This window comes from Miscanthus floridulus, chromosome 6 (genome assembly GCF_019320115.1).
Source record: "Miscanthus floridulus cultivar M001 chromosome 6, ASM1932011v1, whole genome shotgun sequence".
In the NCBI taxonomy this organism is placed as follows: domain Eukaryota; kingdom Viridiplantae; phylum Streptophyta; class Magnoliopsida; order Poales; family Poaceae; genus Miscanthus; species Miscanthus floridulus.
In genome coordinates this window covers 78,473,741-78,545,829 of record NC_089585.1, presented here as the reverse complement: position 1 = coordinate 78,545,829, position 72,089 = coordinate 78,473,741, and the positions used below count along the sequence as shown (strand labels likewise).

The following is a 72,089-nucleotide window of genomic DNA, read 5'->3' as shown; positions in this document are numbered from 1 at the left end:
GGCAATAGCCAAGAAAGGAGGCATGGTGGGCAAGGTCGGGGATGGCTTTCCTAATCCCGAGGAATGCATCATGATCTTTAGGGGTTCTGATGCCATCTACTCCAAGTGCCAGCACAAAGTGTGCTACAGAGAGGCATGCATCGCCGAAATGGCCATCCCCTCCTTCCTTCGTTGGCCAGAATCTCCAATCTCTTTTGATTAGAGGGACCATCCTTCCCACATCACTAGACCAGGTCGCTACCCGTTCATCATCGATCCCATTGTCCGCAAGAAGCGCCTGACCAAAATGCTAATGGATGGAGGCAGCGGCCTCAACATTTTCTACATTGACACTCTCGACGCCATGTGCATCCCTCGGTCGGAGCTCCGCCCAGTGATCTCTCCCTTCCACAGCGTGATCTCGGGAGCGCAGGCATACCCGCTCAGGCAGATCGACCTGCCCATCACATTTGACGACCGAGTCAACTTCTGCTCGAAGGTGCTTACCTTTGAGGTGGTGGACTTCTTAGAGTCTTACCACACCATCTAGGAGAGGCCATGCTACGCCAAGTTTATGGCAGTCCCCAACTACACCTACCAAAAATTGAAGATGTCGGGACCAAACGACATCATCACTATGGGTAGCACCTTTTCGCACACCTACACATGCGACCGTGACCATTATGAGCTCGCCACTGCCGTCATCAACTCTTCTAAGCTCCCATGGCTCGGGGAGTTGTCGACCCCAGCAGTCCTAGACTGCAACAAGCCAACCTCCTCGACTACCTTCGGCCCACTCAAGGAAACTAAGGCGGTGGGGATCGACCCCACTGACCCTACCAAGAGGGTGCGTATTGGGACCTAGCTCTCGACCAAATAGGAATGCGAGCTCACTGACTTTCTACGCGCCAATCGCTATGTCTTCGCATGGAAACCTTCCGACATGCTAGGCATACCGTGGAAGGTTGCCGAGCATGCACTATGCCTTGTCCTAGGCTCAAAGCCTGCCAAGCAATGCCTACGTCGCTTTGACAACGAGAGGCGTAGGGCCATAGGCGAGGAGGTCACCAAACGTCTGGCAGCCAGATTAATCAAAGAGGTATACCACTCTGACTAGCTTGCCAATCCTATTCTTGTTAAAATGAAGACTGGGAAATGGAGAATGTGCGTTGATTATACTAGCCTCAACAAGGCATGTCCGAAGGACCATTTTCCTTTACCACGCATAGACCAGATAGTCGACTCCACCTTAGGATGTGAAATCCTCTCCTTTCTGGATGCCTACTTAGGCTATCACCAGACCATGATGAAAGAGTCCGACTAGCTCACGACTTCATTCATCACTCCGTATGGTTTGTACTATTACGTAACCATGCCTTTCGGTCTGAAGAACGCTGGCGCCACCTATCAATGGTGCATGCAGCAATGCTTCGCTGATCAAATCGACCCGCTCGACCAGCCTGACCAAGTCGAGCGGCCAAAACCAACAATCATCGTCTATGTTGATGACATAGTGGTCAAAATGGCTCAAGCTTGCGACCTGATCACAAACTTGGCCGCAACGTTCATGAATCTCTGAAGGTTCAACATCAAATTGAATCCTGAAAAATGTGTTTTTGGGGTTCCGAAAGGGAAGCTGCTTGGATACATGGTGTCTGAACATGGCATCGAGGCTAACCCCCAAAAAATCATGGCCATCTCCAACATGGGCCCTATACGCAACGTCAAGGGCGTACAGAGGCTCACCAGCTATTTGGCCACCCTGAGTCGATTCATCTCCCGGCTCGACGAACGGGGGATGCCTCTCTACAAGCTTCTCAAAAAGACGGACGCTTTTGTTTGGACTAAGGAAGCATAGCAGACTTTGGAGAGCCTCAAAGCGTCACTGACATCGGCCCCAATCCTCATCGCTCCCAAACGGGGAGAACCCCTCCTCCTCTACGTCGTGGCAAGCAACCACATGGTGAGCACCACCCTAGTCATCGAAAGGGAGGAGCTGGGACACCACCTTAAGGTCCAATGACCCATATACTTCATCGAGGAGGTACTCACCGACCCTAAGGTCTGGTACCCCCAGGTGCAAAAACTCCTATACACCGTGCTGATGATGACACAGAAGCTCCTGCACTACTTCATCGACCACGAAGTCTCGGTCGTCACTACATACCCGCTCAGAGACATCATCCACAACCATGATGCCGTAGGACAAATCTCCAAATGGGCACTCAAGCTAATGGGCCACGACATCATGTATATCCCTTGTACCGCTATTAAGTCTTAGACTCTCATGGACTTTGTCACCAAATGGACGGAGGTCTAGCTCCCGACCCTAGACGTCACCCATGAGTACTGGACGATGTACTTCGATGGGTCCGTAATGGCGCCTGGCTTGAGGGCCAGAGTGGTTCTGATCTCCTCGGATGGGAGCAGGCTCCGCTACGCGATCTGCCTCCACTTCTTGGCCTCAAACAACACCATGGAATATGAGGCCCTCATCAACAGACTATGCATCGCCATCAAGCTCGGTGCTACATGGCTCTAAGTCCATAGTGACTCAGAGCAGGTCATCGACCAGGTCATGAAGGAGTCCTCTTGTAAAAGCCCCCTCATGACAGTATACTGCCAGGAGGTGCACAAGCTCAAGGACAAATTCTAGGGGATCGAGCTACACCATATCCCCTGAAAGGACAATGATGCCGCCGATTTTCTCGCAAAATTGGCTGCCAGGCGGGTTCTATCTCCGGACGGGGTCTTCATCAATGATGAAAGGTCCTAATGGCTAGAGGGGGGTGAATAGCCTAATACAAATTTCTACAACAACACTTAACAAAATGGTTAGACAATTATGAGGCGAAGCAAGGGTTGCGCTAGCCTACTCAAAATGCAAGCCACCTACCACAATTCTAGTTTAGATAGTATCTATTCACACAATAGCTATGACACTACCCTATGTTAGTGTGCTCTCAAAGGCTAACTAAAGAGCTACACCAACCAAGCATGCAAGCTCTCACAACTAGCTACACTAAAGAGCTTGACAACTAGTTTGCGGTAATGTAAAGAGAGTGATCAAGAAGGTTATACCGCCGTGTAGATGAAGGAACCAATCAATCACAAGGATGAATAACAATGAAGACCAATCACCTCGGAATCAATGATAAACACAATGATTTTTTTACCGAGGTTCACTTGCTTGTCGGCAAGCTACTCCTCGTTGTAGCGATTCACTCACTTGGAGGTTCACGCGCTAATTGGCATCATAAGCCAAACCCTCAATAGGGTGCCGCACAACCAACACAAGATGAGGATCTGTAACACCCTAAAATTTGCCTCTTTTGAAATAGAGTTCAAATGATTTATTTATGAATTTTTATGCACATGAAATATAGGAAATAAATTTTTTCATTAATTTAAAATTCAACATAAGGTAGTAACATGTGTGAGCATACATGCTGTTGCATCTTATTTATTATGATGGATGGTGTTGATCCAAAACTCCAAAGTAAATTGGAATATTTTTTAAAAGAGTTTGAAAATGGCTTTGAAATAAAAGAAAAGAAAGAAAAGAAAATTAGAAAATAAAAGTATTTTTAAAGTTGTAAAGTTTATCTTAGAAAGCCTAATAGAATTGTCCATTTTTATTGAATGGGAAAGTATATTTGAAACCATACTCGAATTGGATTTGAATTTAGCTTAGAATTGGAAGATTAGAAAAAGAAAAGGAATTGGAAAATGTAAGAACTTAAAAAGTTATTTTTGGAAACTTCCCGAAAATTGGTTTATCTATGTTGGAATTAGAAAGTATATTGAAATCATATTTATGCTTGATTTGGTTCATAATTGAAATGGTTTTGAATTAAGAAAGGAAATAGAATTTAGAAATAGAAAAAGATTTTTTTTTGAAAAATATTCTATTCTTCATTTTTGGCCCAACCTCGGAACCATCCTAGCAGCCTCCTCTCCCTTTTCTCCCCTGCTTTCTCTTTTTCTCCCGGCCTCGGCCCGCTGCCGGCTGGTCCAGCGCACGTCTCCCCTCCCTTCCCTTCTCGCCCACGTGGCCCACTGCTTGGCGGCCCGCTACTCTGCGCTACGGCCCGCTCAGCGCGCCAGCCCACCTATGCAGCTCGCTCCGCGTCAGCCGCCCGCACTCACCCGTGCGGCCCAGCACCCTGGCCCTTCACCGCATGTTTACGCTGCCCGCACGAGCCATCCACTCCCTCACTGCGTCATGGGGCCGCTCGTCAGCGTGCACCGCACGCGCTTCGCCCTTCTCCCTCACTGCCCCACTGGCCCACCCGTCAGAACCGCCTCCCTCCACTTTCCTTCTTCCCTGTCCTCCCCTTTCCTTTCTTTGCCCGCCGATGGCGCGTCCGTGAACGGCAAGCCGCCGCGCCCGTTTGGCAAGCGGCCAATCAACCTGCTCCCCTTCCTTGTATGCCGCAGCTGCCCACCTATAAAGCTCCAGCCAAGCCCTCGTCTTCTCCCTTTCCCCTCCACGGTCGAGCTCAGTCGCCACCGCCGCCGTAGCGCCGCCGCTCCGGTGCCAAATCCACGTCGCCGACGCGCCCCGAAGCTCCATAGTTGTCCTCCGTGCCCGTAGGTATCTTTAATTCATCGTTTTGGTCATGGATTGCCCGGATACATTGTCACCCATGTGTTTTCTCTCTCCTCAGATCGCCGCCGCTGTCGACTGCCCCTACCGAGCCTCCCCAGACGCCACAACCACCTCCGGACGCATCGCGGTGAGCTTCTCCACCTCCCGGTGTTCTCCGTTCCACAAAAAGCGTGCTAGAACTCCGTATTCACAAGCCCCCAACGTCGCCAGCCATGGTGCCCTCGCCGGTGTCACTGTGCAGCCGTCGGTATCACCCGCACGCGCCCTATGCCGTCAGATCATAAAGGAACGGCCAAGATTAGATCGCCGGTTTGGTTAAGTGGCCGGTCCACCATGGACCCGTAGACCCGGCCTACCGTGCCAAGTCAGCGCTGGTCCACCACCTCATGGTGCATCGAGCCAATCACATGCGTCCGCGTGGCTGACCAGTCAGCAGCCACAAGTCAACCCCTAGTCAAGCCGCACTCATTTTGTAGTTAAGCCCTCCTGTTTTATTAGAATCAACCCGCAGTCCGGTGTAATTCAAAATAATTATTTTTAGCCATGATTTTATTTGTTTAGGACCCTGTAATTTCTAGAAATAGTATGCCCAGTCCAAAATACATTTAAATTCAGATTTTTAATTGTTTTAATTCAAATTTGAGTTCAAATATTTACAGAAATGCCATTGAACCTTATCTCATGCGTAACTTTTGCGTTTTAAGTCCGATTTGATCCGTTCGAATTGCGTTAGGATCGTATTTACGTTATCTATGTGTTTATACAACTATTAGGCATGTTTTCAACACTTGAAATTCATGGGTAGAATTAATCTATTATTTAATTAAAGTAAAACTTGTTTAAATCATAACTTATTCATTTCAACTCCGAAAAAGTCCGTTCAAGTTGTGTTTGTTTCATAACATCGAGATCTACACATTAGTATTGATGTTTACTACATTACTATTTCATAAAAATCATAGTTTAAATCATATCTTGATTAAAGATTATGCAACTAGGTTTTATACATAAAATATGATTTGTTTTACTTTTGTTTTATAATTTAAATCTAAGATTAACTTAATTCAATCCATATTGTTTATAAAATATCTTTTGTATATGAATTCATATAGTTAACATAAATGAAGCCTATAGTTTATTTTTCCATGTATTAGGTAAATCTCTCGGTAGTTATAACTTTTCAACTGTAGCTTCTATTAGCGTGCCTCTCGTGACTATGTGTTCGTAGCGATGCGTAGAATCGTATTTCAATCTCTTTTACTTATTTTTTCTATGATTGATGTACTGTTCTGATATAGATGCAATTATATGCTATGCATGTATGTGTATGGATGTTTGTGTGGTGTTCTATGATTACGTCCAGTCGGTGAGATACACGTGGTGATCCAAGAAGAAGAAGAAAGACATCGAAGATTAAAGCTTACCGAAGGATCAGTGTGTAAGGCAAGTATAGCATGGGATTATCCTTGTTACCTATTCACATTTAAACACATAATTCATATTGCATGTGTCTACCTTGTTTGCCAAATAAGATATCTTAGATATTTGATATCTTGCACCTTGATACCTTTGGGATATTGCATTGGGTAGTTTTTGCTAGTGCTTAATCAAAACCATGATCTTGTAACTTGACTAATGATATATGTAATAAACATTAAAACATGACTTTTTAGTAACATGGACATAGGGGGCTGAAGTGTTTATATGCTTTAGATTCCTCTCCCTAAGGACTTATCTGTAAGTGATCATCCGGGACTTACAGTACAGCTGTGAGGGCCATATGGCTCTGGCTTTAGCTCAGTATGAGGATCTTTTCTAGCTTGTTAGTGGTTACCTTTGAGGTGCAGGGTATGTTTCCTTTGCTGCTGGGAAGTGTGTACCATGCTGCGATGCCCACGCGTGCCACTCCTAGAGATGGGCCACATACGCCTAGCGGCCCTAACTTGTTAGATGAATTCTTTGAAAGGCTTCATAGTGAACCCTGCCGACCTTCCTTGGAAGTGAGTCAAGAGAATAGCTACCTCGGGTGAAAGGGTAAATCACAACTCACAGTGAACGTGTACAAACTCTATAGAGTATAAAACTGTTATAACAGCCGTGCTCACGAACACGAGCGGCCTTGGACCCTTATGGAATAGAGATGATCACTAATGGATAATGGTACTAATGATCAACTGTTTATGCTATACATTATTCATGTTTACCTGATCATGTGTTTAAGGGAATGATAAATCCTTTGCTACCCAACTGCTTAAAAAGATGATCTATTAAAGCTAATCGCAGTAAACCAGTGTCAGCCCTTTTGAGCCTCATGAACCCCATGATATAATTGTTAAGTACGACATGTACTTACGCTTGTTTTACTTTTCTATACATTGGATAAAAATCCCAGATGGGTACTAGATTGCTGGTTTGGAGGAGTTAGGCTTGTGGTCAACCAGTCAGTCGTCTCTATGAATTTGGAGTCTTCGCCAGAAGATCAGAGTCAACTTTCCGCTGTCTTTACTCTAAGGTTATTTTCTTTTACTAATACGTTATGTAATAAGTATTGTCTCTTGATATTACCCTGATTTGTGGCTATATGTGAGATTTAACTTCCTGGGCTCACATATAGTGTGTATCTAGTTTTGTCTTTAAAACCAGGTGCTACAGGATCACACAAGCCATGAGCAATCCACTAGAGTACCTTTTGGCTCTCCGCTGGGGAAAGGTCAAGAACCCCTCACAATCACCACGATCGGAGCCGGAGACAATCACCACCCTCCGCTCAATGATCCTTGCTGCTCCAAGCCATCTAGGTGGCGGCAACCACCAAGAGTAACAAGCAAAATCCACAGCAAAACACGAACACCAAGTGCCTCTAGATGCAAACACTCAAGCAATGCACTTGGATTCACTCCCAATCTCACAAAGATGATGAATCAATGATGGAGATGAGTGGGAGGGCTTTGGCTAAGCTCACAAGGTTGCTATGTCAATGAAAATGGCCAAGAGTATGAGCTTGAGCCGGCTATGGGGCTTAAATAGAAGCCCCCACGAAATAGAGCCATTATATCCCTTCACTGGGCATAACACGGGGTGACCGGATGCTCCGGTCCAATTGACCGAACGCAGCACTGGACGCTCCGTTCGTGAGTACCGGACATGTTCGGTCGGCATACCAGATGTGTTCGGTAGTTCCCAGACTGCCACGTGTCTAGTTCAATCCAACATAGCCATTGCTACCTAATCTGCCAACGACCAGACGCTCACACCGGATGCACAAACATAAATAACCGGACGCTAAGCCACAGCGTCCGGTGGAGTACAGTAAGCATCCACGCTCGACCGGACGCGTCCGGTCATACCGGACCAGACACTGCTAGCGTCCGATCGACTATCCTACCATACACTGCTTTTGCTGATTCACACCAGACGTGTCTGGTGTGGCAACCGGACATGTCTGGTCGCGGAGTTCGTCGCCAAATACCGGACATGTCCGATCACCATACTGGACATGTCCGGTCACTCTGTAGCTAGTGCGACTAACTCTTTTTCAACTCTATTCACCCTTGCTCAAATGTGCCAACCACCAAGTGTATCACCTTGTGCACATGTGTTAGCATATTTTCATAAACATTTTCAAGGGTGTTAGCACTCCACTAGATCCTAAATGCATATGCAATGAGTTAGAGCATCTAGTGGCACTTTGATAACCGCATTCCGATACGAATTTCACCCCTCTTAATAGTACGGCTATCAAACCTAAATGTGATCACACTCTCTAAGTGTCCTGATCACCAAAACAAAATAGCTCCTATGGTTTATACCTTTGCCTTGAGCTTTTTGTTTTTCTCTTTCTTCTTTCCAAGTCCAAGCACTTGATCATCATCATGGCATCATCATCATGTTATGATCTTCATTTGCTTCACCACTTGGAATGTGCTACCTATCTCATGGTCACTTGATAAACTAGGTTAGCACTTAGGGTTTCATCAATTCACCAAAACCAAACTAGAGCTTTCAATCTCCCCCTTTTTTGGTAATTGATGACAACCCTTATACAAAGATATGAATTGAAATTCAATTGAATTCATGTTGCTTGACCAAGCATATTTACCATGTGTAAAAGGATATGGACAAGTTTTATGAACTCCAAATGGTAGCAATTGCTCCCCCTACATATGTGCTACAAGTTTGTATTGTAGCTTGCACATATGCTTAGATAGGAAATATAGGAGACAATGTCTATCAAATGATGCTAAGGTATAAAAGATGGACCTTTGAAGCGTGATACCAATCAGAGTGTACCAATATACCATCCTTAGCACCATGGTTAGCTCAATACCACTTGGAAATATTTGGAAATGAAAGTTATCTAGTGATTTCATTTCATCATTCAATCTAACAACTAGCATACATCACACAAGCATGGATATTTTAAATTTGGAACTTATGCCATGCAAGCAAACATATGAAATGCACATTCAAATACATCATCCAAGTTCATGAGCTTGCTCCCCCTACTTGTGTGCTCAAATTTTAATTGATCCCTTTCCTTTTTTACTTTTCTCCCCTATGTCATATATCAAGATATATTTATGTTTCTCTCCCTTTATGATATTTCTTCCCCTTTTTCACTATCTTTGCTACTATCTTTGTTTCTCTCCCCTTTTGTCATCAATGACCACAAAGGTTCTAAATATAGATAGTATTACTTATAGGGTCGAGATTATCAATGTCAATCAATGAGGTGAGGATCATTTTCCCAAATTTGGTCTAGTCTAGATCATTTACCAAAGATATTTAACTCGGTTTGATCCAAGGACAAGCTTCTTCACACCTCCAAATAAGGGTTATCTTGTACCATGTTGAGTTAAATACTTAGAGCTCATTTTCTAGATTAAACACTAGGTTTACAAGCCCATAAACATGTCATATGCTACCACTAGATCAAGTCAAGCATAGAAGCAATAGTGATACCATATAGACATCAAAATTATTTGATTTTCATGAATGAGCCTAATAAAATAGAACCACTTGAAAGGTCCTAATAAGATTGAAAATGTGACTAGATGCACTAACCATGTCCTTAGCAAGGATGTATGTCATGCTAATCAACTTTTACCTTAGATTGCTCGAAGGAGAGGCATGTCATATGAGTGAGAGGTGCATCAACACATATTTGAGAAATCTAATATGTTCAACTCATTCCTTAGCTTGCAAAACCTTTTCTCATCCAATGGCTTGGTGAATATGTCAGCAAGTTGATCTTCGATGCCTACACTCTCAATGCAAATGTCCCCTTTTTGTTGGTGATCTCTTATGAAATGGTGGCGGACATCAATGTGCTTTGTTCTTGCATGTTGAACCGGATTGTTGGTTAACATGATTGCACTCTCATTGTCACATAGCAATGGCACTTTCTTGAACTTGATTCCAAAGTCACTCAAGGTGGCCTTCATCCAAAGTACTTGTGCACAACAACTACAGGCGGATATGTATTTGGCTTCGGTGGTTGATAATGCAACACTATTTTGCTTCTTTAATGACCATGAAACAAGTGATCTTCCCAACAATTGACATGTGCCTGAGGTGCTCTTCCTTTTAACCTTGCATCCCGCATAGTCTGAGTCGGAGTAACCAACTAGCTCAAACTTTGCTCCTTTGGGATACCACAAACCAACATTTTGTGTATGCTTCAAGTACCTCAATATTCTCTTTGTAGCCTTCAAATGACTTTCTCTTGGTGAGGCTTGAAATCTTGCACACATGCATACACTAAACATGACATCTGGCCTTGATGCGGTCACATAGAGTAGGCTTCCAATTATGGACCGATACAACTTTTGATCCACCATATTTCCACTTGCATCACAATCCAAGTTGCCATTGGTTCCCATTGGTGTGCTAACAACTTTGCTATTACTCATGCCAAACTTCTTGATCATGTCCTTGATATACTTGCCTTGACTTACAAATGTACCATTCTTCAATTGCTTGATTTGAAGACCAAGGAAGTAACTTAACTCTCCAATCATGGACATCTCAAACTCATTAGCCATCATATTTCCAAACTCAACACAAAAGTCTTAATTGGTTGATCCAAATATGATGTCATCTACATAGATTTGTAATACAAATAGATCTTTTCCAATCTTCTTGATGAAAAGAGTGGTGTCAACCTTGCCCATTGTGAACCCTTTAGAGAGTAGGAAATCTCTCAATCTCTCATACCATGCTCTAGGTGCTTGCTTCAAGCCATACAATGCTTTCTTCAACTTGTACACATGGTTGGGCTTCTTGTCATCTTCAAAATCGGGAGGTTGCTCAACATATACTTCTTCATTGATATAACCATTGAGAAATGCACTCTTGATATCCATTTGATAGAGCTTGATGTTGTGGGCACAAGCATAGGCTAGCAAGATTCTAATTGCTTCCAATCTAGCAATCGGGGCATATGTTTCACCAAAGTCAAGACCTTCAACTTGTGTATAGCCTTATGCTACTAATCTTGCTTTGTTCCTTACTACTATCCCATCTTGATCTTGCTTATTTCTAAAGACCCATTTGATTCCAATCACATTGTGTCCCTTTGGTCTTTCTACCAACTCCTATACTTGATTTCTTGTGAAGTTTTTCAATTCTTCATGCATAGCATTCACCCAATCAACATCCTTCAATGCTTCATCTATCTTCTTTGGTTCAATGGATGATACAAATGAGAAGTGTTCACAAAATGATGCCAATCTTGATCTTGTTTGTACACCTCTTGAAATATCACCAATGATAGTGTCCAAAGGATGATCCCTTGCAACATTGGTTGGTTGGAGGATTGGAACTTGATTGCTTGCACTTGCTTGATCATTGGGTTGAGATGATGTACTAGCCACTTGATCTTGTTCATTGTCATGAGAGCCACTTGTACTAACTTGATTTGTATCATCTTGCACATTTGAGTTAGAGAGCACTTGCACTTGATCATCTTCATCATCATTCACTTGCCTAGGCCTCAATTCACCAATATCCATGTTCTTCATGGCATTTGAAAGTTGAATGCCTCTAACATCTTCCAAGTTCTCATTCTCTACTTGTGAACCCTTAGTTTCATCAAATTCAACATCATGAACTTCCTCAAGAGTACCACTATCCAAATTCTAAACTCTATATGCTTTGCTTGTAGTGGAATAACCAAGTAGAAATCCTTCATCACATTTATTGTCAAACTTGCCCAATCTAGTGCCTTTCTTCAAGATATAACATTTGCAACCAAAAACCCAAAAATATGCAATGTTGGGCTTTCTACCATTCAAGAGCTCATATGGTGTCTTCTCTTTCAATGGGTGACAATAGAAGCAGTTGCTATAATAGCAAGCCATGTTGATAGCTTTGGCCCAAAAAGATTGACTCACATTGTACTCACTAAGCATAGACCTTGCCATATCAATAAGTGTTCTATTCTTCCTCTCAACAAGGCCATTTGATTGTGGAGTGTACTTGGCCGAGAATTGATGTCTAATTTCAAATTCATCACATAACTCATCAATTCTAGTATTTTTGAACTCACTACCTGTCGATGAAATATGGTCGGCAGTCTACCTAGGGGTATGCCCAAGGTAGTAGATTATCGGCAGACAGATGCGCAAGCCCCAAACACGATGGTGACGCAAGACAGACACGAGGTTTTATCCAGGTTCGGCCGCCAAGAAGGCGTAATACCTACGTCCTGCGTCTGATTTGTATTGCTGTATGTCAATGAGAGATATTTTTTAGAGGGGTCCCCTGCCCACCTTATATAGTCCAAGGGGCAGGGTTACAGATCTAGAAACTAATCCTAGTCAGTTACAATTGCCATATGTGGCCGGATGAGAGTTCCTATTCTAACCGACCAGGATCCTGCTTGGTCGCCAAATCCGTCTTGATTCCTTGTGCGGGACTCCGATCAGGTTAACTGGGCCGCACGTCATCTTTCGGGTGGACTGAACCCATCGATCCGGGCCAGTCCAAGCTTAGCCATAAGGGTGTAGGGGTTAATACCCCCACAGCTAGTCCCCGAGCATCATGTATTATGCTGCGACACGCCATTTTAACCTTCTCTGACAAGCGAGGCTTGAATTCTTGACGCCTCCGACCACCGTCATCACCGGAGAAGTAGGTTGTCCGAAGAATGTATGGTGCTCTTAAGAAAAAAGAAAAAGATTTCTGTCCTGAGAAGTGTGCCCACTTGTATTTCTGAAAAGAAATGTAAGTGATCTTGAAGCATAGCATCCTTAAACACCAGAATCGTAGGGGTCGAAAAACAAACACATTCACCGCAAGGTGAAGTGTGCCCACTTAGTCCCTGAGCTTGCTGGAAGGCAAAGTATGAGCCTTGTAGCAAGGTCTAAAAGAAAAGTCTCTTAACTGTATGTGAGTACAAATCACATGTAGCCAAAGAGAACCATTATTTAAGCAGTGGTCGGGGCAGTCCCCGAGCATACTAATAATCCTCATAATCATTCAAAACACAGGGGTCGATTTAAACAAACACATTCACCGCAAGGTGAAGTGTGCCCACTTAGTCCCCAAGCCTGGTAGTAGGTGACGCAGGCACGTGGTGCCAGGGTCTAAAAAAGAAATTCCACTGAGGTTAAGAATCCAATTGCCGTACAGGCAAAACAGGATACACCGGCAGGTGCATCGTATCGACGCAGTCTCCGAGCTTGCTGGAAGGCGAAGTATGAGCCTTGTAGCGAGGTCTAAAGAAAAGTCTCTTAACTGTATGTGAGTACAGATCACATGTAGCCAAGGAGAACCATAATGCAAGCAGTGGTCGGGGCAGTCCCCGAGCACGGCCGTGGTCGGAGCGATCCCCGAGCACAAAAGTGGTCTAGGCAGTATCCAAGCACAGTAGTGGTCTGGGCAGTATCCAAGCACAGTAGTGGTCAAGGCAAATCCACGATCACTTGCGCTGCTTGTACTTATTATTTTGTGTACTTTTCTCTATTCTCTGCCAAGGCCAGTCTGACACGTCTGGTCAAAAAAGTAAATAGGTATAGTACGCCATTCTGTCTTTTTTTTTTGCAAACAGTCGGTTGACACCTATATTGAGGTGTGTCAGTGTGGGCCCCCTTACACCATCATCGAAGAGGCGCGTACACTGTTAATGAAGGAGCACGTTTATTGGCGCAGAGTTCGAGGTTGTGTGAACAACCATCTGCGGCGCGTGCGCACGACTCCCAATATTCTCGGGCAGACGAAACGACGATGCTCTTTGTTTTATATAATGCAGATCTGGAAGTTACTCATACCATTCCCCATTGTCATCCGCCGCCGCAACCTTCTTCTTCCTCCTGCCGAAACCCTATTCCCCCAAAAATCATCGCCAATCCCCTCGGTCTCCCGCATCCACCCACCTAGTAAGGACGAACTAATGGCAAAGAGAGACACCCAGAAGAAAGGCAGGGTCATGGCGAAGGAATGGTGGAAGTCGCGGAGCAACGAGCAGACCATCGAGGACCTCGTCACCATGGGAGTGCTCCACAACAGGGCTCTTGCGGGATGGCGTGCGCCGGAAGGAGAAAGCTTCCTCGATCCACAACCAGGTGAGATTGTGGTCTTTGAAGACTTCTTCAAACGGGGTTTTGGGATTCCAGTGCACCCTTTCCTTCAGGGTCTCTGCTTGTACTACGAGATTGGGATTTGCAATCTGCATCCCAACTCGATTCTTCTTGTCTCTACCTTCATCCATCTCTGCGAGGCTTATGGTGGCTTCCAGCCCCATTTCGACCTCTTTCGCCACCTGTTCTGTCTCTGGAAGAAAGGAAGCGGTGGCTCGAAGATCGCCGGAGGCGTCTACCTAAACCTGCGTGACGGCATGAAGGCTCAATACCTACACTGCCCCTGGAACACCTCATTGGACGAGTGGTACAAGAAGTGGTTCTACATCCGAGAAGAGCCGAACACCATCACTCTGTGCGATGTGGGGTTGATTCCAGAGAAGAAAAGTAGCTGGTCGGAGAAGCCCGAAAACTTGGAGCAGATCGCCGAACTGCTCGGGATGATTCCGTGGGGAAGGCTTGATGGCCCGAGCATGGTCGGCAACTTCATCAGCCGAAGAATTCAACCCTGCCAGAAAAGGATTCATCCTGGCTTCGAGTATCAAGGAGGCGCTGATCCAACAAGGACCAGGAAGGAGCCGCTCGACAAGATGGAGATCAAGGCCAGGATTGGAGAGCTGTTCAACCTGGCCGATCCCAATTATGTTGCACTGAACGCCATCGAGCATGCCTTCAAGCTGGCTCGTCCTCCCCCAAAGGTAAATGACGCCTCCTTTTAACTGTAGAGTCATGTTGTATCAAGAAAATAACTGTCTTTTCCTTCATTTTGTGTCTCAGTGTAATGGCCGTGACCGAGCAAAAGTGTTCATGTCGCCTCCCCCCGGTGTAGAATGGCCGCAAGCTACCGGCCCAGCCGCCCAGACCAGCGCCAGGACCGACGACGTTCACTGGGCGGCTCTCGAGACCGTAGAGGACGCCTCGACCAGAGCCGCTGGCAAGCGTCCGGCTGCCAGCAAACGACATCAAGCCATCTTCCCTCTGTCGGATGACGAAGCAGAGGATGCGGACATCTTTCGGCTCGTCCCCCGAAAGAGGAGAAGGCAGGTGGGACCGTCGGAGCAGGGTGGTTCCTCTGGGCCAGCAGTGGTCACAGCACCGACCACTGTGACACAGAGGACAAATGAAGGAAACATTCCACATCATACTCCAACGCCCGTACCGGAGGTTGAACAAGTCCCGGTGGAAACTGCCGAGCAAGCAGAGCAGGGGCGGTCGAGGAGACGTTCCTTCGCCACATCCTTCCGCAAGTCGAAACTGTAAGTATCTATATTTTTTATGTAAGCTTTGCATTTTGCATTGGATGCTATTATCTTCTAAATTTGTCTCTGAATTCATCAAATCGGCTTCCACCGAAAGCCCCGACCAGCTAACTGGGTGTGGAACATCCTCACCAACAACAGCGGGACAAACTGCTCAGCAACCAGCTGTGGAGGAGCCCATGGCAGGGACTCCGCCTGAGCCTCAGTAGGCAGACGACCAGACACCAGTCCCCGAGCAGCTGGTCGGGAAGACAACTGAGCAGAATACAAATGCTCCAAGCACGAAACCTGCTGAGGCGGATACCACGGCGCCAAGGAAGCTGGATCTAGCCGAGGGGCAGCAGCCAGAAGTTGCCCAGAACATGGTTGCCGACGCGGCGGCCCGTGGGAAAGCCCTGGTGGTCGTGGAGTCTGAGAACTCCAGACTAGTGCCGCCTCCCGAACAGGAGGCTGAAGAGGAAGAAGTGGAAGAAGTCTTGGGCCGTCCCCAAGATAGGCGACAACATATATATGTGTCACGCTATCGGAACGACGAATGGGTCATGCACGAGGAAATCCCAGAGGTCGAGGAGACCTTAAGAGTCGAACGGGCGGCCAAGCGTCTGGTGACGGAAGTCCAGGTATATTTGGCTTGAGTCCTTTGACCCTGGTGTGTAGTCGAACTATCTGACGTAGCTTGTCTGAATGCAGGACCTGATGAAAACTGCTAGATACCGAAAAAGGTGCTTCGACCAGATAGAAGGAATCACGACGACCAATAAGGAGCTGACGGCTGAAGTGGAACACCTACGGCACCAACTTGAAGCCGCTGACCAGGAGAGGACAGTCCGAGAAGCACAGAACCAAAACCTGGTCGGCCAGCTCAAAAACAAAGAGCAGGAGAAAACAAGTAAGTGTTCACCGTATCATAACAAGCGCGGGACTTGTGTTATTTTGTTCTTGACAGTAATAGCTGTAATGCAGGTTTAGAAACTGAAGTGACCCGCCTCCAGGGGGAGAACAGCCGTGCGCTTACAGAATGTGGTCGCCTGAAGGAGGACAACGAGAAACTGGCACGCCGCCAGTCGGAACTCCAAGACCACACTAATAGAATGAAGGATGACCTGAAAAGTAAGCACTCCAGACCACCCTTCTCATTCAATTGCCCACATTGCCTTGTCGTGTCATCACATTTGATGTCTTGTACTATTTTCAGTTTTGAAAGTCAATGCCAAGAGGCACCTTGAGGCCGTGATCAAGGAGCGTGACGACTGGAAAGCACAATGCCTTAAGGCCACCGAGGAGCGGGACACGTGGAGCAAGCGGTGCCAAGAAGTGGCAACTGGCATTGTGCCCGTCCTCGACCTTATTGACCCGGCGCTCATAGAGGAAGAGCTAAGGACGCCTCAGCTCGGACTGGTCGAGAGATGCAAGCAAGCATGGGGATGGTTCCAAGACTTCGTGAAGGAGGCGGGTGAGTACACGGGTGCCCATGTGCTAAGCATGGTGCGTGCTCACTACCCCCTGATCGATCTCAAACGCTTGGAGGCTGGGTACCCGAAGGAGATAGACCCAGACAAGGCCGAAGAGCTTCGGACGGCCCAGCTGGACTTGTCGTCAAAGATAATTGGCGATATTAACCTGTGCGGAGGTGGGACAGCACCTGTGCAGGGTATGCCATCGACAAGCCAGCTGGAAATGCCACCAGCTGCAAGCCAACCAATGAAGCCTGCGGTCTCGACCAGCCAGGCACCGGCGGGGCCATCCCCTTCAGCTTGACTAGCTCTAGAGTCCCCGAGTAGGGTGTCAGAGGCGGCGAGCAGTAAATGCCATGCGCCCCGACCAGCCAATGTAATAGGCTTAGAGCTGTAGAAGGAGGACATAGTTGTGTTATTGTAAACTTGAGCCTTTTCAGGCAAGCTTGTAATAACGTAACTGTACATCATTATAAGCTTGTTTGTTTTATACAAAACGCACTTTAAGCTTGAAATTTTTCGTTGGTGTAACTAAGTGGGAACGTGTTAACGTTCTGTTTAGTTGTACCGTTTTGCTCGACACGTCATCCTGAAAAGTTTGTGCGGCCCTAGTCTGGCATGTGGTCGGAGTGTGAGGTACTATGACCTGTGCACATGTGGACGCAAACAAGTCAAACCAGGGGGGACCTGCCGATCACCCGCAACGTAGAGAGCGGATCCCGTGCACGTGTTGGGAGGAACCGGAGACAGGGCCTGCTCTGAAAACCGTAGAAGGAGTGGTGGTCGGCTTGTACTGGCTGAAGTTAGAATAACCATAAAATTCAGAGTGACACATTAGAGTGGTCGGAGAAATCATAATTCTTTAGTAAAGTAAATCGAAAATACAAGTAGAGTACATATCTCAGTAATTAAGCATAGAAACGTCTAAGCTTGTCGATGTGCCATGAGTTCGGTACGTCCGTGCCGTCCAGATGAGCTAACCTGTAAGACGTTGGACGTGTGACTTCCTTGATCATGAAGGGTCCCTCCCATGGGGTTGCGAGTTTGTGGACACCAGCCTGGTTCGTCTTCCACTTTAGGACTAAGTCCCCGACCACGAAGAAACGCTCTTTAACGTTCTTGTTGTAGTACCTGCGCAAAACAGCAAGGTATTTGGCCGTGCGTATGCAAGAATCAAGCCTTTTCTCCTCTACGCTGTTGACTTCTAGCTCCCGTACTTCATTGACCTTGCCTTCGTCGAAGTTCTCTACCCGTGCTGATCTGAAAGCTATATCTGGTGGGAGGACTGCCTCAGCGCCGTAAACCATAAAGTATGGTGAGACGCCGGTGTTACGACTGGGCTAAGTTCGGAGGCCCCAGACAATGGCTGGTAACTCCTTGAGCCATCTTCTAGGAGCTTTATCGTTTTCTCTGTACATCCTCTTCTTCAATGCGTCCAAGATCATACCATTGGCCTGCTCGACTTGTCCGTTAGCTCTAGGATGCGCCACCGAGACGTATTTTACAACTATGCTCCTTTCATCGCAGAAGTCCCAAAAAGCGTTCCCGGTGAACTGAGTTCCCAGATCAGTAATGATGCTGTTGGGCACGCCGAAATGGTGGATGACCTGGTCGAGGAATGTGACAGCTTTCTCTGAAGATGCCTGTACCAGAGGCATGTATTCTATCCACTTAGAAAACTTATCAATTAACATGAAGACGCATGTAAATTTCCCAGGAGCTGGTTTGAAAGGCCCGATCATGTCCAGTCCCCAGCATGCGAAGGGCCAAGAGGCTGGAATCGTCTGGATCTCATGTGCTGGTACATGGATTCTCTTGGAGAAGAACTGACAACCCTCACAGCGGCGGACTAGCTTCTCTGCGTCGGCCACTGCTGACGGCCAATAGAAACCTGCTCGGAAAGCCTTACCGACCAGTGTTCTTGAGGCCACGTGGTTGCCACAGGAGCCAGAGTGGATTTGGTCTAGGAGATGCTCACCCTCCTCCTGGGTTATACACTTCATCAAGATTTCCTCCTTAGCGTTTTTGCGCCATAACTTGCCATCGACGAGCAGATACTGCTTACTACGACGCATCAGGCACTCATTTTCTGTTCGATCGACATAACCGCTACCATCTGTTAAGTACTTGATGAAAGGCGTTCTCTAGTCCGGCTCATGAGTGGTCAGAAGCGGCTCGGTTGTGGTCGGCGCCGGAACCGTAGCCACTAATTGCTGGTCTGAAATTTTGTCGGTCGTTGAATCTTCGTCTTCAATGGAAGGCGTGAGCAGGTCTTGGACGAATACGCCATGTGGGATTTTGGCTCAGGATGATCCTAACTTTGACAACGCATCCGCTGCCTGGTTCTTGTCCCGGACCACATGTATGTACTCGATGCCATAGAACCTGCCTTCTAGCTTTCTTATCGATTTGCAATATGCGTCCATCTTTTCACTGGTCGTGTCCCAGTCCTTGTTGAGTTGGTTGATGACCAGAGCCGAATCTCCGTAGACATAGAGACGTTTAACTCCAAGCCCAACCGCAATGCGTAGACCATGCAGGCATGCTTCATACTCAGCGGCATTATTAGATGCTGGGAAATAGATCCTGAGGACGTACCGGAGCTGCTCCTTGGATGGTGATACGAAAAGAACTCCTGCTCCCGCACCGTCAATGTTGAGAGAACCGTCGAAGTACATCATCCAATATTCGTCGGATCCCGGAGAGGCAGGCGTGCTTAAGTCTATCCACTCGACGATGAAATCGACGAGTGCCTGAGACTTGATTGTAGTACGGCTTGCAAATTCCAAGGAAAAGGGGCATAGCTCCATTGCCCATTTGATGATGCGCCCGTTCGCATCCTTATTGCAAATGATGTCCCCCAAAGGATACTCGGTCATGACCACCACATGATATCCGTCAAAGTAGTGTCTCAACTTTCGGGATGTTATCAGTATGGCGTAGAGCAGTTTCTGAATCTGTGGGTACCTGGTCTTGGATTCGTTGAGTACCTCACTAATGAAATAAATTGGCCGCTGTACCTTGTAGGCGTGGCCCGGCTCGTCGCGCTCGACCACCATTGTAGTGGAAACCACTCGATCGGTTGCCGCAATGTAGAGTAGGAGAGTTTCGTCTTCTCTAGGAGCAGTAAGTACCGGAGGTGACGTAAGGTATTGTTTCAGCTGCGTGAAGGCAGTGTCTGCTTCCTCCGACCACTCAAACTTCTCGGACGATTTGAGCAGTTTGAAGAACGGTAGTCCTTTTTCTCCTAATCTTGATATGAAATGGCTTAGAGCAGCCATGCATCCGGTGAGCTTCTGGACATCCTTCACCTTTTTTGGGGGCTCCATGTCTAAGACAGCTTTGACTTTCTCCGGGTTAGGGCGTATGCCGTCATAACTGACGACGTTGCCGAGCAATATGCCAGAAGGGACACCAAAGATGCACTTCTTTGGGTTTAATTTCCATTGGAACGTATTAAGGGCTGCGAAGGTGCGTTCTAGATTGTCAACAAGGGTATGTGCTTCCTTGGTTTTGACAACTACATCATCGACGTAAGCCTCGACGAGGCCGTCTTTTATCTCGTCGTTGAGGTAGGCCTGTATAGCGCGTTGGTAGGTAGCACCGGTGTTTTTGAGCCCGAACGACATAGTCGTGTAGCAGTAGGCGCCAAAAGGCATGATGAAAGATGTCTTGATCTAGTCGTCCTTTTTGAGAGCGATCTGGTGATAACCAGAGTAGCAATCGAGAAAGGAAAGCAGCTCGCAACCGGCGGTTGAATCTACGACCTCGTCTATGCGAGGTAAGCCAAAGGGGTCCTTAGGGCAGTGTTTGTTGAGATCAGTGTAATCAACGCACATTCTCCATTCATTATTCTTTTTGCGTACAAGAACCGGGTTGGCTAACCATTCCAGATGATGCACTTCTTTGATAAATCCGGCTGCCAAAAGTCATGTAACTTCTACCCTAATCGCCTCCTTTTTGTCGTGAGCGAACCGTCGTAGCTTCTGCTTGATTGGTTTGGCTTTGCTATTGACATTTAAGGAGTGCTCAATCAAGTCCCGAGGTACACCGGGCATGTCGGAAGGTTTCCATGCAAACACATCCATGTTGCCCCTCAAGAACCTGACGAGCGTGTCTTCCTATTTGGGATCCAGGTCGGCCCCGATGAGAGCTGTTTTGCTGGGATCGCCCTCGACCAGCTGGATCGTCTTGTGCTCCTTGGATCTGATGTTCTTGCGCGGAGCCTTGAGCTCTGGGATCTCCAAGTGGTCGGTCGGGGTCTTCTTAGCGTCGAGCATGGTCTCGGCCATGCGAATAGAGAGGTCGTGGGCCTCTGCTATTTTGAAGCTGTCGTCCTCACAGGTATAAGCTGCGTATACGTTGCCCCTGAGGGTTAAAACTCCTTTCTCAGTAGGCATCTTAAGCACCAGATACCTGTAATGAGGTATGGCCATGAACTTGGTGAGCGACGGTCGACCAAGAATAGCATGGTAGGTGCCATCGAAATCAGCAACCATGAAGTTGACGTAGTCGGTGCGGAAGTGGTCCGGAGTCCCAAACTACACAGGTAGCGTGATCTGCCCGAGAGGTGTGGAGCTCTGTCCGGGGAGAACGCCCCAGAACTGTGCTTCGTACGGCTTCAGGTCCGCCTGGGCTATTTTCAGAGCGGGCAGGCTGTTCTTGAACAGTATATCAATGGAGCTGCCGCCGTCGATCAGTACCCTGTTGAATTGAACCTTGTTGATACAAGGATCGAGGACCAGGGGAAAATACCCTGGCTCGGGTATGATGGCCCATTGGTCCTTCCTGCTGAAGCAGATTTCATGGTGAGACCACGGAGGAAGCCACGAATCGGTGAGAAGGTTGTCGGTCTTTGCCACGTTCAAGCAAGCGCAGGCGAGCAGCTTGCGTTCTCGTTTGGTCTCAATGGACACCTTGCCGCCAATGATGGTGTGCACGCGATCAGTCGGCTTGACGTATTTATGACGAGGATCTGCATCGTCGTCGTCGTTGTCCTCGTTGCGCTGTTCCCCCGCATCGTTAGGCTTGTCAGACGTATCCGGAGCCTGTTGACGCGTGCAGATAGTCTTGAGGATGCGGCAATTCTCCATGGTGTGGTTCGACTTGGGATGGAGCTGGCAGGGTCCCTTCAATGCTTTGGCGTAGTCGTCCTCGTAGTTTCGACGTCCGCTGCCCTTTTTCATGGTATTGACCTCGCCGTCGTCTTCCCGAGCGCGCTTGCTTCTGTAATCGTCACGGCGGTTGCGCCGTTGATTACGTTGATCACGGTGGTTGCGGGAGTCATTGCGCTGGTTGCGGCGGTCAAAATTGTCGTTCCGACCACGATTGCTGCGGTAATCGTCGCGGTGTGGAGGGTGGTCGGAGCGTGGAACCCTTGCTGCTTCTTCAATGATTATCTTTTTAGCGTCGTCAGCGTTCGCGTATTTCTTAGCGGTAGCCAAAAGCGCTGTGACTGATTCGGGTCTCTTCTGGAGGAGCTTGTCTCTTAGGGCATCGTGGAAGCGGAGGCCGGTGACGAAAGCCTCGATTGCTTCGTTGTCAGAGATTGATGGGACCTTGATGCGCATCTCCGAGAAACGCCGAACGTACTCGCGCAGTGGTTCATCCTTCCGATCTTGGATCCGCTGTAGATCGTACTTGTTGCCGGGTTGTTCACAAGTAGCGATGAAATTGTCGATGAAGGCCTGCCTGAGCTCCTGCCAAGAGTCAAAATAGTTGGCTGGCAAGCTAACCAGCCATTGGTGACCTGCATGACCAACAGCGACTGGGAAGTAGTTAGACATGATGTGCTCGTCGGCCATGGCTGAGCGGCACGTAGTTTCGTAGAGCATGACCCATAATTCAGGGTTTTCCTTGCCGTCGTACTTCTGAAGCTTCTCGAGCTTGAAATTCTTGGGCCATATGACTTAGCGCAGGTGTGGAGTGAACTGCTTCAGACCCGGCGGACCGTGGGCGGTGTCATACTCCATACGGCGATAGCTTTCATGGGATGCACGATCGTCGGCTCTCTGGTTGATGCGAGCATGCAGATCACGTCCGCCGAGGTAATGGCGGAGATCGTTATTGCCATCGTGGCGATCTCGATTGCCATCTGGATTAGCCCTGCGACCGTGGTTATCACGGCGATTGTCGCGGTTATCTCGGCGGTTGTCGCCTTGAACGTCGTGGCGGTTATCCTCCCGACGGCGGTTGTCGTCCCGACCACCATCATGACCACCGTTTCCGCCTTGACGGTTGTCTGATGGGTCGTTATTGCGCGAGACACGTTGGTTGGGTGGCTATGAGCGACTCGAGTATTGGCGGCTGTGGCTTGATTCGACAGAAACGGATGGAGCCCGGGCTTGATTCATCTCTGCGGTCTGAGCCATAGCAGCTGTCAGATAAGCTTGTATGTCATCACGGACTGCTTGGATCTCGGGAGTGTTGGGCAACCGCTGCATTGTCGCCATGGCAACGGCTACGTTGGTGCTTGGGGTCTTGAAGACTTGTTTGTCCCCCACCCTGTTGAAAGCATTGTTGAGGTCACGAGGTCGGAGCCTTATGCGTCGTGCCTCCTGGTCTGCTTCAGCTTCGATTTGCCGGCGATTAAACCAGTCAATATTGCGTGCTTCGCGTGCAGTCTTTTCTTGTTCTGTTTCGCCAACTGCTGGTGGCTCGTCGTTGCTGACAACATGGATCAAATCCCCTTGTCTTGGCGGGAAAGACAGAAATTGGGGGAAACCCGGGGCGTGGTCTGGTAGATCTAGATCGTATTTGACGCCTTCATCTTCGTGACGCTGAAGCTCGGTGTGGACAGATGCGTTGGATGCGACACCGGATGAGGAGCTGGAGTCACCCTCTCGGACTGTGTGGATGGATCCTTCTTGATAATCTTCAATCCGGACCATGTTGACGATGTTGCATGGCTTTGGCCGAGATCGGTGGATAGGACATAGGTCCGAGCGGCGTCGTAGGTTGTACGTGTAGCTGGAGGCAGCGTTTCGCAGGCCGTAGGGCTGGACTTGGTGGTTCTCCGTCGGGACTTCGTACTCGCAGAGTCGGAGACCCGTCGCGCAGGCTGGCTGGCGACGAGCGGAGCACCCCTCAGGAGTAGATACGACCACAAGATCTGTTCCAAACCGTGTAGGACGACTGGCCCGAGCTGGTCGGATAGATCTATTGTGGGGAGCTGTTACCTGCTCATTAGGTTGGCTTTGAATCGTACTTACCAGAGCTAGGGTTTCAGCGAGTTTGATGCCGACCCGATCGATGGAGTCGTGCAGGTTGGTGTCGTCGATCTGCTTTCCTCTGTAGCAGGGAAGCGGATGACGGGTTGTCGGCGTGGCTGTGGGCGTGGTCGGAGCCAGATGTACCGTGGTCGGAGCCAGATCCATCATGGTCGGAGCCGTGTTCGTCGTGGTCGGAGCCGTGTTCACCGTGGTCGGAGCCGTAGCCGATGCAGGTGAAGTAGTCGTCGGCGCGGGTTGAATCCACGCCTCCTCCGCGGTCATGGCGATGGAGACGCGAGGGCCGGTGGTCCAAGTGATCTGGCCGACGGTGAACGTGAGGCCATTGGGCGTAGCCATGGAGCCAGAGATGATGACCATCTTGTTTGCTTGGAGAGCAGTACGCACACCCCCTACCTGGCGCGCCACTGTCGACGAAATATGGTCGGCAGTCTACCTAGGGGTATGCCCAAGGTAGTAGATTATCGGCAGACAGATGCGCAAGCCCCAAACAAGACGGTGACGCAAGATAGACACGAGGTTTTATCTAGGTTCGGCCGCCAAGAAGGCGTAATACCTACGTCCTGCGTCTGATTTGTATTGCTGTATGTCAATGAGAGATATTTTTTAGAGGGTCCCCTGCCCGCCTTATATAGTCCGGGGGTAGGGTTACAGATCTGGAAACTAATCCTAGTCAGTTACAATTGCCATATGTGGCTGGATGAGAGTTCCTATTCTAACCGACCAGGATCCTGCTTGGTCACCAAATCCGTCTTGATTCCTTGTGCGGGACTCCGATCAGGTTAACTGGGCCGCACGTCATCTTTCGGGTGGACTAAACCCATCGATCCGGGCCAGCCCAAGCTTAGCCATAAGGGTATAGGGGTTAATACCCCCACACTACCATTGTCACTTCTTACTCTCTTGATGGTTGTTTCAAACTCATTGTGAATGCCCTTGACAAATGATTTGAATGTTGCAAACACATCACTTTTGTCCACTAGAAAGAATACCCAAGTGTATCTAGTGTAGTCATCCACTATCACAAAGCCATATTTGTTTCCACCGATGCTAGTGTATTGTGTTAGCCCAAACAAATCCATGTGCAATAACTCAAATGCTTTACTAGTGCTCATCATGCTTTTCTTAGGATGGGTGTTTTCAACTTGTTTGCCGGCTTGACAAGAGCTACAAAGCTTATCCTTTTCAAACACAACATCTTTCAAGCCTTTAACTAAGTCATGCTTAACCAATCTATTTAATTGTTTCATTCCAACATGACCAAGCCTTCTATGCCATAACCAACCCATGCTAGACTTAGTGAACAAGCATGTAGATAATCTAGCTTCACTAGCATTGAAATCAACCAAGTATAGATTCTCATATCTAAAGCCTTTGAAGATCAAATTAGAGCCATCTACACTTACGATCTCTACATCATCTACCCCAAATATGCATTTGAATCCAAGATCATACAATTGTGCCACGGATAGCAAATTGAAGTTCAAGCTCTCTACTAGCAACACATTGGATATGCTCATGTCATTTGATATTGCAATCTTACCAAGCCCTTTGACCTTGCCTTTGCCATGGTCACCAAATGTGATACTATCATAACAATCATTGCCATTGGTGTTGATTGAGTTGAACATTCTTGCATCACCAGTCATGTGTTGAGTGCACCCACTATCAAGAACCTAATGCATTCCTCTGGCTTTGTAATTGACCTACAAAAGAAGATCAATTCTTTTTAGGTACCCAAACTTGCTTGGGTCCTTGAAGGTTAGTCACTAAGCTCTTTGGTACCCAAATGGCTTTCTTCTTTGAGCCCATCCATGGTTTACCAATGAACTTAACCTTTACACCATTTGTACCCTTAGTAAGCACATAGAAAGAATTAATCTTAATTGAGGATACATTAGCATTTTTGCTCTTGTTTTTGCATTCATTCTCTTTATGACCAACTTGCTTGCAACTAGTGCAAAACCGACCATTGTTCTTCACAAAACTAGTCTTGTGAGGAGCAAAGGCCGCTTTGCCTTTCTTGGGGGTATAGCCCAATCCCTCTTTGTAGAGAGAAGCTCTTTGGCTACCTAAGCACATAAGCAAGCGGTCCTCACCACCATAAGCCTTAGCTAAGGTGTGAGTGAGCTTATTGACCTCCTTCTTAAGGTTCTCATTCTCAACCACTAGTGAGGCATCACAAGTGAGACCATCACTACTAGATGAGGTAGAAGTGGAAGTGCTATAAGAAGGGTTAGTAGGAGCAACAATGATAGGCATAGATAGTGATTCATCAATTATATCATAAGTTAAACCTACATTGTAAGTTTCAACATGCTTCTTTTTATTTTGCTCATCAAGCAACAAGGAATGAGACTTTTCAAGCTTTTTGTGAGCTTTACCAAGCTTCTCATTGGCTTCCTCTAGCCTCTCATGAGATGCATTTAGCTCATCAAAGGCTTGCTTAAGGGCTTTTAGTTCCTTACGCAAGCTTTTGCATTCCCTTCTCTTGATGTCAAAGTGTTCTCTACCATCTTCTAGCATGTCAATTAATTCATCCTTAGTAGGTTCATCATCATCACTATCACTATCATTTTCATTTTTATTTTCATTATCATCATCATGTTCTTCATCACTTTTATCATCGCAAGTTTGTACCTTAGTGGCCTTAGCCATGAAGCATGATGAAGAGTCGAAGAGAGAAGGCTTCTCATTGATTGCAATGCTTGCAAATGTCTTCTTCTTGGTGGTCTTATCATCATCACTATCATCATCATCACTTGAAGAACCATCACTATCCCAAGTGACCACATATGAACCACCCTTCTTCTTCTTGAAGGTCATCTTGTCCTTCTCTTTCTTTTCCTTCTTCTTGTTCTTCTTCTTGTCATCATCATTGTCGCTATTGTATGGGCATTGAGCAACAAGATGATCTTTGCTTCCACACTTGAAGCACCTTCTTGACTCTTCTTTGTTCTTAGATGAAGACTTCTTTCTTCTAGTACGGTAACCCTTCTTCACCATGAACTTGCCAAATCTCTTGACAAATAGAGTCATCTTCTCATCATCATCACATCCCATGATTCATCTTCTTCACTTGATGTTTCTTGCTTTGCTTTGCCCTTGGATGATGTGGCTTTGAATGCCACGCTCTTCTTCTTCTCATCCTTCTTCTCATCTTTCTTCTCCTTCTTTTCTTCCTTCTCATCATCATCTCTATATGTATCATCGGTCATTATATCTCTCAACACTTGGTTTGGTGTCATGGTGTCCAAACCACTCCTCACTAGAATAGTGACTAATGTACCAAATCTTGAAGGTAAGCATCTCAAGAACTTATGGGAGAAGTCCTTGTCCTTCACCTCTTCTCCAAGTGCTTTGAGATCATTGACAAGCACTTGAAGCCTATGAAACATCTCCGGCACACTCTCATCCTCCTTCATCTTAAAGCTTGCAAACTTCTCCTTGAGAATGTAAGCCTTTGCACCCTTCATGGCTTGAGTGCCCTCAAATGATTCTTCCAACTTCTTTCAAGCCTCATGAGCCATCTCAATATTCTTGATTTGCTCAAATGTTCTCTCATCAATTGCATCATGAATAGCACTTAGAGTAATGTCATTGTTTTGGAGAAGTACTTCTTTGGCCACGGTGGGATTCTCTGAATCACCAATCTCAATTTTGGTTTCTACCACCTTCCACACCTTTCTATTAATTGACTTGATGTGTGTGGTCATCTTTGACTTCCAATAAGGATAATTTATGCCATCAAATTGGGGTGGCTTCTTGGTGTTGTTGATTTAAGCCATTTTTACACCGAAGGTTGTTAAGCCTCAAATCACGGTGACCTCAGCTCTGATACCACTTGAAAGGTCCTAATGGCTAAAGGGGGGAGAATAGCCTATAAAAATTTCTACAACAACACTTAACAAAATGGTTAGACAATTATGAGGCGAAGCAAGGGTTGCGCTAGCCTACTCAAAATGCAAGCCACCTACCACAATTCTAGTTTAGATAGTATCTATTCACACAATAGCTATGACACTACCCTATGTTAGTGTCCTCTCAAAGGCTAACTAAAGAGCCACACCAACCAAGCATGCAAACTCTCACAACTAGCTACACTAAAGAGCTTGACAACTAGTTTGCGGTAATGTAAAGAGAGTGATCAAGAAGGTTATACCACCGTGTAGATGAAGGAACCAATCAATCACAAGGATGAATAACAATGAAGACCAATCACCTCAGAAACAATGATGAACACAATGATTTTTTACCGAGGTTCACTTGCTTGCCGGCAAGCTACTCCTCGTTGTAGCGATTCACTCACTTGGAGGTTCACGCGCTAATTGGCATCACAAGCCAAACCCTCAATAGGGTGCCGCACAACCAATACAAGATGAGGATCACACAAGCCATGAGCAATCCACTAGAGTACCTTTTGGCTCTTCGCTGGGGAAAGGTCAAGAACCCCTCACAATCACCATGACCGGAGCCGGAGACAATCACCACCCTTCGCTCAATAATCCTCGTTGCTCCAAGCCGTCTAGGTGGCGGCAACCACCAAGAGTAACAAGCAAAATCCACAGCGAAACACGAACACCAAGTGCCTCTAGATGCAAACACTCAAGCAATGCACTTGGATTCACTCCCAATCTCACAAAGATGATGAATCAATGATGGAGATGAGTGGGAGGGCTTTGGCTAAGCTCACAAGGTTGCTATGTCAATGAAAATGGCCAAGAGTATGAGCTTGAGCCGGCTATGGGGCTTAAATAGAAGCCCCCATGAAATAGAGTCGTTATACCCCTTCACTGGGCATAACATGGGGTGACCGGATGCTCCGGTCCAATCGACCGAACGCAGCACCAGACGCTCCATTCGTGAGTACCGGACGCATCCGGTTGGCATACCGGACATGTCCGGTAGTTCCCAGACTGCCACGTGTCTAGTTCAATCCAACATAGCCGTTGCTACCTAATCTGTCGATGACCGAACGCTCACACCGGACGCACAAACACAAATGACCGGACGCTGAGCCGCAGCGTCCGGTGGAGTACAGTAAGCATCCACGCTCGACCGGACGCGTCCAGTCATACTGGACTGGACACTGCCAGCGTCCGATCGACTATCCTACCGTACACTGCTTTTGCTGATTCACACCGAACGTGTCCGGTGTGGCGACCGGACGCGTCTGGTCACGAAATTCGTCGCCAAATACCAAACAAGTCCGGTCACCATACCCGACGCGTCCGGTCACTCTGTAACCAGCGCGACTAACTCTTTTTCAACTCTATCTTGTTCACCCTTGCTCAAATGTGCCAACCACCAAGTGTATCACCTTGTGCACATGTGTCAGCATATTTTCACAAACATTTTCAAGGGTGTTAGCACTCCACTAGATCCTAAATGCATATGCAATGAGTTAGAGCATCTAGTGGCACTTTGATAACCGCATTCCGATATGAGTTTCACCCCTCTTAATAGTATGGCTATCAAACCTAAATGTGATCACACTCTCTAAGTGTCTTGATCACCAAAACAAAATAGCTCCTATGGTTTATACCTTTACCTTGAGCTTTTTGTTTTTCTCTTTCTTCTTTCCAAGTCCAAGCACTTGATCATCATCATGGCATCATCATCATGTTATGATCTTTATTTGCTTCACCACTTGGAATGTGCTACATATCTCATGATCACTTGATAAACTAGGTTAGCACTTAGGGTTTCATCAATTCACCAAAACCAAACTAGAGCTTTCAAACGACCTCCATGAACCATCTGCCCACATCCTAGAATGTCCAATCTAGACATACCCTAATGCCGACCCGGCACCCGGGGGCTCTGACCCCAGTGGCACTCGATCAAGCCGACTGGCGAGCGCCGCTACTCGTCTACCTCCCCAAGGAGGTTGTCCCACCCAAAAGGACTGAAGCACGATGGATCACTCAATGCGCCAAGACGTTTGTCACAATCGGTAATGAACTCTACAAATGAAGTCTGTCGGGAGTACTCATGAAGTGCGTCCCTACCGACCAAGGGAAATAGCTCCTCCTCGAGGTCCATGCTAGAATCTATGGACACCATGTGGCCCTTAGGTCGCTGGTCGGAAAAGCCTTTCATCAAGGTTTTTACTAGCCCACCGCACTACGAGATGCAGAGGAGGTCATCCGTAGGTGTAAGGGATGCCAGTTCTACGCTCGACAAACTCATTTGCCGGCACAGGAGCTTCAAACCAGCCCCATCACCTAGCCATTCGTGGTCTGGGGCCTCGACATGGTAGGACCCCTCAAAAATGGCCCAAGCGGCTTCACTCACCTGCTCGTAGTGGTCGACAAATTCACCAAGTGGATAGAGGCCAAGGCCATCACCAACATCTGCTCAGAAGAGGCAGTCAAGTTCTTCCTTGACATCATCTACCGGTTCGACGTTCCTAATTGTATCATCACTGACCATGGAACTAACTTCACCGAGAATAAGTTTATGGACTTCATTGATGGATACGGCATTAGGATCGACTAGGCTTCGGTTGGACATCCATGTACTGTGGCAGAACCTCCTAAGAAATTAGGCCCACGTGCACCTATCATTGTGTTAACAGACCTTGGATAGCGTACACGAGTTCCCGATAACTCAATAGGTCTGTCGGGTGTCCTCAGGAAACCTGAATCATCCATGAATCTTTCTTTGAACAGGATCCCAATCACAAACATTGCAGATTACAATAGTTTATTCAAATATATACATCAGAGTAAAATATAGCAGAAGTCTTAAGATAACATAGTTTATAAACTAGTTGTTTTCAAACTTACAATACCATAAGTGTCATACAACCATAGTAGCAGGATAATATTACATTAACATTATTTATCATACAAACTAGTGCCTTGTCCAAAGGCCATTCAGCATTCCTCATCGTCATTGACTTCAAACACCGACATGCAGCAGGGACCAAAACAAGCCTGCGCATGCGACTCTCCTGCAACAAGGGTTAACAAACCCTGAGTACAAAAGTACTCAACAAGACTGACCCGATGAAAAAGGGGTGGAATACTTTAAGGATGCAGGTGTTGGGGCAAGGTAAGGGTGTAGCAAGATTCAAAAGTTCTTTGCCAAAAGCTTACTATTCTTGATTCTATTTTCAAGTTTTACCCCTAAGTCTTCTTAGTTCATTATCTCATACTAAGTGTTCATATCTCATGTTCCAATCCTTCTCATTCCATTCTTTTCTCATGTTTTAGTAATTCACTAGTCCTGCATTGCTTCTGTAATGAATCGAGTCTCCATATCCACGGAGCACCGGCAATCCAAATTGATTCAAGTCCTAGCTGGAGATTTCTTATCACACGACATATGTAGAACTTAATCTTGCATATATCAACATCGCTACCAGATCCTCCTATAGTAAGCCGTCTCCACGCCACCCGAGAGCACAACACACCTCAAATCTGGCCACATTCCAGCCACAAGGGTACACGCTACTCTCGCCATCTCTCCACTCCCAGTGCGTGGGCATTCGTCTTAGTATCAGATTAGCTGAAGTAGGCTTACCAGAGTATGTGACCAGTACTACAAAAGTGTCTCGTTCAGAAGATCCACAATGAGTGGCCTTTAAGCGACATAGTCGGCAACATTACCCAAAATTCAATATAAGTCACCCGACTAGTCTCTAGTTCATTTTACCTTCTTTCTTTCTTTGGCCAGGATGCCATCTTTGATTGTATCGAAACTTTTACTTTTGAAAGCCTACCGTAAAGCATACTAAGCATTCTACGCCTTTGTAAATGAAATCATCTTCAAGGATGGTAAACAATTAACAAGGTAGGCAATGCATCAAGCAGGTAACATTTGAATAAATCAACTTAATGCAATAGGTAATATAGGTGATAAACTTTTTAAAGTAAATAAGGTAAGGGTTTAATGCGTAAACCGGGGCTTGCCTTCGTTGATGATCTCAGGTTCTGGATCAGTACCGCAATTATCGAATCCCGTGACAACCGGGGATTCTTCCAGAACTTGCTCAACTAGAATTGTTTCGCTCTCGGATTCTACACAAAATGATAACATATGCTTTAACATGATGATAATGTAAACATGATGCTGTCATGGTACATGAAATATAACAACACCTCGAATACAACTTTCCTTTATGGTACAGATGCAAGCCAACATAACCAACTTACAATTCTACCATCAAGGACCACACATGTGACTTGACCAAACTGATCTTGAAACCCTACTAGTCACAAAACATGATCAAAACAAGATCAAACACTCATCAAACACTTAGGGTTTGCTTTTATTTATTTTTGAATTAATTTGGAAATAAGCCCAAAAATGAACTTGTTACAAATGACCTCAAAATTTTATATAAGCTTCCTCATGACAAATTAGTGTATCAAAACAAATTTCATAATTTTTGGAATTATACAGTGGCCTACAAAAATCATGGAAATTGCATTTATCAATTAATGGACTGAATTTTTGAACATTAAAAATTTATTCAAATTTCAAGTTTCATATTTTTAAACCATACTAGAACATGTACAGAAGCTACACACAAATTTTTAGAAGTTTTGGAGCTATGATTATTTTCCTACAAATTCCCAAAGTTTTAGCACTATTCAAAATTCAGAAATAACCAAATCTCACTATTCTCACTCTCTCTCTCTCTCACTGACAGCCAGGCCCCGCTCGTCAGTGACACAGACACAGAGCACGGTGGTGCTGCCATCACTGGTCGGCCAAAACACGCCAACGGCGATGCTCCGACGAGGCAGACCGCACCTACATGATCTACAACGTCCCGCGAATCTATCCCAGCCCTCAAAACGACAGCAGGAGCACCGGAGGGAGCTCCACGCCGGCCATGGCGGCACAGGCACAACGACGCATGGCATAATCCCAACCACAGTGCGGTAGAGGCTAAAGTGGAGCGAGCATCACGCTCAGGAGCTCACCACGATCACACCGGTGTGCTTGGTGAAGACGGAGACGGGCTGGAACATCCTGGCCACGGCAAGGTCGATGGTGGTGGAGCTCTGGCCGGTCTCGGGGAAGAATGCGTTGCGCCGGGCGATTCCGGCCAACACAAGCGACGCGAGCAAGCCGAAGAGGAGCGCAAGGTCGAGGCGATCGCGTTGGTGTAGCTGGGCACGACGGACGTGGTTTCACGGTGGCTACGGTGAGCAGCAGAGCTGTACGGTGGCAGAGCAGAGCAGAGGGGAAAACGTAGAGCGACGGCGGCGGTGTTCCTATTTATAGTCGGGAAGAACACGCCTGGCGTCGACAGCTCACGCACGAGCTCGCCACGGAGCTTGCTGCGTGTCACCGTGCGAGAAAGTGGCGAAAATCGATCGGCGGCGGTAGCTGCGTGGCGCCGACGACAAGCAGGGAGGTGGCGCTCGGCTGGTTTTGATCTTTGAAGTATTTACAGAATTGCCATAGCATTAATTTTGCAAATTACTCACAAATTTTCTAAAGAAGTTGAAAATCTCCAAAAATGAAAGTTGCTCAACTTTTCAAACTCTACAACTTTGCTTCAAGGAACATTTTCAAATTCTACCTCCATTTTGAAATTTGAATTTGGGTGCATTTGAGCATTTGAATCATTTCAAAATTACTCCAAATTTTATATGTAAACTTGAAAAACTTTGAATACCAAAGTTGATCCTTATAAAATAAGCTTCAACTTTGCTTTTTGTCACAACCCCAAATTCCAAATGGATTTTGAATTAGACAAAAGGGGCAAAAAGGACCTTTATGATTTGAATTTGAATTCAAATTTGATTTGTTTACCTTTTTACTTTAACTTTGATTTTTGACCAGCAACATGGCACATTAGGGTTATTTGAGTCAAATGACACATGGCCTCACATGATCACATGAAATTTGACCCTTGTGGTCATGATCTTTATTTAGAGTTTAAATCATATCACACATAAAATAACAACTTATGAAATAAAGCTTATTTAGTGAATGCATTCAAAATTTTCTACTTTATGAATGCTTTGCAATGCATATGATGACATGTCAAGTTTTAGTGCTAGGTCAAAACACCAGAGGTGTTACACGTACTGACGGTCAGGTCGAAGCTGTCAATGGCATGGTCCTCCAAGGACTTAAGCCACGCATCTTTGACCGACTCAACAAGTACGCGGTGCGATGGGTTGCAGAGGTCCCAGCGATCCTCTAGAGCCTAAGAATGACCCTGAACCAATCCACAGGGTTCACACCCTTCTTCCTGGCCTACGAAGCTGAAGTAGTGCGGCCCTCCGACCTCGACCACGGCGCCCCAAGAGTGAAGGCCTTCGACCACGACCGAGCCATGGAGGCTCAACAAGACGCAGTTGACCTGCTCAAGGAGGCCCAAGAGAAGACTGTCATCCACTCCGTTCACTACCAGCAAACTCTCCGCAGGTACCACAAAAGAAAAATCAGCGAGAGAATCCTCGAGGTCGGAGACCTCGTGCTTCAAAGGACCCAATCGACCAAGGAAAAACACAAACTCTCTCCGCCATGGGAAGGGCCCTATACGGTGACCGAAGTGATCCGACCGGGCACCTACGGACTGAAGGATGACAACGGCGACGTTCTCAACAACACTTGGAATATCGAACAGTTACGTCATTTCTTCCCCTAAAAATTCGGTCTTACCTCTTTCTTTCATTCAAACGTTTGCTCCTACAAAGCACCCCGGCCTGAACACTTTTAGCCTGGGTCGCTCGAGGGATCCATGGGGGTGTGATACCACCTCTTTTTTTACTATCATATGGTAAATACATTTTTACCCGGACGAAAGGGTTGTCCGTTCCTTTAATTACCTTACGTAATTTGCTTTAAACACCCCGACCGATCATACCCCGCCATGACCTACGGTTACGAGCAGCTGAGCCTCGCGGGCCACACTCGGGTTCTTAAGGTTGCATCCTATGGTTCAAATGGGTAGGTGCAAAAAAGAAAGAATAAGAAACAAAGCTATGCTAGGGTAAAAGTAAGGAACGGATGGGACAAGCTTGCCCGAACGAAGTGATTCATCACAAAACAAAAATTGATGTATTCATCAATACAACTGTTCACATGGGGGCTTCCCCACGAACTTATCCTTTACATATGCTAAGTACTTCTACTCTAATTCCTACTGTGGTCGTCCGGCAGCATCGGCTGACGGCGCGACCGACGAAGACAAAGGCTGCTCGCCCTCCGACGGGGCGATGTTCGGCTCGGTCGGAGGTGGGACGACATTCACTTCCGACCTAGGCTCCACTCCATCCGTAGGCTAGGTGACGTCCTCCTAGCGTGTGCCTTCAGCCGCCCTTGCACGGCGAGCCTCCATCACCCATTACGTAGATACTTGCTCTGCCACCAACTGTGCGTGTGGCAGCAAGCTCTCCCCAAGCGCATGGATGGCGTCCGGGCTCCGGCCGTCGGCGTACCCGCTGTAGATGGTGGCAAAGTCCAAGTCTGGGTGGTGCGTCGCCACCGAAGTCAGCACCCCCGACGTCCCGTAGAACATCCTGTCGGAGATAAGCACCCGGACTTTATCCGGGACCTCCGCCAGTCGGATGGCGGGCGTGCTAGTGCTCAGTGCTGACCCGAACACCTCTGAGATGATGACTGGGGTGACGTTGCGGATCTGGTCGAGCTCCCTCTTGAGAGTACATCGCTCTTCAAGGGACTTGGCCAGCGCCTCCACATTCTGACCAATCGTCTCCTTTGCCGTCTCCAGGTCCTGCTCCAGCGACCCAACCCTTTCGCCTAGTTCTGAAAGAAGGATGACAAGCTCAGAAGCAAGCTAAAGGAAAACAACCATGACATCAAAGGTAGAACAGGTACATACCGAGGCGGGTGTTCTCGAGGATGGAGAGTCCCTCCTCCTACTGAGTTACCTGCTCGTGCAGCTGAGCGTTCGACTCCTCCGTTTCCAGCACTTGCCCCCAGAGCGCGAGCACTTTCCGGTCGACCTCCGACCGGGCCTTCCGCTCTGACTCCAGGGCCTCTAGGGAACTCTGGAGCGCCGCCTCGGTCTCTGCCAGGGGCTTCTAGAGCGCCACCTCAGTCTCCACCTAGCGGACCTTCGCCGCGTCAAGTCCCCGCTCAGCGGCGGTCTTCGCCTGGCGGATCTAGTGCAGGAGTTCTGGGGGCGGTGAATAGTGCCACTATTCCAAGCGGGTGGAATGATACTACTATTGTCATGATCCCAAAGGTTGAAAACCCTGACAAGGTAGCTCAATTTCACCCTATTTCTTTATGCAATGTGGTCTATAAGGTGATTTCGAAGATGTTGTCTAATAGAATGAAAGTTATTCTTCCGGAGATAATTAGTGATCACCAAAGTGCTTTTGTTCCTGGTAGATTAATTACGGATAACATTTTGCTTGCTTATGAATGTATCCATACATTAAAAAAGAAGAATGGGAAGAAGGGCCTTTGTGTGGTCAAGCTAGATATGAATAAAGCCTATGACAGGGTGGAGTGGGTGTTCTTGGAAAAGATTATGGTTAAGTTAGGCTTTGATCAAAGATGGATAAAGCTAATTATGGCCTGTGTGACTTCAGTCTGTTATAATGTCAGATTCAACTCTATAGAGACTGATATGTTTACACCTACAAGGGACTAAGACAGGGAGATCCATTGTCTCCGTACCTCTTTTTAATTGTTGCTGAGGGCCTATCTTGTATGATAAGAGGAGCCGAGGAGAGAGGAGATTTGGAGGGAGGGAGTGAGGGTATGTAAGGATGCTCCTATGGTGTCGCATCTCTTGTTTGTCGATGATTCGCTCATTCTCATGCAAGCAGACAAGAAGAATGCAGATTGTCTGGCAGATATATTAACACGTTATTGTGTTAGCTCGGGACAAAAGGTCAGTGAGGCTAAATCTAGCATTTTTTTCTCAAGCAAAACAGATGTGAATGTTAAGCTAGAGGTATGTGAAGCTCTGAATATCATGATAGAAACGTTGAATGATAAATATTTGGGTTTGCCAGCGTTAGTAGGGGCAGACCAGAGTGACTGCTTTCGGCATTTGATTGACATAGTCATATCCAGAATTAATGGGTGGAAGGAGAAATTGTTAAGCATGGGAGGGAAGGAGATCCTGATTAAGTCCATTGCTCAAGCCGTACCAGTATATGCGATGATGGTCTTCAAAATTCCAAAGAAAATTTGCAAAGGAATAACGACGGCCATCTCTCAATATTGGTGGGGTGATGACAGTGAACATAGAAGGATTCATTGGCAGGAGTGGTGGAAATTATGCATGCCAAAATGCAAAGGAGGTATGGGATTCAAGGATTTGCATTCATTCAATCTAGCGATGTTGGCAAAGCAGGAGACTGCTCAGTGAACCAGACTTGTGTGAGAGTACTCAGGGCAAGAAAAAGTGGAAGTTCTTATACATGGCAGAGCGTGATGGTGGGCTTGAATGTTTCAAGAAAGGTTATATCTGGAGAGTAGGAGATGACACTCAAATAAATATTTGGGATGATCACTGGCCGAGAGGTAATAATATTATTAGAACTGTTGATGAGCTTATAAATCCAGTTAATGCAACATGGGATGTGGATTTGGTGAAGTTGATTTTTTGGGCAGTTGATGCAGCTAGGATCTTACAAATTCCTATCACTAGTGGAAGGGAGGATTTTGTGGCCTGGCACTTTAATAGGGACGGACTGTTCTCAGTCCGATCAGCATATCACTGTCAATGGGAGGATACATATGGGTGGAGACAATAAGTTATGCAAGCTAGCGGTGCAGGAAGAAGTCAAGTGTGGAAGAATTTGTGGAAACTGCAGGTTCCGGGGAAAATAAGATCTTCGGATGGCAAGCTCTCCGTGGTTTGATTCCAGGCCGAGCAATTCTTGCAAACCGACATATAGGAAACATAGGAAGCTTGCCTATGTGTCTGAATGGCGCGGAGGACATCAAGCATATTCTCTTTGTGTGCGATCGACCCAAGGAAGTGTGGAGGGTGCTGGGCATCTAGGAGTCGATCGCTCGGTTCCTAGTTGTGGACCGGTCTGGGTCGGTAGTCCTGGAGGAGGTAATCCGAAAGGGCGAACAAATCTGATCGATGGACGTTGGTCTTGCAGAACTCATATTGACCGGGGGCTGGTACATCTGGTGGGAGCGCCGGCAACATGTCCATGTCGGCTCTATCCATTGCTGCTGTAACTAGAAGTTATAAATTGGCTATGAAGAAGGGAGCAAAAGTGTTCAAGGGGTGGGAAAAGCCTCCAGAAGGAATGATCATGGTAAATGTCGATGCCTCGTTTGACGATGACGTGGGGTGTGGAAGCATGGGAGTTGTAAACTGGGTTGATCGCTGCTGCGCATAGCTTTATTTCTCATGTGATAAATGCGCCTATGGCTGAACCATATGCACTGAAGGAAGGTCTTTCGCTGGCACAACATATTGGAAGGTGGTTTCTCAGCAAACTCGACGGCAACCATCTACGACGAATGTAACACTGTTTAGAGTGGTTTTCAGGAGATTTCTATTGAGCACTATAGCAGAGATGCAAATCATGTAGCGCATGAGTTGGCGAGGCGAGCTATGCAAACTAAAGACAAATTGTATTTGGGACATGAGTCCCCTAGCTATATTCTTGAGTTTGTACTAAGCGATGTAACTGTCTTCAATTAATAAAGCCCGCGGTATGCATTATCAAAAAAAATATATGTTTTTCCCTTTCTATAAAATTTAAAATCTATAATTTATTTTCTGATGATCATAGCATCCACAATGGGGCCGTTTGGCTGGTGCAAAAACTGCACTGTTCATAGATGAAAGTTACTGTTCACGGGTGATTTCCTGTTACAGATCCCTCCAAATTCCTCCGAGTGAACGGAGCCAATATAAATTAGTTGATAGTAATATGATAATATAGTATTAAGTCCATATCAAATTAAAATACAACCTTGATATATTTTTTCCTTTCATGCAAAAAACACAAATATGTACTCATAAATATACATAAAAATTGAATTTCATATTATCCATATGCTGGTATAAGTTTCATGACTTCCTTTAAGGACCTATATAATATAAGTCTATAATTTTAATATCCAAATAAAGTTGGTAAGAAATTAGTTATCAACATGTCAAGGAGTGATAAGAAATTAGTTATCAACGTGTCAACTGATAAGTCCAGTGACGATTATAACGGAGATCTTTCTTGATATTCCACACACCCCTCATTGGGTTGGTACACACATATAGCTTGGAGATATATTTATTAGACAAAATCTGTTTAAGATCTCAGTTCATATTTTGATTAGTGGGATCATCAACTAATCGAGGTCCTAATATAATTAAGTTTTGTTTCAAATCAGAACTAATTAACAACTTAGCGGTGTTCAATTTGTTTTCCGTTTTGGCGTTTATATATAATAAGAAAAAAATAGGAAATAAGAACGGACGGTAAGAAAAAGAAAACAAAAACGTTTACCATATGAGAAAAAATAGGCAATAAGAATGCGTGGTAAGAAAAAACACACACAAAAAAGGAAAACCTAACGGGAAAGAAATCAGCAAAAATGTAGGAAATTTATGCTTTTACAACCCCTTCTAACAAAAAAAAATGGTGCCAAAAGTCTGCGACAAAAAAGTGTTTTCAAATTTAAAATTTTAGCAAATTCGGCCACGCACTCACGATTAACTAGAATAAATGCCGAGAGAGAGAGAGATATAAGAGGACGTGGGGGTGGAGACGAGGAGCCGTCCATCAAGATCAGTCTTCAAATACAGTAACGAATTTTTATAAAAAAAAAATTAACGTGTTCAAGTCGAACTGACACATGTAGAGTCCGAAAAAATTACAACAATAGCTAGACTAGAAATAACATCACATCTCATATTACAGTTTTCTTTGCATCAACATCCTCTGCAGGAGCTTCCTTGACTGGTTGCTGCACACCAGTGTCATGGGCAACTTGTTCAGAAGAAGCTTCCAAATTGGCAGGCTCACTGCCATTAACAGGAGCTGGCAAAGCTACAGAGACAGAACTGTCCAAAGATGATTCAGCCGGTTCATCCACTGTTCTTTCTGCCTCTAATGGTTCATCTACTGTTTTCTCTGCCACGATCTCAACTGATGGGCCTGAAGATTCTGCTGCAGCAGAGGTAGCCTCGTTTGTACATATGTCGGTATCGTTATTTGAAGCATCTGGATGCCGATCCATCCCTTCTGTATTTTTCAATCGCTCATCCTCAGTACAACAATTTGGCTGTTCAGTACATTCTGCTACATCTTTTACCTCCTCGGCACTACCATTTCCAAGATATACTGTTTCCATTTCATCCTCGGTGCCAATGACTTTACCATCATCAGCTTCCTCGGTCTCTAGTGAAGTCTCCTCAGAATTGGGGGATGATGAAGGAACAGAGGCAGATGAATGGTCGTCAATGCCTCTCTCTCCATCAAATGTGAACCAGTTTGAATTTGTAAAGAGGGAGCTGCTTATAAACACATAGATGCATAATCTATCAGCCATCACATAAAAACTAAGGGTGACAGAACATTTCAAGATAGCAAATTACCCGTCCTGGTCATCTCCCAGACGCAAAGAAGATATTACCACCTCAGCTGATTCATCATCAAAATACACATCCTGAAAGAGAATGGAGAAAAACAGTCCACTAAGATATGGGAGAAGTTCAACCTTTTTCTACGATAGCAAAAACAATAGAACAGGTTAATTATGTCTCTCCTTTCTACATAAAAAGCTGATTGCATCAAAATCTTTCATATTCAGGAAACTGCAGCTATCACATTGCATGTTACAACTAAAATGAGCAGGATAGCAATAAACAAGACATAGTTCGCCCTCAAGTATTACCTCATCATCTCGTTCAAGTGATCCTTGTGCCTGCATTGACAAAACCAACATGTATCACTAATATGTAGCAGTACTCTAGAATGTATACATTTAAGAGAGAATTACAAAAGCAAACATGAAATGGTTAGCATCATCATACAGCTGATTGGCCTTGCTTATATGAGATACAGGGGAACCAATCTATTCCCCTCAGGACAATGACATACATTAAAAAATAGACGCTGGGAAATAAGTATGTCAGTAGCATCAAGCTATTTACTCTAAAAGCTATCACCTCTTCAATGTCATCATTGCTGTATATCCCATAACGAAATGCCTGACTTAAGTTATTAGCAAGAGCTGCCACGTCGTAATCCCTGTCCCGGAAATCATCATCATCACTGTCCCTACCACGGTCATGTAATGATGTCGGGCGCCTGTTGCAGCAAAGCAATGTCAGCAATGTTTAGACAAGCGAAAGCAACCGATAGCAGATATAAGATACAAGAAGAAAACAGAACATACCCGCAAGCCCAATGATAAACATTCTCCACTTCATTGTGTTTGACCAACACATTTGTTTGCCATTCAATCCACTCATTATTTTCCTATTAAAACAAAAGAAATAATCGAACACTAAGCAGAAAACCACAGATATCCTAAGCCAAAAGATCTGTCAAAGGAAAGTTAACCTGTAAGTGAGCCTGGATTGTGTTGTTACTGTTGCCCAACTGAATAAGCTTATTGGCTATTCTTGTCATGTGACCAACATTTCCAATTCTTGGAGGGGTTTTCCCTTCAGAGGGAACAGTAGGCTGAGCATAGAAGACACACAAGAAGATGAAAAAGGAATTAGGTTGCTAGGATAAATTAAAGAAAGGTTACAGTGTATTGATAACTTACCCCATTAGACTCAGTCGACAAAGATGAGAGCCTTTCTGAAACAAGAATTTTACCAACAATATCACATTCATGAAGAACATGCTCAACAACTTCAGGTCTTTGACCCTCCAGGCAAGAAACAATTATATTCTCAACATGATGGTGCAAAAAGTTGTTATATGGATACCTGTGTTACAAAAAATATAAAAAGGGGGCTTTTGACAGGAGAAACAAAAGAGTTCCAAAAAATAATATCCACACTTACTCGAAGAACAAATCAATCGAGCGCTTTATTGCTGACTGCCTTATTAGCGCTTTTTCAGCAGTTTCACTTCCAATTGTAAGCAGCACAGAGATGAATTCTACAATCTGAAAAAAAAAACAAGATTAAATGCAGCTTAGCACCAAAATGAACAGAAGAAATGGCAGGCACAATAACATGGGCAAAATAAAACCAATAAAATGTCATCTAGTGGAAGACAGACTCACACTTCAACAACAACAACAACAAAGCCTTTAAGTCCCAAACAAGTTGGGGTAGGCTAGAGTTGAAACCCAGCAGAAGCAATCAAGGTTCAGGCTTCTATAACCAATAAACCAACAAACTTCATATCTGAGCAACTCATATAGAGTTAATAAAAAACATCTTTATTAATCTAGAAGAACCACTGAATGTAAACAATGAATCCACTATATTTGATTTTCCTCTGATTTTCATATTTCTTGACCAACTAATACCAATCGATAGCAAGCTAACTTACCAAGGTTAGTTGTTGGGATGCAACCAAATAAACCTTCCCAAGCAGATAGAATGCATTTCCCTTCCAACATAGCTTATGGACAATTATATGCATAACTAAAAATAGAAGAAACAACATCAATCACATTAAGCAGACATACCCAGAGCAAACTTTAAGATGCAACCGCTGAACTGCTGAACCATCATTGGTAACTGTAAATATGATTGCCTACTAAGATGTCTGAGAAAATGACCTAGGCAGCCTTTAGATGAAATGCAACTTTGTACCACTAATGGGCCTCCGCCTGGTATATGTGACGCCGGTCATAACACTATGACAGACACAGACCTTGATCATACCAGTAGCCACAGAACCCCGCATTACAAATGGCTTCTCTCACATTCATAGATGAGATGCCAGAAAAACTTCTATGACCATAAAAAATCTAATATGCACTACTGTGATTCAAAAGATACCTATCAGTAGCATGGTTCTACACACATCAGTCCATCCACATTGTAAGCTACTCTCTCCGTTCCGAACTGTAAGATGTTTTGACTTTTTTAGATACATAGCTTTGTGCTATCTAACATCCTTTCAATTGAATAAGATTATTAGCTATCTCTGAAGCTAATTTCACATGTTACAAAACATTACAACAACAACAAGGCCTTTAAGTCCCAAACAAGTTGGGGTAGGCTAGAGTTGAAACCCAGCAGAAGCAATCAAGATTCAGGCACGTGAATAGCTGTTTTCCAAGCACTCCTATCTAAGGCTAAGTCTTTGGGTATATTCCATCTTTTGAAGTCTCCTTTTATTGCCTCTACCCAAGTCAACTCCGGTCTTCCTCTGCCTCTCTTCACGTTACTATCCTAGCTTAGGATTCCACTACGCACCGGTGGGCTAAGCGATCTGCCGAAGCTGTGGGATGTCAAAATGCATCGATAGGGGAGCGTTCCGCTAACCATCTCAACCGGTGTTGGACAAGCTTTTCTTCAATTGGTGCTACCCCTAATCTATAACATATATCATTGTTCCGAACTCGATCCCTTCTTGTATGACCGCAAATCCAACGCAACATACGCATTTCCGCGACACTTATCTGTTGAACATGTCGTCTTTTCGTTGGCCAACATTCTGCACCATACAACATAGCAGGTCTAATCGCCGTCCTATAAAACTTGCCTTTTAGCTTCTGTGGTACCCTTTTGTCACATAGGACATCAGATGCTTTGTGCCACTTCATCCACCCTGCTTTGATTCTATGGCTAACATCTTCATCAATATCCCCGTCTCTCTGTAGCATTGATCCTAAATATCGAAAGGTATCCTTCCTAGGCACTACTTGACCTTCCAAACTAATATCTTCCTCCTCCCGAGTAGTAGTGCCGAAGTCATATCTTATTGTCGGTGCTTTGGAACCGGGGGTCCCTCAACCAACGAGTGAATTTGTACTGCGTGTTCCTAATCCCGGATGGTGATGCAAAGAGACACAAGGTTTATACTGGTTCGGGCAGTCGAGACCCTACGTCCAGTCTGAGAGATCGATCTTGTATTCCTTGCACCGGAGTGCTCGTGGTAGGGGGTTACAAGCTGAGTGAGAGAGGGAGCTAGCCCCAGGTCTCGGCGAGGGTGGTGCGAACTGCTTGGGACGTTGCTTCCAAGCAGCGTGGAAGTGCGTGATTCTATCGGTGTGTTTTTCCTCCTGCTGCCCCTAGAAATGGCCCTGGCTACCTCCTTTTATAGTTACAAGGAGGGAGCGAGAGATACATGAGAAGGCTACTGTTTGCTGACGTATTCCGCTCCCTGAAGCAGTATGGCGTCGTGGGAGTTCCGGTCGATGTCTAGTCGGTATGGTCTTCAGGGCTGACGACACGCTGCGCTCTTGTACTTTTGTTGACTTGGTGAAATGCCGAGGCCTGGGGGCTGCTGTAGTAGGCTGTGTCGAGACCTATCGCGCTGAGGCCGAGACCCACTGTGCTGAGGCCTGCTGTGCCGAGGCCTTTATCGGGTGGCAATGTGAGGTCTGGGCGGCCATTGCCGATAGTTGATTTGGGCGGAACAGTGCCGAACATGCGTCTACAGGATACGGTGCCCTGTATCGTCAGTAAGGGATGGTAAAAAGGCGATCTGACCGTTGTCCTGTCGTGGCATACTGCCGATCGTGGCTTTCGTAGTGAGGGCAGCTGGGTGCATTAATTGGATGCGATAGCCTGCCAGAGTGACTGTCGAGGCGGAGGTGACGAGATTGCGGGACGAGCCCAGCCTCGGGCGAGGCGGAGCATGGCCAGTTCGCCCGAGGCCCTACCGGGAGTCTCGGGCGAGGCGGAATCCGAGGCTCATCGGAGGTCTCGAGCGGGGCGGAGCGGTCGGTTCGCTGGCCCCGAGGTCACAGGAGCCCGGTTCTGACTCCCCACGTCGTGTCCGTCCTTGGTGCAGGAGTTTAGGCAGCACAGTAGCCGGTAATCCTCGCACAGTCCCGTCGTGGATGGCAGGGTGCTGACGTGCACGTCGCTGCGCTGCGCCGTCGTGTGATTTATCGGAGTGGTTGAGCGCCTCGATGGGACGTGCGGAAGTGACATGCTGGTCGTACTCGGTCTCGTGCGTCGTGGGGCTTCAGTACGGCTTGATGCAGGACATGGCGGGCGACGTGCGGGTTGCCGTGTAATGACGTCGTAGGGGGCAGCGGCTATGCCGAGGCCGAGCCATCGCGTGGGGCTCGGTGGTCATGGACCCTCAGGCTGCCGAGCCCGTGAAGCGAACTGTCGAGGTCCTTGGGGGGAGTTATTGGCCTCGGGTACTGATTCCGAGGCTACAGTAGCCCAGATGTGGCTCCCCACGCGGCATTGTCCTCGGTGCAGGAGTTGGCAGCATAGTGAGGCACGGGCGTCACGGTGGTTAGTACAGTGGCGGGCAACCCCTGCCCAGTCCTGCCTCCTGTCCCATCGGCCATTCTGCTGTACTGTGCCGGGCGTGCGGCTGTTGTCAGGGGCAGCAGTTGGCTGAGACGTCGTGACACGACGTTTTGCCAGAGGGATGGGAGAAGGAAGAGGTGGCGGAGAGCTGCCGAGCCCGCCTTGCGCGAGACAGAGGGTCGGTGGCCTGGCCGAGGCCTTTGACGGGGAATCGGCCGAGGCCCGTAGCGAGGAGGCCTCGGGCGAATCGGAGAATCGGCCGAGGCCTGCGGCGATGGGCCTCGGGCGAGTCGGAGAATCGGCCGAGGCCCCTGGAGCCTCGGGCGAGTCGGAGAATCGGCCGAGGCCAGCAGCGTTTAGCTGGTTTCGATCTTTGCGAAGTGTAAGCAGTTGCTTTTTTGGGTCTTGCTTGGGGTACCCCTTCTCACGGTATCCGACAGTAGCCCCCGAGCCTTGGGGGGAGTGGAGGCACTCCCCCTGAGGTTCTGACGAGAATTGGCTCTTGATAGTTCCTGTCGGGATGGTGTTTCGTCTTCGAGGTTTCGGTGGGTGCGCGCGAGCGCACCCGCCGGGTGTAGCCCCCGAGGCCCCGGAGGAGTGATTTCACTTCTCCAGGGGCTTTTCTCTCTTTCGAGTGGGGAGTTACATTGTGTTTGCCGGGCCCGTGGGTGCGAGTTCGGATCGCAGGGCCTCGACGATGCTGCGGGAAGAGCCCCTTAGCCTCCGCCTGGAGCGAGAGGGCCGTCAGGGGTTCACCCGACTTTTTATTCGACCCTCGTGCTTCCTTTTCGCTCGGAAGGAGGGTTTGTTTTGCCGAGACCCCTCGTGTGCGAGTCTGAGCCGCTGGGTCTCGGCAAAGTGTCGCAGGAAGAGTCCCTTAGCCTCTGCGCGGAGCAAGAGGGCCGTCAGGGATTCTCCTGATTTTTTATTCGACCCTCGCGCTTCCTTTTCGCTCGGACGGAGGGTTTGTTTTGCCGAGACCCCTCGTGTGCGAGTCTGAGCCGCTGGGCCTCGGCAAAGTGTTGCAGGAACAGTCCCTTAGCCTCTGCGCGGAGCGAGAGGGCCGTCAGGGATTCTCCTGATTTTTTATTCGACCCTCGCGCTTCCTTTTCGCTCGGAAGGAGGGTTTGTTTTGCCGAGACCCCTCGTGTGCGAGTCTGAGCCGCTGGGCCTCGGCAAAGTGTTGCAGGAAGAGTCCCTTAGCCTCTGCGCGGAGCGAGAGGGCCGTCAGGGATTCACCCGACTTTTTATTCGACCCTCGTGCTTCCTTTTCGCTCGGAAGGAGGGTTTGTTTTGCCGAGACCCCTCGTGTGCGAGTCTGAGCCGCTGGGCCTCGGCAAAGTGTTGCAGGAAGAGTCCCTTAGCCTCTGCGCGGAGCGAGAGGGCCGTCAGGGATTCTCCTGACTTTTTGTTCGACCCTCGTGCTTCCTTTTCGCTTCGGAAGGAGGGGTGGAAGATGCTACGCTACCCTCGGTGGGCGCGAGCGACGGCATTTCCGGTGAGCTGTTATCGGGTAAGTCCGAGTGGAGGCCCGTACCCCGTTCGCTGGGGGTCGGCTAGCGGTCCGGAGACGCGCTCCAAGAGTACCGGAGGGTTTCTCTAGTGGGTGCCGAGGCCGTTCGCTGGGCCTCGGTGGCTCGGTGCCTCCCTACGGTGGGATCCCATTCGGAGACTTCCCTGCCGGTCTCGGACACGACATAGGGCATGCTCATACAGGCTTGCCCGTTAGTCGTCCCTGACTCTTTTGCCCTGGGGCGGCTGTCGAAACCCCTGGGGGCCCAGCCTTCGAACCCCTGGACCGTAATGGGCTTGGGTCGCTTGTCTTTATCTCGGGTGCAGGAAGGGCCCCCGAGCCTCCGCACGGAGCGAGAGGGCGGTCAGGGGTCCTCCCGTCTTTTTGGCCCGTCCCCCGCCCGTCCTTTTCGCTCGGACGGGGGGGGGCTGTTTGCCGAGCCCACTCGTGTGCGAGCCTGAGCTGCTGGGTCTCGGCAAAGTTGCAGGAGGGCCCCCGAGTTTCTCGCGCGGAGCGAGGGAGCGGTCAGAGGTCCCCTGGCTTTTGGTTCGCCCCTCGCGTGTGAGGGTCTGACAGCCGAGCCCCCCTCGGGTGCGAGCCTAGGTCGCGGGGTCTCGGCGTCTTTTTGCAGAAGGAGCTCCCTAGCCTCCGCACGGAGCGAGAGGGCCGTCAGGAGTTCTTCCGGCTTTTTGAACGACCCTCGCGCTTCCTTTTCGCTTGGAAGGAGGGTTTGTATTGCCGAGCCCCCTCGTGTGCGAGCCCAAGTCGCTGGGATTCGGCAATGTGTCGCAGGAAGAGTCCCTTAGCCTCTGCACGGAGCAAGAGGGCCGTCAGGGATTCTCCTGACTTTTTGTTCGACCCTCGCGCTTCCTTTTCGCTCGGAAGGAGGGTTTGTATTGCCGAGCCCCCTCGTGTGCGAGCCCAAGTCGCTGGGATTCGGCAATGTGTCGCAGGAAGAGTCCCTTAGCCTCTGCACGGAGCAAGAGGGCCGTCAGGGATTCTCCTGACTTTTTGTTCGACCCTCGCGCTTCCTTTTCGCTCGGAAGGAGGGGTGGAAGATGCCACGCTACCCTCGGTGGGCGCGAGCGACGGCATTTCCGGTGAGCTGTTATCGGGTAAGTCCGAGTGGAGGCCCGTACCCCGTTCGCTGGGGGTCGGCTAGCGGTCCGGAGACGCGCTCCAAGAGTACCGGAGGGTTTCTCTAGTGGGTGCCGAGGCCGTTCGCTGGGCCTCGGCGGCTCGGTGCCTCCCTACGGTGGGATCCCATTCGGAGACTTCCCTGCCGGTCTCGGACACGACACAGGGCATCCCAAGCGTTTCGCTTGCTTGGGCCTCGGCCTCGCATAGGCTCGCCCGTAGTCGCCCCTGACTCTGTTGTCCTGGGGCGGCTGTCGAAACCCCTGAGGGCCCAGCCTTCGAACCCCTGGACCGTAACGGGCTCGGTGCCTGGTTCCTTTGTCTGAAAGGAATCGGGTGGGGGTTACCTCTCTCCCTGCGGTTAGCAACGGCAGGCGCGCCTTTTGAGGCAGTTTTTTCGGGGAGGTGAAACGGCGCCTGCTGCTGCTGCGGTTGGGCGCGACGTGGCGTCAGTCGACGGGACGTAACTGCACGCGCAATTAATGTGGAGAGAGTGGGCGGTAAGACCGGATCTGGATAACCGCGCCGGATTTCCTGGGGGAAACTTCCCCGATTTCGTCGCCCGGTGGTTTCGATTCGTCCCTGCATAAATACGCAAACAGCCTCGCCCTCTCCCTCCTTACCTTTTCCGCGTCCGTGCCGTTGCTGAGAGCACAGAGCGCCGGGGAAGAGAAGTGCGAGGGCGAGAGATCGAAAGAGAAAGGGAGAGAGATTACCGCCGTAGCAGCGTCCTCCGCCGCGCAATGGCTGGTGGTCCCGTCATCCTCCCGGCGGATCCCTGGGAGCGGTCCGACGTCACCGAGGAGAAGCTGCAGTCGCTCGTGGAGGCCGGTCTTCTTCGCCCGATCACCGACCCCGACGAGCCGGAGTGGATTGCTCCGGGGGACGAGTCGGAGCCGAGGCCGCGCGACGGTTATGTGGTGAGCTTCGTCGTCTTCCACGAGCGAGGCTTCGGGTCGCCGGCGGATAGCTTCATGCGGGCACTCCCGCACTACTATGGCGTGGAGCTGCACAATTTCAGCCCCAACTCCATCGCGCAGGCGGCCATCTTCGTCGCCGTCTGCGAGGGGTATCTGGGGATCGCTCCCCACTGGGAGTTGTGGCTCCATTTGTTCCGAGCGACGTTCACCTCCAAGCCGGGGGGGACGAGGGGGGCTCGGAAGGCGCAGAGGGCCGGCGGCTGCACCCTCCACGTGCGCCAAGACCGGCAGTCCCTCTACATCCCGGCCCAGCTGTCAACGTCCAACCGTCGTTGGTATGACGGCTGGTTCTACCTCCGCAACGACGGCGGAGGACTTCCCCCTTATACCGGGCGGGTTGTAGAGAGTCAACCGGAGAAATGGGGGTACGGCGTCATCAAGGTCGACCAGCCTAGGCTGGAACCGCTCTTGAGGGCCTTGGGGAAGCTGCGTGACTGCGGCCTTTCGGCGGCCGTGGTCGTGGCGGCCTTTCACCGCCGGAGGGTGTTGCCGCTAATGGCCCGGCGGCGGCGGCTGTTCGAGATGACGCCGAGCGACCCGGTCGCCGGTACCAAGATGTCCGCCTTCGCCCTTACCGATGACGAGACCCTGCGTCGGGTGAGGGAGGCGGTAGACGGGAAGCCGAGGCTCGATGACTTGATGCCGTTCCCGATGCGCCCGTCGCGGGGGTATGTTTCGCTGGTAAGTTGGATGTTGTCGAGGCTTCCGCGTCCTTCTTGTTTTTCGCCTTTTTGGTCTGTTGTCTTACTTCGTCGTTCTCACAGGGGATAAGAGACGTGCGAGGCTCCCCGCCGCCCGTTCCTGAGGACGCCCGGCGGCGATCCGTGAACAGGGCGCGTGCCGAGGAGGAGAAGAAGAAGAAAGATGCCCAGGAGGCGAAGCGCACGAAGAAGATCCTCGCGCGCGAACAGCTGGACGCCCGTCGCCGGCGCCAGAGGCTCGACGGTCTCCCTTTGGAGCCGTCTCCCTCGTCGTCGGTGTCGGATTCTTCGAGCGACGGCGGTGGGCGCGAGGTGGGGACGGCCTGCCTGGAACACCTCCCCGACATCAGGGAGATGGTTCCCGGGGCGCCGGCAAGGAGCCTGACGCCCCTAGGAGGAGGAGGAGGTGTCCCGGGGCCAGTGGTGGCCCGTCCCGGCGCCGAGGCCGGCACACCCGAGGCGCGGGTGTCGGAGGAGCGTGCCGTCGGCCTGATGGGTTCGACGGTGGAGGTTGAGCGGGTGACGGTGGGGGCGACCCCATTATCTCCGCGAAGGGTCGAGGAGGTGCCGGGGCCCGACGGGGACCAGCTGGCGCTGGTGGACACCGAGGCCGCGCTGCCGCCACCACCGCCGCCGTTGCAGAGGAGGCGGACGGTGTCGAAGCGGTTGCATCCCCGTTCGCGGTAAGCGTCTTTCCTGGCGGAGTCCGCTTCTTGTTTGCCCCTTGGTTGCATGCTGACCTTGGGAGTGTCTTTTCTTGCAGCCAGACGCTTCAGGTGGGAGACCCTCCCTTGGCGCCCCGTAAGGCGCTCAAGGTGAACGTTAGCTCCTCCGCCCATCAGGCAGCGGAGGCGCAGGCTGACGCGCGACGTGGCGCGGCGTCGGGTGAGGCCGTTTCGGAGGAGGCGGCTGCCCAGGAACAGGGGGCCGAGGCGGCCGCGGAGCGAGTGGAGGAGGAGGCTGCCCAGGAACAGGGGGCCGAGGCGGCCGCGAAGGAGGCTGGGGCGTCTGCTATTGCCGAGGCCACTGAGGGCGAGGCCGGAGCCCCCAAGACCTCCGACGTCAGGGCGGTGGACGCCGAGGCCATCAAGGTAGAGATGGCGGAGGCCAGAGCCCTCGGGTCCGTCGAGACCGAGGCGATGGAGGTGGAGACGGGGCAAATTTTGGCGCCGCCCCTGGTTCAGACAATTTCGTCTGATGATTCCTCCCGAGGGAAGGAGGCGGCGGACGTCGAGGCGGCCAGTACCGCGGAGCAACAAGTCCCAGATCCTGCCGAGGGGAGTTCGGCCCTCGTCCCGCTACGGCCCGAGCCCCGTGGGTGGAACTTCCCGCGTGTTTTCTGGCGGGACCAGGCTGATCCCGAGGGGGAGCCTGTGTTCGCCCTTGAGGACGTCGCCGAGGGGGGGCGTTGGGATACCCTCGAGGAGTATCGCCGATTGGCCGTGCGGTCGTTGCAGACAGCGATGACTGTCATGGAAAGGGACTTGCCTGGTGTCACTCGGGTGAGTACTTTCCCCTCTCGTGCCGCGTCGTTTTCTCCCCGAGCCTGCTCGCAGTGTTTTGACGTGTGTTTTTTGTTTTGCCTCCTTAGGAGCTCGAGACCCGATCCCTTGGGAAATCGGTGTTCCTGCGAAATGAGAGGGATATCTGGGACCAGCTCCGGCGCCAGAAGGGCTTGCTTGCCGATGCCCAGGGACTATTGTCGGCGCGGAGTGCGGAAGTGGAGGACCTCCGCCTTCGTTGTGCCGACATTCAGGCGGAGTTGGCCATGGCTAAGGAGCAGTCCGCCCCTCTGGTGGCCAAGATCAAGGAACTGGAGGAGGAGCGAGACTCCTTCAGGCTTCGGGCCCAAGAAGCGACGGCCTCTGCGAAGGCTACAGCCGGGCAGCTGGGTGCGGAGCAGAACGAGCATCAGGCGACAAAAGTCGCCCTGGCAGAGGCTACCAAGGCGGCCGAGGCCTCTCGGGTCGAGGTCTCAGCCTGGAAGGGCAAGGCCGAGGGTAAGTTCCGCTGAACCATGTTCCTCGTTCCATTTGCTCTTTTTGTCCTGGTTCGCGCTTGACTCCTGGCCCCTTGCTGCGACGTAGATCTGGAGAAAGAGGCCTCCCAGGCGGCTGAGGCCTCCGTTGCGGCGCAAGCAGCGCTGGATGTCGAGGTCCGGGAGCACGAGGCGCTGCGCAGCGCTGTCCGGTCTGCCTGCGAGGCTCTGGACGTCGAGGAGGTCCAATCAGCTAGCTCCCTTGGGAGCCGCCTCATCGCGTTGAGCGGCCACGTCCGCGAGAGACTCCGGGGGGCGTTGCACACGGGTGTCAAGCGCGCCCTGGCCGTCGTCTCCTCGCACTACGCCATCAACCTCGAGGCTGTCAGCGACGGCTACGTGTTGCCAGAAGATGACGAGGAGGCCGATGCAGAGGTCGTGAGGCTGTTGGAGGCGGCCGAGGCACCTGGCACCGCGTTGGCCAAGCTGTTCGAAGAAGAGGTGGTCCCTCCCGCACCAGCCGCCGATCCTTGAGCTTTGACCTGGGCCGAAAGGGGCCATGTAATCGGATCGAATTAGTCGCCGAATCGTGACATTTTTGTGGCCGTCGAGGCCCTTAAAGTATTTGCGTATGTGTGCTTCTTAACCGTTTTCCATTCTATTTCTAAGTTCGTGCCCTCTGTCTCGATCGCGAAGAAATCCCTCGGAACCTAAGCCGTCCTTCGGCGAAGGGTGGCGAGGGAGCTGCCGTAGCCTAGAGGCGTAGGCCGTTCTCACGACCCGGCCGGCCCTTTGGCCCCCAGACAGGCTTTTGGTCTTTGGGTTTCTTGCGAAGGTCCCGTCGGAGCGCGAGAGAGTTTGGCGTGGAAATTTTCGGAAAAACGGTTGAGAAAATGGTGTCCGGGACTTAGGGGGGTTCCCTCTTTTTAGGGGGGTTCCCCCTTTTTAGCCCCCGAGGGAGGCTCGACTTTGCAGAGGCAGAGCCGAGTCTCCCTTATTGCGTTATAGTGACGTCGAGCCCCTATCGATAGACAACCTCTCTGCAAAGAACTTCCTCGGAACCTAAGCTGTCCTTTGGGCGAAACGGTGGTGAGGGAGCTGCCGTAGCCCAGAGGCATAGGCCGTTCTCACGACTCGGCCGGCCTTTTCGCCCTTGAGACGATCTTTCGGTCCTTGGGTCCTATACAGCCGATTTGTCTATAAGGGGGTTCCTCGAAAGATTATAACAATTAAAGAACGCTTCTTTATTTATTTCGAGAAACAATGTAAACAACGTTTGGAAATTTAAGGGTAGAAACGACGTAGCTGTTCTATGTTCCAAGCGTTGGTGAAGATTTCGCCCTTCTCGTTGGCTAACTTGTAGGTCCCGGGCTTCAGTACTTGAGCGACGATATACGGTCCCTCCCAGGGTGGGGTCAGCTTGTGGCGGCCCTTGTTGCTCTGCCTCAGTCTCAGCACTAGATCGCCCACCTTCAGGTCCCGGCTTTGGACGCGCCGGGCTTGGTAGCGTCGTAGGGCTTGCTGATACCTGGCTGAGTGTAGTAGCGCGACGTCGCGGGCTTCCTCCAGTTGGTCGAGGGCGTCTTCGCGGGCAGTGCGGTTGCTTTGCTCGTTGTACGCCTGTAGCCTCGGGGAGCCGTATTCTAAGTCAGTGGGGAGGATGGCCTCGGCTCCATAGACCAGGAAGAACGGTGTGAATCCCGTGGCTCGGCTCGGGGTATTTCTTAGGCTCCAGATGACTGACGGGAGTTCGGCAAGCCATTTCTTGCCAAACTTTTTCAACTGGTTGAATATTCTTGGCTTAAGGCCTTGTAGGATCATGCCGTTGGCACGCTCTACTTGGCCATTCGTCCTTGGGTGCCCTACGGCCGCCCAAGCCACCCGAATGTGGTGGTCGTCGCAAAACGTTAGGAACTTGCGCCCGGTGAATTGTGTCCCATTGTCAGTGATGATGGTGTTAGGAACCCCGAACCTGTGGATGATATCCGTAAAGAACAGCACCGCTTGCTCGGACTTGATCTGAGTGATCGGACGAGCCTCGATCCATTTAGAGAATTTGTCGATAGCTACCAGCAGATGGGTATAGCCCCCGGGTGCCTTCTGCAGAGGCCCAACCATGTCCAGTCCCCACACAGCGAATGGCCATGTGATGGGGATGGTTTGGAGGGCTTGGGCCGGGAGGTGCGTCTGTCGAGCATAGTACTGGCATCCCTCGCAGGTGCGTACTAGCTTTGTGGCGTCGGCCACCGCTGTTGGCCAATAGAAACCTTGGCGGAAGGCGTTACCTACGAGCGTCCGAGGCGCCGCGTGGTGCCCGCAGACTCCCGCGTGTAAGTCCTGAAGTAAGAATTGGCCAGCCTCGGTGGTGATGCATCGTTGGAGAATACCAGATGGGCTGCGCCTATATAACTCGCCGTCGCAGAGGACGTAAGTCTTGGCGCGTCGCGCAAGCCGTCGGGCTTCGGTTCTGTCAGCAGGAAGCTCTCCTCGGACGAGGCGATCAAGGAGAGGGACTCGCCAGTCCGTTCCTTGGTCGGTCTTGGGAGGCTCTTCGTCAATCGCCATCGCCTCGGGCTCGGCTGGCGGGGTCTCGGCGGCAGAGGGGGCCTCGAGCCCTGCGGTGGGCTCGGCCGATGGGTCCTCTTCCGTCGCCGAGGCGTAGCCGACGGACGGCTTGTGGAGGTCTCTGGCGAAGACGTTCGGAGGGGCCGGGGTCCGTGCCGACGCCATCTTTGCCAGTTCGTCTGCGGCCTCGTTGAACTTTCGTGCAACGTGGTTGAGTTCGAGACCGTCGAACTTGTTCTCCAGACGACGTACCATCGCGCAGTACGCCTTCATTTTGGGGTCGTGGCAGCTTGACTCTTTCATCACCTGATCGACGACGAGCTGCGAATCACCCCGTACGTCGAGACGTCGTACTCCAAGTTCGATGGCGATTTGCAGGCCGTTGACGAGGGCCTCGTATTCGGCGACATTGTTGGAGGCGGCGAAGTGAAGCCGGATCATGTAGCGCATGTGTATTCCGAGGGGCGAGACCAGGAGCAGGCCCGCGCCGGCCCCAGTCTTCATCAGAGACCCGTCGAAGTACATGGTCCAGTATTCTGATTGGATTTGAACGGGTGGCAGCTGTGTGTCGGTCCACTCGGCTACAAAGTCGGCCAGGACCTGTGATTTGATCGCTTTCCGAGGCGCGAAAGACAAGGTCTCCCCCATGAGTTCGACAGCCCATTTGGCTATTCTACCCGAGGCCTCCCGGTTTTGGATTATCTCTCCCAGAGGAAAAGACGACACCACAGTTACCGGGTGGGACTCGAAGTAGTGACGCAGCTTGCGTCGAGCCAAGACTATGGCGTAAACTAACTTCTGGATGTGCGGGTAACGTGTCTTAGTCTCGGAGAGCACTTCGCTGACGAAGTAGACAGGTCGCTGGATGGGCAGAGCGTGTCCCTTCTCCTGCCTCTCGACGACTACGGCCGCGCTGACCACTTGGGTCGTCGCAGCGACGTAGAGTAAGAGGTGTTCGCCCTCGGTGGGCGGAACCAGGACGGGGGGGTTGGTGAGCAGTGCTTTGAGCCTGGCGAGGCCTTCCTCGGCCTCGGCGGTCCAAGAAAAGCGCTCGGCCTTTCTCAAAAGGCGGTACAGGGGCAGGCCTTTTTCGCCGAGGCGGGAGATGAAGCGGCTCAGGGCCGCAAGGCATCCCATGACCCTCTGCACGCCTTTTAGGTCTCGGATCGGGCCCATGTTGGTCACGGCCGAGACCTTCTCCGGGTTGGCCTCGATCCCACGTTCCGAGACTATGAATCCTAAGAGCATGCCTCGGGGGACCCCGAAGACACACTTCTCGGGGTTGAGCTTGATGTCCTTCTTTCTGAGACATGTGAAGGCAACCTCCAGGTCGCCGACGAGATCGCCGGCCTTCCTGGACTTGACTACGATGTCATCCACATAGGCCTCAACGGTTCGTCCGATATGTTCGCCAAAGACTTGGATCATGCACCGTTGGTAAGTGGCCCCTGCGTTTCTGAGGCCAAACGGCATGGTTACGTAGCAGTACATGCCGAATGGAGTGATGAAAGAAGTCGCGAGCTGGTCGGACTCTTTCATCTTGATTTGGTGGTAACCGGAATACGCATCAAGGAAGGAGAGGGTTTCGCATCCTGCAGTGGAGTCGACGATTTGGTCAATTCGTGGTAGTGGGAACGGGACTTTCGGGCATGCTTTATTTAGACCAGTGTAGTCCACGCACATCCTCCACTTGCCACTTTTCTTCCTGACTAGTACAGGGTTAGCCAACCACTCTGGATGGGATACTTCCTTGATGAACCCGGCTGCCACGAGCTTTTGTACTTCTTCGCCGATGGCCCTGCGCTTCTCCTCGTCAAACCGGCGCAGGCGCTGCTTTGCCGGCCTGGAGCCTGGCCGGATGTCTAAGGCGTGCTCGGCGACCTCCCTTGGTATGCCTGGCATGTCCGAGGGACTCCATGCGAACATATCGACGTTCGCACGGAGAAAGTCGACGAGCACGGCCTCCTATTTGCCGTCGAGGGTGGCGCTGATCTTCAGTCCTTGGCCGTCGGGGACGGCGGGGTCGACGGGGACGTGCTTGACAGCCTCCGCGGGCTCGAAGGCCCCGGCGCGCCGCTTGGCGTCGGGAACCTCGCCACCAAGCTGGACGAGATCGGCGATGAGGGTCTCGGCTTCCACGATGGCCTCGGCGTACTCGATGCACTCGACGTCGCAGTCGTATGCATGTTCGTACGTGGACTCGACGGTGATGACGCCGTTGGGGCCTGGCATCTTGAGCTTGAGGTAGGTGTAGTTGGGGATCGCCATGAACTTGGCGTAGCACGGGCGCCCCAAGATGGCGTGGTAAGCCCCCTTGAATTCCACCACTTCGAAGGTGAGGACCTCCTTGCGGTAGTTGGAGGGAGTGCCGAAACAGACGGGTAAGTCGATGCGCCCGAGGGGTCGCGTGCGCTTTCCTGGCACGACGCCGTGGAAGGGCGCGGAACCGCCTCGGAGCCGTGATCGGTCGAGCTCCAGGAGCTCCAGAGTGTTGACGTAGAGGATGTTGAGGCCGCTGCCTCCGTCCATGAGCACTTTGGTGAGCCGGGTGTTGCTGATGATCGGGTCGACGACCAGTGGGTACTGCCCGGGGTTTGGAACGTAATCAGGGTGGTCATCCCGGTCAAAGGTGATTGCTTCCCGAGACCAATCGAGGTACCGGGGGGTGGCTACCCTGACCGAGAAGACCTCCCGGCGTTCCCTCTTTCGCTGGCGCGCCGTGAGGCATGCCGAGGGTCCGCCAAAGATCATGAAAGCGTTGCGTACCTCGGGAAACCCATCATCTTTATCACCGTCCCTTTCGCCGGCGCCCCTTTTCCTGGCCTCATCGTCGTCGGGGAGCCCGAGCCTGGCGTAGTAACGCCGGAGCATGGTGCATTCCTCGAGGGCATGCTTCACCGGGCCTTGATGGTAAGGACAGGGCTTCTTTAGCATGTCGTCAAATAGCCCGGGGCCGCGGGGGCCTCGGGGATTCCTGCGATCTGTTGTGGCGACGTGAACGGCCTCGAGGACCTCCTGCTTTCCCGGGCGGCCCTTCTTCTTTCTCTTAGGGACGCGGGTGGGCGAGGCCTCGGGGGCCTCGTCCTTCTGCTTCCCCTTGGCGTCGCTGTTGGGGAAGATGGCCCCCACCGCCTCTTCGCCCGAGGCGAAGTTGGTGGCGATGTCGAGGAGCGCGGCGGCAGAGCGCGGGACGTTGCGCCCTAACTCTCGGACCAAGTCCCGACAAGTGGTGCCGGAGAGGAAAGCCTGGACGATCTCCGAGTCACCGACGCTGGGTAGCTCGGTGCACTGTTTGGAGAAGCGCCGGATGAAGTCTCGGAGAGACTCGTCCGGCTTCTGGCGGCAGTTCTTGAGATCCCAGGAATTCCCAGGGCGCACGTAAGTGCCCTGGAAGTTCCCGACGAAGATCCTAACCAGGTCGCGCCAGTCGTGGATTTGCGAGGGGGGGAGATGCTCAAGCCAGGCTCGCGCCGAGTCCGTCAAGAGTAAAGGGAGATTGCGGATGATGAGCAGATCATCGTCCGCGCCACCCAGCTGACAAGCCAGGCGATAATCGGCTAGCCATAGCTCAGGGTTCGTCTCGCCGCTATACTTGGTGAGGTTGGCCGGCTGTCGGAACCGGGCGGGGAAAGGAGCAACGCGGATGGCCCTGCTGAAGACCCGAGGTCCTGGCGGCTCAGGGGAGGGGCTGCGGTCCTCACCACTGTCGTAGCGACCGCCTCGGTGCGGGTGGTAGCCTCGGGCGGCTCCGTCGTCGTGGCGCCGTCGCCTGCCAACTACCTCGTGGTCGCCTTGTACCTCGCGTTGGTGTCCAGGTCGGTCGCGCACCGAGGGGGCCCTGTTGACCGTCGCCGCGCGAGCGGGCTCGGGACGGATCGAGGCATCCTGGCCTTGGCGAGGTCGTGCCGTGGGTTGCTCCGAAGTGCCTCCGCGCCGGCGGGAGGCGGAACTTTCGGCCTGCTGTACCGCTGCGGTCTCGAGGAGGTCGCGGAGCTCTCCGCGGACCCGTCGCCCTTCGGTGGTGGAGGGCTCGGGCATCGCTCGGATCAGCATCGCAGCAGCTGCGACGTTCTGGCTAGCGCGGTTAAAGATTGGGGGTGGCTCTCCGCCCTCGTTGTCGTTGATGCGGTGATGAACGTCGCGGGCCCGCCCTCGGGCTCCTCCGCCCTCACCGCGCCCTCGCTGCTCCTGCTCGAGAGTGTCCCGGAGCTGTTGCAGAAGGAGTCGGTCCTGTTCGACCTTGGCCTGAAGCTCGCGGAGCTGCTCCAGGTCTGGGCGACGATGCCCGCCGTGGACGAGGTTCTCGTTCCGTGCTGCCGGGGCTACGAGACGCGGAGGCGTGGCACCACCCGTCCCCGCCCGGGGCGGTGAACGAGTGCCTGTCCCCTCTTCCTCTTCGCCCACCGTTGGCATCCCGAGCCCGACGTGGAAGCACTCACGGGATGGATCGTAAGTCCCTTCGTCGTCGGAGTCGGAATAGCCGAGGCAGTAGTCGCTTGCGGCCAAGAATTGGCGTAAAGCCCCAGGGTTGTGGAGTTCGGAGAAATCCACCCCGGGCCACGCCTCGTCCTCGTCCGAGGGGTCGGAGTGGGTGCTCAGGTCGAGAGCGAAGCGCTGGCGGCGTTCCGAGGGGTGCTCGTGCGCGGCAGCGTAAGCGTAGGCGTAGGAGGTGGCGGCATTTCTCAACCCAAAGGGGTATGGGAACGGGGCCGTCTCCAGATTCTGCCCCGCCGGGGTCGGTTCTTCAGGGAGTGGCGGAGCGGGGTTAGATGACTGGGCATCGTCGTGAGCCCCCGGCGATTTTCCTTTGTCCAGGCTCAGGTCAGACAGGTCCCCAGTCAGGGACCCCGTACCAACAGCTGGTCGCAGGATATCGGCGGGGAGTGTCGTGCTGCCCCGGGCTCGCGTAGCGTCGGGGTGGCCTTGCTCGCGCCGTGCCCGGCGAGCGTGGCGAGAGCGGCCGCCCGGACGCCGCCTACGCCTGGGCTGCCGGGGCGCGACTTCGTCGTCGGACGGTGGGGTTCGAGGAGTGAGGAGCACCATGTCGTACTCATGCCCTAGAGACATGAACTCTAGGCTTCCGAACCAAACTATGGTGCCGAGGCGCAATGGTCGTATGTGGTCTGCCATCCGGAACTTGCTAGGATGACGAAGCTGACACGCAGAGTCCCCTACCTGGCGCGCCAACTGTCGGTGCTTTGGAACCGGGGGTCCCTCAACCAACGAGTGAATTTGTACTGCGTGTTCCTAATCCCGGATGGTGATGCAAAGAGACACAAGGTTTATACTGGTTCGGGCAGTCGAGACCCTACGTCCAGTCTGAGAGATCGATCTTGTATTCCTTGCACCGGAGTGCTCGTGGTAGGGGGTTACAAGCTGAGTGAGAGAGGGAGCTAGCCCCAGGTCTCGGCGAGGGTGGTGCGAACTGCTTGGGACGTTGCTTCCAAGCAGCGTGGAAGTGCGTGATTCTATCGGTGTGTTTTTCCTCCTGCTGCCCCTAGAAATGGCCCTGGCTACCTCCTTTTATAGTTACAAGGAGGGAGCGAGAGATACATGAGAAGGCTACTGTTTGCTGACGTATTCCGCTCCCTGAAGCAGTATGGCGTCGTGGGAGTTCCGGTCGATGTCTAGTCGGTATGGTCTTCAGGGCTGACGACACGCTGCGCTCTTGTACTTTTGTTGACTTGGTGAAATGCCGAGGCCTGGGGGCTGCTGTAGTAGGCTGTGTCGAGACCTATCGCGCTGAGGCCGAGACCCACTGTGCTGAGGCCTGCTGTGCCGAGGCCTTTATCGGGTGGCAATGTGAGGTCTGGGCGGCCATTGCCGATAGTTGATTTGGGCGGAACAGTGCCGAACATGCGTCTACAGGATACGGTGCCCTGTATCGTCAGTAAGGGATGGTAAAAAGGCGATCTGACCGTTGTCCTGTCGTGGCATACTGCCGATCGTGGCTTTCGTAGTGAGGGCAGCTGGGTGCATTAATTGGATGCGATAGCCTGCCAGAGTGACTGTCGAGGCGGAGGTGACGAGATTGCGGGACGAGCCCAGCCTCGGGCGAGGCGGAGCATGGCCAGTTCGCCCGAGGCCCTACCGGGAGTCTCGGGCGAGGCGGAATCCGAGGCTCATCGGAGGTCTCGAGCGGGGCGGAGCGGTCGGTTCGCTGGCCCCGAGGTCACAGGAGCCCGGTTCTGACTCCCCACGTCGTGTCCGTCCTTGGTGCAGGAGTTTAGGCAGCACAGTAGCCGGTAATCCTCGCACAGTCCCGTCGTGGATGGCAGGGTGCTGACGTGCACGTCGCTGCGCTGCGCCGTCGTGTGATTTATCGGAGTGGTTGAGCGCCTCGATGGGACGTGCGGAAGTGACATGCTGGTCGTACTCGGTCTCGTGCGTCGTGGGGCTTCAGTACGGCTTGATGCAGGACATGGCGGGCGACGTGCGGGTTGCCGTGTAATGACGTCGTAGGGGGCAGCGGCTATGCCGAGGCCGAGCCATCGCGTGGGGCTCGGTGGTCATGGACCCTCAGGCTGCCGAGCCCGTGAAGCGAACTGTCGAGGTCCTTGGGGGGAGTTATTGGCCTCGGGTACTGATTCCGAGGCTACAGTAGCCCAGATGTGGCTCCCCACGCGGCATTGTCCTCGGTGCAGGAGTTGGCAGCATAGTGAGGCACGGGCGTCACGGTGGTTAGTACAGTGGCGGGCAACCCCTGCCCAGTCCTGCCTCCTGTCCCATCGGCCATTCTGCTGTACTGTGCCGGGCGTGCGGCTGTTGTCAGGGGCAGCAGTTGGCTGAGACGTCGTGACACGACGTTTTGCCAGAGGGATGGGAGAAGGAAGAGGTGGCGGAGAGCTGCCGAGCCCGCCTTGCGCGAGACAGAGGGTCGGTGGCCTGGCCGAGGCCTTTGACGGGGAATCGGCCGAGGCCCGTAGCGAGGAGGCCTCGGGCGAATCGGAGAATCGGCCGAGGCCTGCGGCGATGGGCCTCGGGCGAGTCGGAGAATCGGCCGAGGCCCCTGGAGCCTCGGGCGAGTCGGAGAATCGGCCGAGGCCAGCAGCGTTTAGCTGGTTTCGATCTTTGCGAAGTGTAAGCAGTTGCTTTTTTGGGTCTTGCTTGGGGTACCCCTTCTCACGGTATCCGACACTTATAAACTCAGTTTTAGTTCTACAGAGTCTAAAACACACTTGTGCCAACAAAACACACACATGTATGCCATGGATAGACCCCAACCTAAAAGGAGTCCAACTAAAGTGAGGTACATATCCAATCCAAACCACTAGCATGTGCACAACATCCAATCCAATCCAGTCCACTACCACATCAATCCAATCATCCAAATAATTCCCAACGATAACAGGGTTGGCCACGCGATGGAGTCACAGCCAGGGGCCTGGAAGCCAAAGGTGCAGGCATAAACGCCACAGAAGGTGGCAACATAGTGGCACGTGGACCCTATCAGGCACATGCGCTTTCCGGCAGCTGCCAGCACCTGCTCGCCTTGACACCTGCAGAGTCTGTAGCCAAAGGCTTGAGCTCAGGAGAGACCACATCCATAGTTGCGCCCCGCGACTACCACACCACCGAAGAGGAAGACTGGAAGGTTGACGGGGCGGGAGGTTCCGGTGCCACACCTGCTGGCTGCTGCTTGTTCAGGTCGCAATAGCCACTTGGAGCGGGGGTCCAGCATGTTGGGGTTGCCAAAGAAGCCGCAGCTGTTGGCGCACAGGTGGTGGCCCTCCTGCCACCTCTGCTATTGCTCCTACGCCATGGCTGCCAGACCAAATCGAGGAAGCACAAGTATCAAGTATGGCTGGGTTGATGTGGACGCAGCTGCTGCCCGGTAACAAGTGGCTGCTCCTGCCACCAATGTGTCCAACGAAGTCCAATGGATTTGTGGATATTTCCTTCTGGTATCCAAATGCATCAGATTGTTTTGGGTCTCGTGGCAATGGATATCTGAATCCGAACAGCATCCATCCAATTAAATCCAATGCGGGTTGAGCCCATTTGGATTTTGGATGATCCAAGTCCATTGTCAGGTCTAGCCATGGATAGGTTCTCTATCGGCCTTTTTCGTCAATGTCCAGGGACCCATATACATGGTCAGGACTCAGTACACTGATGAGATGTGCTTGAGCCTTGAGGTATGTTTGCTTAGCAATCTAGACATGCAAATGCTAATACAGCCTCGATCTTCGCAGAAACATCATTAGGCTGATCCAGGTGGCTAAAATCTAGCACCTGTGCTAGATGACAGCACCCTAAATGATCTTAGTTGACACATTAACACATTGTCCGTCACCTCAGTCTGTTAAGTGAAATCCAGGGTCCTGAGCTGCTATGTGGAGCCACACCAGCAATGATCTCCATCGTTCAAAGCCATGCTGTCACGCACAGAGCCTTCTTAGCCTCCATGAAGGTGCTTAATGAACCATTCTTGATACTGTACATAGAGGTATAAAGCTGTGTTCCTTACTTGATGCTTTTCTATTTTTTAGAGATCCAAGGATCCTTTTTTTTTCTTAGTATCCAACTGCTCAAGGCTTAGGAAAGAAGCATACATAGAGAGGATGAGGGAGGTGGATCGGATAGGAGTGAATCACTGTAATTTCGATTGAATATTTGTAGTACTGCTTTTCTTGAAGAACCACTCAATACTCAAGCAATTCTACTGATCTTTCTTCAGTTAAAAGGCACAAAAACATAAATAAAAAAGGAAATTTATATTTAAACATTCTTGGGCACAAGGCAACAAAAATGGAACCAACCAAACATCTCACCCACAATAATGTCCAGAAAAAGTAGAAAATTATAGCAAAACTATGGTGAGCATAGATAAGTAAAGCATAAAACTGAATATATGTAACACGTAAATCCATTCATATGAGAAACGAAGAGTTTAAGCAATAAGATTTGGTCACTGAAGTCCATGGTTAATTGTAAAAGGGCAGTGCATCATCTTGTACCTTCAGACGATGTTTTCCGAGAGGTGGGCGCAAACATCCATAAGTTGTTGGCAACACGGTTTCAACAGCCGAAGTGTCCAATAACTTCAGCAAGTTGCCTAAAAACTTATGTCAGTCATACCAATAAATCAACGAATAAAGAATATGAAACGGTGTCTAGCATATATTTCTAAGGCCAAGAAATTATGAAGCAAGATAGTATATGATTTCCTAAGGCCTATAAATTATGAAGCAAGATGTCCCAAACCAAATAAATATGCATGAAATATCCAACACTCACCTAAACTCTCAAGCACACCATCAACTGTCTCTGGACTGGCCGTGACCAACGCCCCATGACTTAAGTTGCTTCTGAATGCTTGATACGAAGCTGATGATAGTCTTTTCGGATCCAGCAACGATATGCACACTGACAGTGAATGAACAAGAACAGATTTGGGTCTTGATTCTTCAAGAGCATGATGGAACAACATCCCAACAAAACTGTAATTTTCATAGAACATAACAAAAAAAAAGACTTAGGTCATGAGGGAATTAATTCAATTAAACAATGAAATGCCTACTTGTATGGGGTGAGGTTTTCTACAGATATATAGTTACTGCATTTTAGACCTCTTTATAACTCATGGAGCATACTTTTCAGTACACTACACAAGATATGTACATTGTTTCTTGACAAAAAAAAATTCCCAAATGAGTAACTTGTGACAGTAGAATGAAGTTAGAACTTAGAATACCTTGGACTGCATATTTTCGCAGCAAGAGATGGAGGTGCACACCGAATAACTGCACATAGAATTTCCGCAGCATTGGCATGCACTTCAGGAGAATCCTGCTTGGCAATAATACACATGAACCTTTCCGCTAGGAAACATTTCTACCACGATCTTTCTTGCAACATAGAATGTATTTGGGCAGTAATAGTGTTAACATTACAATATTTATGGGAGGTGAAAGTATGTATATCCCCGTCAAATGTCATAAAAGTCTAATTTTCATTCTCAACTATCAAAGATGGTATTTAATAATCTACAAAAAGTATGTATTCCTGAACAAGAAAAATCTCCCAAAAATAAAATTCCAGTACAAATAACCCCCCTAACACTACCAGTTGGTTTTGCTGCTAACATACCACCCTAATTGGCTCACATGCTTACTAAGGCATTTAAGTTTTCTTAGTTAGGGGGAAAAAGAAATCCCCTCATTTACCATTCCACCTTCATTCTACCTCAGCTGGGAGAATTAAACACATTGGCCATCATGGCTGGCCACTGCCCACCACTAACCTTTGGAGCTATACAAGCAACTTCTCTCATCTACACACCTCAGGTCCTCTGAGCCAGCATCAGCAACTGGTCAGGTTGCATTGAATGAAACAGCGGAAAAGAATGATCAAGCAGAAATGGTGCATCCAGATTCAACAATGTGTCGTTGTACATGTTTCAAGGTTCACCTATGCCAATTTGGTTGCACAGGTAACTGAATCAAGCTATCAAAAGGTCATTAAGGATATCTGGATATGTGTGCAATTTGATAGGGAGTCAAATGGACAGGGAGACTATCAATTTGAGAAGAAATGACAATGGTTTATGGCTTATCTGCAAGGTGCATTAGGGAAATATAGTAACAGAGGAGACTAGGGATTAGAGAGAAATGACTGTTCATGGAATGGGCTTTCAATACTCCCTCCGTCCCAAAACAATAAGCGTATTTTGATAAGGGAAAAGTAACGCAAAATAGATTTTGACCCTTAATTTCTCTTATAATATATTGTCATGTGAGCAAAATCAATATCAACTCAGAGGCATTTTGAATACAAATTTATTGATGCAGGTTCTGTCCTAAACTTGTACATAATTTGAATAATTCTTGGTCAAGGTTTACAAAATTTGTCTTTTCCCTATACAAAGTATGCTTATCATTCTGGGAAGGAGGGAGTATTTATTTTAATTGGGTGTCCAAGTCAACGCATAGTGTATTCCTACATGGAAAAGCAACCTACAAAAACTGTTACAACTTATAACAGCCTAGCCTACCTATCTATGATTAGGCACCCATATAGTGCATAACCAAAGCACTGCCTGTAAAACTAGATTAGAAATGAAGGTTTCATAACTTTTAGATGTTTGGAGGGTTAAAGAAATATATTTTCCAGTTTTCAATATGTTTAGTGTTATGCAGGTTGTTTCCTTGTTACTTTTGTTGTATAACTGAGATGGTCACTGTTATCCATGTCATAGAGGTAAGAACATTTCAAATGGATGCTAAGTTTCTGTTTCTGAGCAGAACAGTAAATCATTTCTCCCTCCATTCCAAATTATAAGACGTTTTGGCTTTTCTAGATACACTATTTTTACTATGTATTTAGACATAGTGTATATCTAAGTGCATAGCAAAAGCTATGTATCTAGAAAAGCCAAACGGAATGGAGGGAGTATATAACTAAAATAGGAATTTATGCTTGCAATTTCCTGACAAACGATGTCGCCATCGCTTATGTCCTAAATATATTCCTGTGCATTAGAGCTTTTTTAACTTACCGATGAGCTAAACTTATCTGCAATCATTTCAAGGACATCTGTATTTTCTAACCACTGCAACGTATCACCATAGTTTGAATATATGGCCTCATCAGCACCAATCAGTCGTATCAGCACCTAAAGAATTCAGGGGACAACATCAACTAAATGCACCCAACAATTCATTAATTAAAAATAATTCATGAGAAACTTACCTCCATTATTGATGTGATGCCAATCAGGTCAACAAGCTGGACAACTATCTCTGGATGCCCCTATAAAAAGCAATAACAAAGGTCCCATAAATCCATTTAAATGTTGAGTTTAACAGAAACTATTAGATTGTAGACACAGTGAAAGGGTACCACAATTTTGCTTAAGCAGATTTCATACAGGCAAGAGTATAGGTGAAAGATAAACCAAGTGTTAAAAGACTAGCAAGTAAACAAACCATACAACAACAACAACAACAAAGCCTTTAAGTCCCAAACAAGTTGGGGTAGGCAAGTAAACAAACCATGTGAACATAAAAACATGAGAGAAGGAGAAGTGTGATGCAAGACTTTGTATTTAAATACATAAAATAAAGTATCCTTTTCACAAAAGGATACGAGGAATACCTGAACATAACTCATAAGTGGAGCAGTCTTCCGCAGCATCAAACATATTACCACCTACAATACATAATTATATAATAATTAACTGAATTCAGCCTCAGCATAAAAACTACAGAATGAAGTCTAGCCCCAAAATGACAAGCTTCTCCAAAAGACTTAACACTATCTGATGATTCAGATAAACTAGGTTCTCTTTCACAACGTGGCTGACAAGTGCAGCATGTTGTGTCTAGCTGGCGCTTCTGCCCTCCAGGTGCTCCTCATGAGGTCACTTAACCCTGACCTTTGATGGTCTAGTGGGTTGAGAGGGTTGTAGTTGAGTGTTTTTGTTTCTGGGACTTGGTTTTTCTATACCCGTGGGGTAGGGTGTGTGTTGCAGGGTGGAGGCATAACATCTCTCCTGTTCTCTGTACACTTGGTACAGTTTATTTCATCTATCTTAACGTCATGTCGTGCAGTTCTCCTTTGTTATTATTTGAGAAAAAAAATGATTCAGATTGACTAAGTTACCTTACTGAAGTAACCAGACAATAATGTACTATGCGGATGATCAGGTTTCACAAATGAGAAAAGCAAGTCCATTAGCTGCAACACAGACAGGGAGAAAAGGAAAATAAAGTAAGCTCTAATGCAATAATCTGCTAGAAATTTTCCAAGGAAAAACTTCACAGGGCAAATATATGACGAGAATGCCAACCTCTTCATCCTCTACTAGGGTCCTCAAAATGACATCAATTTTGCAAGTAAATATTTCACAGGCAATAAAAGGGAACCTACAAGGAGAAGTTTAAATGAATGGGAACTTCAGGGTTTTACATAAAATGACAACACTAGTGATCAATGGTCATACTTGAAAGAGCGCTTCCTTTCAGCATCCTCTGGAACTTCTTCCACAACATAACGAAGCAACTGTTCCACCTGGGCCTTGTCACGTAAGCTACACATAGCAATTCAAGTTACATACAGGGAAACCAGTACTATTGGGTAAACTAAACACTATCATGCGCAATGCTCAAGAAAACCCGGATAAGGTTTATAATAATTCACACAGCAACATCCTCCAACAAGAAAATGTGTTGTGATCCACTATGTTCAGTAATAATGAACTACGCCCACCAGTGTGCACATAACGTTTCAGACAGAATGATTGAATTGCATGCAGTATTCTGTATTCTTTTGTTGTCTGAAATGTCATGTAAAAGTGAGTAGAGGTAGTAACACATTTTGGCCCAAAGACAAAAGCATACTTCTTTGCAGATAATACAAACTATATATATATAACAGTACCAATAATCAAATATAGAGTTAACTGAAGTACAATTCCATGTGCATATGAGTGAGGACCTTTGCAGGAAGGACAAGTGCATAAAAAACACAATTATATCATATAAGCATACTTATTGATTATTATTGTTCTCTAATATGAATTTCATTTGCCGCCACAACCACTCCACTGTATGTCTCAGAAGTCACATGTAAAGTCATAATAAGAGTATAAGACAGCTCACACAAAAATTAAATACTAAGTTAAGTTCCATCAGTAGATTGAATATGCTGCTCATATCACAGAAATCAATAAGAAAATTACAAGTTTATGAGTCGCGAGTTCAGTGCTTTGCACTCCTGAATAATTTCATCCTCGTCAAGAAGTTCTACCAATGTAAAATTTTCTTTGTCCAGAATTGTATCCACCTGGAAAAAAAACACTAAGTTAGCACAGTTTCACGTTGACAGTGATCAAGTTTGGAAATCACTTCAAAAAAGAATTTTTTTTCGGATATATATTAAGTTGTACACAAAATTAGCACCGAAACAAAATTACAGGTGTCACATCATTTTTATTCCGTAGCCAGCTTTTATTGCGTATGTTGCGTTGGATTTGCGGTCATACAAGAAGGGATCGAGTTCGGAACGATGATATACGTGAGAGATTAGGGGTAGCGCCAATTGAAGAAAAGCTTGTCCAACACCGGCTGAGATGGTTTGGACATATGCAACGGAGACCTCCAGATGCACCGGTGCGTAGTGGAATCCTAAGTCAGGATAGTAATGTGAAGAGAGGCAGAGGAAGACCGAAGTTGACTTGGGTAGAGGCAATAAAAGGAGACTTGAAAGGATGTAATATACCCAAAGACTTAGCCTTAGATAGGAGTGCTTGGAAGACAGCTATTCACGTGCCTAAACCTTGATTGCTTCTGTTGGGTTTCAACTCTAGCCTACCCCAACTTGTTTGGGACTTAAAGGCTTTGTTGTTGTGTTGTTGTTGTAGCCAGCTACAAAATAAGTTATTTTGTAGCCACCTCCATTTACGATAATTTTATATACTAATTTACGATAATGTCAATACATATTTATGATAATTGGGTTACTATAACACATGGAGATATTTTACCATAACATTATAGTAAACCACTTAGCAAGGAGTTACTATAATCTCGTAAATTAACATAGTAATTATCGTAACTCAAAGTGGCTACAAAATAAGTTATTTTGTAGCCAGCTACAGGGTAGTAGTAGTATATATATATATATATATATATATATATATATATATATATATATATATATATATATATATATATATATATATATATATATATATATATATATATATATATATATATATATATATATATTTGGCCGTGGGAAGAGGTTATACTACATGCCATCATCCTTGATTTGATGTTTGCAACATCAATCATTCGGGCGTAGAAGACCATACCAAAGAATATCATTCCACATAAGGATAAGACCGTGCGCGATGGAGGACAGCGCAAAAGGAATATACAGTCACTCTACTGTAGCCAGGACAATTATTCTCCGTCCAGCTGTCCAGGCAACAGTAAGAAGGAATAATTGAAGACTTTGCCTCGAAGGCTCCTTCAGACGATAAGCATGAAGGACACTACATTCGTGCTATAAAGCGAGACGTTGGGCGCATTCATTGAGCATCGAAGAACCTAGCATCAACCGAAGAAGCAAGAGCCAAGAATCACCAGCCTCAGACACACACTCTCATCCACCACCCACTCCACCAACTTTCCACTCACACATACACCATGAAGACATGATCTCAGAACGACTCTGAGAATCATCCACCATTAGTAGTAATCATCCATTACCACTGTATCACTCCACCTTTGTAAATTAGAGAATAAAGGAGGTCCCCGTGATCTTCCTGCGCTTGTAAGGTAATCCCTAAGGTTTGTGATAAGTGCTTGGGGTTTCCCGAAAGGGAAAGCCGTATATAAGCTTGCTCTGTGGAAATGAATTAAGCTTTCCTGTTTGAATCCCTGCCTTCCTATAAGCTCGTTCATATGGGGCGATGTCTCTGTACTAGGGACCCTAGAGGAGAAACTTCTGCGTGTGTTGTTCTCGTGTTAGCCCTAGTAGGGGCGTTTGTAGAGAACCCTGTGTGCGCAGAGAAGTGTTCCCTTCGGGTGAAACTGCCTGGGAAGACGATAGAGCCTGAGTCCTGTGTGTACGTGGCTGGGGATAGCGAGGGAGTAGACCGGGTTAGCCTGGTTCTGAAGCGAGCTAGTGATGCATACGGTGAGAACCGAGTAGGACTGTCACAAGCATAGTCGCACGACCGGCTGAACTGTTGGTCTCGCCAGCCTGCAAAAGATCCTTAGAAATATTCATCCGCATACGCATATTCACTAAGCACTAGGTTAACTAATCGCGAAAGCGACATATCATTCTGAGAAATATTCATATTCGCTAATCACTCACTCATCCATAAAATAATTGCGCGCGAAAGCGACATCACGCCATATCTGCAGAGGCCCCGTGCCCTGAATAGTAAAGTGGTTGAGCAACTCCCGGGTGAGTGCTCGAGCACTGTTCATACCCCGAATTTGAATAGTGAAAGCCGAATTTAAATAGTGTTGTAAATAGTAACTCGAGATTTTAGAATTCGAATTTCAAATCCGATACGTACCCCCGTATGCAGTATATATATATATATATATATATATATATATATATATATATATATATATATGTTATGTGACTATGCAGTGAATAAAATATATATATATTATGTGACTATGCAGTGAATAAAACAGAATTCAATCCTAGTAAATCCAACCAGGGCATTTCCATGAACAGAACTTAAAAGGAAAATATTGGGAAGGGCATATTGCAATGGTACACTATTCCAGCATGAAATGCAAATCCTTTCTGCAGCAGCAGCAGTGCCCTATGTACAGCAAAAGCTCATAAAATAGAATGCCACAAGATAATGTGTTCAGCATAACAAAACAAACAAAGCCTCCTCTTTGCCATAAAATGAATCTCATGTCACACGCAAATGATTCAGTCCACCAAGGCATATCGTTCCTTTCAGCAGCACACGCTATGATCCCACTGGCACCCTCACATCCACGGGAACAGCATACACGTACTCATCAACGCAAAAAAAAAAAAACACACATCCCGCAGCCACAGCGCACTCGTGCACTAATTCCAGCACGAAGCTCCAAGGAAATACTCAGATTAAGCGAGCATTACAACCCAACAGCCGAATCCAGAATCCAATCCACCGACCCAATCCAAAACAAGCAAACAAACCACACCCACAGCTCTCAGTCACAGCGCCGTGCGCCCACGCTCCCGCCCTGAGAGAAGGAACAGAGGTGTGACGAGGAGCAGAGGAAGGGGGAACTCACGGGCGAGGCCGCGGAGAGGCCGGTCATGCGCCAGAACATGGCGGCGGCGGCGGTGAGACGAGCGGCGGCGGCGGATCTAGGGTTTGGGGGCGCCGGGGAGCGCGAATCTGAGGGCGGGTCCGCGCGAATCCGAGCAGCGGCGGCCGAATTGCCCGGCCGCGAAGGCGGGTCGGATCGGGAGAGCAGGCGAGCGGATCGAATTGGGATCGCGAGATGGGGGAGGGAGGCGCACGCTCGCACACACACGAGAGGATGAAAAAAGAGCACGCTTTTTCTATTTGGCTTCCGTTTCCTTCATCCGTTTGGGGAAGTTTGATTTTGGACTGGATTGGGGTTAGTCTTGGTTTAGTTCCAAAAAATTTTCAACTACATCAAATCTTGCGCATATGTATGAAGTATTAAATATAGATGAAAAAAAACTAATTGCACAGTTTGATAAGAAATCGCAAGATGAATGCTTTAAGACTAATTAGTCCATGATTAACCATAAGTGCTACAGTAGCTGACACGCGTTGATGATGGATTAATGATGCTTAATAAATTCGTCTCGTAGTTTTCAGGTGAGCTATGTAATTCGTTTTTTTATTAGTATCCGAAAACCTCTTCCGACATCTTCGAAACATCTAATGTAACATAAAAAAAAAAATTATTTCGCAAACTAAACGTAGCCTTAATTGGGATTAGTTTTGGTCTTTAGCCGTCTGGTGGTGTTCTGTTCTGCGACCGGGCGCTGTTACTTTCGTCGAGGCAGGTGGCCCGGTGGCAGACAGGTGAAGGATTTGGAGAGTTTTGGCTGGGTTCCTTTCCTATCTTGGAGACTTGGACAAGGAAATTGGTTTCGAAAAACTACCCATTATTTTCTGTTAAGTTGCTTTCGTATTTGAAGGCATTGTTATGTACTTGATTAAATAAATTTGTATTATAGATATCAAACTTATCGAAAACAATAACTTGTATATATAATTTATTTTTAATAGAACAAAGAGACAGTCTAATTC

General features: G+C 49.0%; 1 protein-coding gene across 1 annotated transcript; it reads right to left on the bottom strand.

Annotated features, from left to right (window-relative positions):
• Positions 1-39,820: 39,820 nt before the first annotated feature.
• On the bottom strand, positions 39,821-71,376 carry LOC136456185 (uncharacterized). The gene is made up of 19 exons (XM_066455968.1): positions 71,092-71,376; positions 68,007-68,110; positions 67,269-67,355; positions 67,116-67,191; positions 66,929-67,003; positions 66,422-66,475; positions 66,017-66,076; positions 65,823-65,939; positions 64,020-64,114; positions 63,563-63,765; positions 63,283-63,380; positions 42,059-42,162; positions 41,815-41,980; positions 41,604-41,726; positions 41,437-41,519; positions 41,207-41,348; positions 40,933-40,962; positions 40,634-40,704; positions 39,821-40,549 (listed from the first exon to the last, which is right to left on the bottom strand). The coding sequence occupies exons 1-19, from the start codon at positions 71,128-71,130 to the stop codon at positions 39,946-39,948; spliced, it is 2,331 nt and encodes a 776-aa protein (XP_066312065.1). The 5' UTR covers positions 71,131-71,376; the 3' UTR covers positions 39,821-39,945.
• Positions 71,377-72,089: the final 713 nt, after the last annotated feature.

Bases quoted from the DNA above. Each gene is read 5' to 3' on its own strand.
- LOC136456185 (XM_066455968.1), bottom strand. From the start codon at position 71,130: ATGTTCTGGCGCATGACCGGCCTCTCCGCGGCCTCGCCC. The intron at 68,111-71,091 runs GTGAGTTCCCCC...TTTTTTTTCCAG, and splicing joins GCCTCTCCGCGGCCTCGCCC to GTGGATACAATTCTGGACAA. The intron at 63,381-63,562 runs GTGAGTGTTGGA...ATAAGTTTTTAG, and splicing joins TGGTGTGCTTGAGAGTTTAG to GCAACTTGCTGAAGTTATTG.